Source organism: Petromyzon marinus, chromosome 5 (assembly GCF_048934315.1).
Source record: "Petromyzon marinus isolate PM22_M1 ecotype Great Lakes invasive population chromosome 5, UKy_Petmar_22M1.pri1.0, whole genome shotgun sequence".
Lineage (NCBI taxonomy): Eukaryota > Metazoa > Chordata > Hyperoartia > Petromyzontiformes > Petromyzontidae > Petromyzon > Petromyzon marinus.
This window is the reverse complement of record NC_133671.1, coordinates 14,729,895-14,790,842: the sequence shown is the minus strand read 5'-3', so window position 1 is coordinate 14,790,842 and position 60,948 is coordinate 14,729,895. Positions and strand designations below refer to the sequence as shown.

The 60,948-nt window shown below is 43.1% G+C and overlaps 1 protein-coding gene and 1 long non-coding RNA gene across 2 annotated transcripts; both read left to right on the top strand.

Annotated features, from left to right (window-relative positions):
• Positions 1-316: 316 nt before the first annotated feature.
• Positions 317-24,888, top strand: LOC142917199 (uncharacterized). The gene is made up of 3 exons (XR_012936908.1): positions 317-504; positions 23,505-23,694; positions 24,527-24,888. It is a non-coding gene; the product is annotated as an uncharacterized LOC142917199 (long non-coding RNA).
• Positions 24,889-33,982: 9,094 nt separating this feature from the next.
• LOC116939297 (carbonic anhydrase 2-like) lies at positions 33,983-48,792 on the top strand (the record flags this gene model as incomplete). Its single annotated transcript, XM_032947505.2, has 9 exons — positions 33,983-34,038; positions 35,823-35,851; positions 38,407-38,442; positions 39,305-39,478; positions 40,121-40,266; positions 41,712-41,804; positions 44,072-44,135; positions 44,585-44,751; positions 45,505-48,792. Coding segments are annotated over 9 exons (972 nt in total), but the record flags the coding sequence as incomplete, so codon positions are not given.
• Positions 48,793-60,948: the final 12,156 nt, after the last annotated feature.

Below are 60,948 nucleotides of genomic sequence, written 5' to 3'. Positions count from 1 at the left end.
AGCTTTACAGGCCGGCCGCGATGAAGCATACACAACACGGGGGGGGGGGTGGGGGTGGGACCTCAAGGCCAGCACCCAGCGGCAGTGTAAACAGTGGGGTGGGAGGTAAAAGCCCCTAGGCAGATAAGAGTTGATTTAAGTTGGAGGAAGCAAGGGGATTATCGGTGAGTCAACGGCGAGGAACGCAGGTACAGAGACAATGGGAAGGGGGCGGGATGACGCGACCCCCCCCCCCCCCCCCAACGGCCAGAGCGCTCAAAACGGCCGAAAAAAGAGGATTCGATTGGATGCGCAGGATGACGTCATATGACCCGGGGGTTAGGGGGCTTTGGGGACATAAGGGGGCCGGAGGAGTGGATTGAATCAGAGTTCTTCTGGAGTGGGAGAGAATACCAGCCGCCCTCAGCGTCCGTGGGACGCCTGCAGGGTGCAGCTGAAAACGATTGCCCAGGCAAAGTCTCCGAGGCGGGCATCTTCCCCAACCCCCATCGTGCAGCTGGAAAGGTGAGTAAGTACGGAGGGTGGGGCAATTCAGTGGAGGATAGACGCACTCTGCGACGGCCAGGTGATAGGAGGTTAGGCGCTGTCCGAAGGGTGCTGGATGGAGGGGGCCATAAACAGGGGTCCCCTATTCGCTCCGGTAAATAAATCTTAGCACAGACTGACGTTGTGACGCGTGGTGCATGTGTGTGCGTGTGAAGAGCGGTGGGACAGCGATCGGCGTACGACGGTGTGTGGGTGACTATAAATCAGTGTGGGTGTGATGCGCACGCATATTAAAATACCGACGGTTTCCCATCGCCCACGTGTGTCTATGCGCGCACCACAGTGTTAGCTGTGAGACACGCGCGAGTGTCACTAGTGTCTGTGTGTGCACCGCAGTGTTAACGGTGAGACACACGTGAGTGTCACTAGTGTCTGTGTCTGCACCGCAGTGTTAACGGTGAGACACATGTGAGTGTCACTAGTGTCTGTGCGTGCATCACAGTGTTAACGGTGAGACACACGTGAGTGTCACGTGTGTCTGTGCGTGCACCGCAGTGTTAACGGTGAGACACACGCGAGTGTCACGTGTGTCTGTGTCTGCACCGCGGTGTTAACGGTGAGACACACGTGAGTGTCACTAGTGTCTGTGTGTGCACCGCGGTGTTAACGGTGAGACACACGCTCTAGTGTCACTAGTGTCTGTGCGTGTACCGCAGTGTTAGCTGTGAGACACGCGCGAGTGTCACGTGTGTCTGTGCGTGCACCGCGGTGTTAACAGTGAGACACACGTGAGTGTCACGTGTGTCTGTGTGTGCACCGCAGTGTTAACGGTGAGACACACGTGGGTGGGTGGGTGGGGGCGCGCGCGAGCGCCGATTAATTTATTAATATCCGGACTGCGCGGGAGCGTTCGCCTTGTTGACACAACGACTTAGTGGAAATTATTAATTAAACCCCACACGAGCGGCGAGTCAAACAATATTACGTAATCCGCGCGGTTAGGACGCGCGAGTGCGGGTGGAGGGGGCAGACGTCGCACACCCACCCGCTCGCGGGGAGTGGGGAGGGGGAGATCGGCCCCCACCTAATGGGGAGTGGGGAGGGGGGCATTAGCCCCCACATATTCAGAGCATGTCGTGCAGAAACATACCATGGCTATATTGGTCTCAAACTAAATCATGTGAGCACTTATTTTCAGCACTATAGAAGACATACATTGATAATAATTGTTGTTTGTTTAAAATAGTACACTTGAGTACACCTATACACTAGTTAAGACACCTAAAGGACAGTTTCACCAAACAATGATTACGGTGGTCAATAGTTATGTTGAAGGTGATCTGTGACTTGCTCGCATTTCCGTATATTTTTTATTACGAGAAACCCAATTTCCCTGTATTTTAAAGCAAAAGTTGTGGGCGCTGATTTCTAATCTGGATGGGGTATTTGTGTACGACCAGATTTGTATAACTTTATGTATACTGAGCAGAAGTTTGTGGTGCGTCTTACTTTCCAGAAGGTCTCATAATCTGGAGAGTACGGTACCGTTTTACAGTGGGGGAGTGGCGGTGTCGAGGTTTTAACTACCTCACCTGCTGTGCAGGAAATCGTGGGTTCAATCGCGATCCCCGCCCTCGTGCTCGCACGCCGGGCGGGATTTACCCCGTTCGGCACGCGGACACCTATACCGTAGCGTTAGCCGCACACAACCGGGTAGGGGAAGGCAAAAATGCCACACGGCGTCCGGATGGCAATTCCAAACAGCCGCGGTCAATGCAGATTTCCAATAGCATCCTACCAAGGAAATCGGTTCCAACTAAACATGGACCAGTCAGGGACGTGGAGACAAAAATGTGTCCCGACAAGCTAACGTCAGTGATGCGTACCTCAGCTGTTATCTGACCGACGATACCCGATAAGCTGCCGTCAGCAGCGACACACGGTGCATCGACACGGTCGGGAACCCGACACTTAGGGGGCAGAATGTTAAAAAGTCAGGACCGAAATGATAATTGCCGACGCACCCGTGTCGACCAGTATCCTTAATTCCACACCCTCGATAGACCCAATCACCATAGATGAACCCGCGGTTGCAGCCACCACTCGATGGGCCAGCTCCGACCACTGATCTGGTCAGAGCTGACGCACCTCGTGATTACGCGCGGGACTTTTCCGTACCGACGCGCAATCGGGCCGCGAACCAAATTGCCTAGATAGGTGAGGTGAGGCCAGTGTGGCGTGCGCCGCGACTCGCCTCAGGGTGTAGAGAAGTGCAGGATGGCGGTGATGCTGGAAGGTGCCGACGTGGAATGCGGCAGCCCAAAGTCACGTGACCCGGCAGGCCGCACTGGTAGCAGGTAGCACGGCCGCCTCTGGAACGAGACGACGACCTCGACCGCCCCCGCTCGTCCGTCTGCCACGTGTCACCGTCAACCCGGTCGCCACCACTCCGAGTCGACGCGCCTTCCGTAAGGGGCCCCGCTCCATGCGGTGGCCCCGGCTCCGTGTGGGACACGGCACAAGTCACCAACGCCCTGTACCGATGTAAAAGTTGCTGGGCTCGGACGCACTTGGCGGCTTTGTGGTGCGCGTCCGCCGGAGGCTCATAAATAGACACCAGCTGGTCGAAGGCCTGCGTAAGAGTGGATTTCTCCGGCGGCGGGACGGCAAGAAATGTTGCAAGGACGTCGTCGTCAAGGGCGGCAGGTAGCGCCCGCAGCGCCTCCTCCGACCACCCCGCCAAGCCGGTGTTTGTGAGGAACCGCCGCTTGAAGGCCACCCAGTCTCCACTGGTAGCCATGAAGTCTTCCAGAAAGGAAATGCCGACATCGGAGAGCCGGGCTGTCCCTCGGCGCTGACGGAGCGTCTTCAATATTGGCGGCCTGTGCGCTCCGTGCCCGCCGTGAAATGGTGGCAGAGTCGCCATCCACGAGCGGTATCACCTTTCCCTCTGTCACCGGCGAACCCGCGAAGCTAAACTCCACAAGGAGCGAAGTCACTCCGTGGAGGAGCTCCGCGAGATGCTCATGCGCATTCAGGAGGGTCGGCACCGCCGACGGCGAAGCGTCGAGCGTCTGGATGGCACCCTGCTCCCCTGGCAGCGTCTCCCCCGCATCCTCCTAAACTGTAGGCTGCACGAGGTCCTTGTCCTCGCCACCCGACGCCCAAGAACTTGGTCTGCGGCGTGTAAACATAATCTACAGCTAGCTAAATAACTCGCGTGTTGGCCACTTCCGACACCAGTTGTAGTGAGTCCAACTGAGTCGCAGATGTTGTTACTTTTAGAGGCAATACATTTATTGTAACACTGTAACACAAAGGAGTAACGGCCCCTTTACCCGATACAACCTAGGGTGGTGACCACCCAGCTATCTATGCTATACAAAGAAGTTACTGCTACGAAGGGTCGGACCCTCACACGGGTCTCCGACCACGTGGTTGCCTCGTAAGATGAAGAGCTTCCAGCTTGAGACGTAGAGCTTCCCGCTTGTAGATGTAGAGCTTCCCGCTTGTAGAATGCGGCGACCCCGGTCCCTCTCAGGGACCCGCCTTATATCCCCCTACGGTCGGGGCTGCTCCGCCCTCGGCTCCGCCCACCTTCTCGAGCATTCTCGTTCCCTCTCGATCCTTCTCAAGAGCTCTCCCCGGACACGTGATCACCCACTAGCCCCCCCCACCTGGGGCCCCCTGTGTGGACACTCCGGATCACGTGACTACGGGGTCAACCACAGTGCCATGGCCCGGGGCAACCCTGCCGCTGGGCTAACACTCACCCACTCCCCCTCGTGGGAACCCCCACCACACGCTGTGCGTGGTGCCCGTACTATCCCAGTGCTCACCAAGCCCGGCTAGGGCTTGTGTTACACACAGCCACCCACACGGTGCTGTCCACGCTAGGGCTGGTGTTACACACAGCCACCCACACGGTGCTGTCCACGCTAGGGCTGGTGTTACACACAGCCACCCACACGGTGCTGTCCACGCTAGGGCTGGTGTTACACACAGCCACCCACACGGTGCTGTCCACGATGTAGGAATATCGAACGGCACGGCCCTTCTGGGCCGGCACCATACAGTGACATCCCCGATGTCACTACACTTGTATGTTTGGAGTTTGCATGTTCTCGCCATGGTCGTGTGGATTTTTTCTCCTCCAGTTTTTTTCCCTCCACATATAGAAACGCGCGTTTGGAGTATTTGGCCGCTGTACATTTCCACACGATAAGCCACTTCGTTGAGCTATCATTTGTTTCCGGGTCGCTACTGAAACAAAGCTATGTAGCTCAGTGGGCTTTACCTGGTAAAATAAAAAAACAGCTTCTAATTTTAGTAGGGGAGCATGTCGGGGTCGGGGTGGTGTGATATAAACCCAACATGCCAAATGTTACCCAAGGTCATTAATATTCATGAGTATGCACCTGCTCATGCCCCATGGCAGAGACAGTGACATCGCGCAGTAACAGCATGCTTGAGTGTCTGCCCACATTTCTAATTAACATATATGCTATACGTCTTACCATCAATATTAACGAGATTGCTATACTGGCATGTTATATGACTATAATTCTCTCAGTGTTTTTAGCTTTCAGTAGCAGTACCCAAAACCGTAAGGCCCAACATAATACCGTGGCATTCTATGGGTGTAAATGTAAATAGCCGTTCAAGAAATAAAAAAACACCGCTAAACGCATCTCGAATGGACAGTGCACTGTGGGCATTCGATGCAGGTTTCAGGTCACACTTGAATGAAGTGGGCGAACTGGAGAAATGTAGCGCGCCGGTTTGCGTGCCGGTCTTGTTTTCTTATTGTTAAACGGGCTGATTCAGTTTAATACGTAGGCTTTCGCGACCAATATCATCCACAATAGAGGTTGTTTTGGGATATATTGCGTAAATATGTAAATGTGTCGTTAAACCCGCCACCACCCGACACAGCCAACTAGTAAGGGTTGTCACGTAAACAGAACATGCCAATCCGTCACTAGTACGACTCAGATTGTATTCAGATTGTAAATGTTGTGACTAGGCTCTCCAGCACACCGGTGTGCTGTACCCCTGTTCTGCATGGGTTCCCTGTTTGGTTCTCCAGGTTCCTCCCATCGGTAAAAGAACCACGATGGCATTGGTGTTGGCCAAACATCACAATGTAGCAGGACCCTGAAAAAAAGTATTTGCACTCTATGGCTTTACGGGGTAAATAAGTCATTGTTCTTTACCATTCTTACATCTACACTACTGTATATGAAATAATAAATATTGCTATAATTGCAACAACACACCTATGTGCTGTACTAGTAACGAATTGGTATGTTTTGTTTACGTGACAAACCTTACTAATTGGCTGTGTCGGGTGGTGGTGGTTTTAACGACACATTTATAGTCACGTGATCTAACCAAAAAACCTCTATAATGGATAAATATTGTTATATTCGAAGTTGTATTCACTTGCAGTATTAAGCAGAGTGGCATTATAACGTAATGTAATTGTGCTTATGAGAACATATTACGATTGCAGCAAAGTAATTAATAGGATTGCCAATTCCTGAGGTGCAAAAACACCGGGATTTATCATGGGAAGAATTATCTCTCACAATATTGGAAGTGGGGAAACTGTACAATCTTATGGGCATGCGTTCGTGATTTATCAGGACAGCTACCTCAAAAAATAGTACAAACACACGATTCCTGAGAAACCCAGGACAGTTGGCTACCCGTCCATTGAAGCACAGATTGACACGGACAGCATTTGGCAGGCTCCCGATTCTGATTGAAAGTGGCGAAATTCATTCCAAATAAATGTGCATGCCATAACACGGGTGGTACATATGAGGATGCGTGTTTGTGTTCATTTCGGTCACGCTAAATATACCAGAAACATCCAAGGGAGCTATGAAATTTAATGAGTCATTGAGATTATCAGTTTCTTTGTGAGGCAAGCAAAGTGAGCAGCACTGAACTCTTAGAGAAATTGTTTATTCTGCATGTGAGTCAAACAACTGTCCATTAACACAACACCCATGATCTGTGTCCATGTTTGTTGATGTTTATAATAAAAAAGTGATTTACAACCCTTTGTTAATGCAATGATGAATGAAGGCCTCTCCACGCCATATTGGTCAAGAGGAATGTTTGACAATGCTTGACCATGCTGCTTAGTGTGGGTTGGTGAAGGTTGGGGAAACCCAAATTCTGGGCCAAATATCATTCACCATTGATGTTTTCCTTGGCCGGGAATTAAACTCAGGTTGCTAGACTCATCGCGCAAATATATTATCATCATCATCAAACTTGATTCGAAGCTTTCGTGACTGCAGGAATTAGTTTTTGGTTCTTTCGGTAAAGTCACGTATAAAGAAATTAAAGTATTCTATAATTTAATTTTATTTATTTATACGTGACTTTACCGAAAGAGCCAAAGAGTATCATCGTCACTGCTCCAACACTGCCTCCAAATGGTTGTTTTATATCTCTGACATTTAAATATAATCATTTGCAGATGTTTTCTGGCATCAGGAAGAGATGCACACTCGCACATGAACACTGCAGGGAAGACTGGTTTTGCATCTGGCAGTCACTCAGCTCTCTTCCGTAATCTCCTGCTGTTGAACCTCGGCCAGTCAACATATGTAAACCTAGTCTGGTACAGTGATACATCTGTCTCTTAAGAGTTTAATGGCAATTTAAAGCTTCCGTGACTGCAAGGATTCATCTTCTTTGGTTCTTTCGGTAAAGTCACATAGAATGAGAATAAAATAATAAAATAATCAAATAAAATGACAATTTAATTCTCACGACGTTTCGGCCACAACACAAGTGGCCTTCATCCAGACAATCTCGTCCCTTCACCTGATGAAGGCCACTTGTGTTGTGGCCGAAACGTCGTGAGAATTGTATTGTGTTATTTTATTTTATTAATTTATTATTTTATTCTCATTCTACGTGACTTTACCGAAAGAACCAAAGAAGTTGAATTGTGTGATTGTGGGTGGGGTAGTGGCATAGCGGACAGCGCACCGCTCTACAAACTTTCCAATGTGAATTGGAGTCTCGGCCATGGCTAACATCAGTGACGATTGTCCAAACCGTTCATGGGCCACTACTACGTAGACGCAACCTTTACTAAGTATCTGGTGTGATATGTAAACATCAGCGCTGGGTGAGACAAAGGCAGCCAGGTACAGTAATGGCCACACTACCCTCTCAAGCACTGTTCCAGCCTTCACAGGTACTCACTAATTGACGAACAGCCCCTGCCCTGACAGTCTATGCAGGCAACCACAGTCGAGAAGCAAACGTAATAGCAGAGTGCAGGCTGCCGTCCGTGGTGCTTACTTATTCAAGATTTGGTACGGTTCCAGTTGGAGCATTCCCATTCTGGCTCTTATACATTATTTACAGCCCTGATGAGCCAAAGCTCCAAATATTGCATTATTCATTGAGCTGGAAGGTGCTCACATTTTAAGCTCCAGTGATCCGCTTTAAACGCATGAATGAGGTAGGGAGTGGTGAGCAGGCAGTGACACTGGATTTCTATATTGGGGTTTTGTAGAACATATCTCAATGTGTCTGGCTGTGAACGAGCGTGTTGCAGTTGTTTACACAACCCGGCTCGCCTGTAGCCTGTATAACTCGATGAGAGATCTCACTGATCTTCACATGCACGTGTCTGGGATGCCACTTCGTAGACTGGTTGCTCTGTTGTGATAACTTTTGTTGTTTATGCTTTTTGCTTTAATGCCGTTTCTCGATTTGTTTATACATTTTTATTTTCTGATTGCTTTTGTAAACTGTTAATTGTTATGAATAGGATTGGGCACGATATATATAAATTATTGTACAGTGTTGTGAGATGCAATTGAATGTATGTATTTTGAACTTCTTTCGCACCATATGTAGTCAACCATGCTAATCGGAATGTGCGGGAAGGACCATGGCATGAATGACGCGATATAAAATTTAATGTATTATTATATTTTTCTTCGGCATGAGGCCTGGGTATTAAATTAGGCAATGCAGTATTAACGTTAAAACTTAAAACTAGGGTTTTCATAATGCGTCGATAAATACATATACCTCGATTCTGAAGGTTCAAGATACATGCATTAAAACTGCATGTGTAAGAATATATTGGGGGGTTTTTTCATATGCAAATTGTATTCAAATTATTCGCGAATGTTGTATTTAAGCTAAGGGAACAAATCCAGCTCTCTGAATGAAACAATTTGGAAACAATATGAACTAAATGGTACAAAATTGCAGAAAGAATTAGTTCTTAAACTGAATCGCAATAATTAATTTTATTTGCTATTGTCTTACTCTTGCCATAATCACAACCGTACAAAGCCAATCACATTTGCTGAATGACATTTCTAAAATCAACTATATTCTTACCGTTGCCTTGCAAAGCACCCCAACAGGCATCGTTAGATGGTATTCTGTTTGAGCATTTACAGCATCAAAGAGATCGAGACAACCATGTTATTGCATTATTATAATACTTGTTTTTAAGCAGCGTCATTCATGCAAACTGAAACTCACAACGCTGCACAATCCACAAAACACGGATGAGATGCTTTCAGCCAATAAATTAACTGCATTTAATGCCCTGCCCTTTTTGTCAATCTACTATTGAATGAACGTCTTATCAGACCACACTTCACCACAGTGGTCAGCGTGGGTTTTGGGGAAGAGCGGGCCAGGACCGGCTCAGATGTCACTCGCCACTGATGTTAGCCGTTCGCGCGGGGGCGGGGGGGAGTTAAACTCGGCTGGCCGGGTGCAAAGCAACGTTCGCTAACCATTGTTGCACAAATCCACTGACTTAAATTAATGCAAATAAGAGCAATCATTCTCATTATTTACCCAAAAAAGTATCGCTGGGACTCGTTGTCAGAGGGTTACCGAGTAGGGATGTTAGGCCAATCCGTCTGTGCGTGTTTTACTTATGGGAGTGATCTAACACCTGGTAATACTTCAAGAGTAGCTTAACGTTCGCATGAACAAAAAGCTTCAGTAATTATTTTAATCATGCATCCTTCCAAGCAAATGGGATTAGAGGTTTTGTTCGACGGAAATCGATATGTTTATATTTTATTGTAGTGTATGTTTGGATGGGTGCACGGTTAAATGTTATGCACTGCAATTAGCATATAAACACAAGCTCAACAATGTATTTCAGTAGATCTTTCTGTTGTGGTTATTATATTAACAATAATAATAATGATCGATCTTACACATTTCAAATCTTCATCAGAATCTGAATTGTATATGGAGTGGAGGAATTTGATGAGCTATGAAGTTCTTCTTTCACAGATGTCCGGCAGGATGTTATATTATACGGATCAGATTTTTATGTACGTCATATCGAGGGAAGATTTACAATGGCCAACGCTGCAGTATTTCCAACTCTTCGAAACTGAATAATATAAAGTGATGTTTTGTTTTCAAGTCAAGTTAGGCCTCAGTATGACAGATGATCTTTGTTTGACCTTTGACGGGGAAGGGGAGCAGGGCACAATCATATCCATAGGATGTGCTGCCATCGAGTTTAAACATTGGAATTTAAATTTGGCAAATATTTTAACGGGCAAGATTTTTAATAACCCCCTTATCCAAATCCCCTAGACATATTCGACGTAGAAAATATACGGCATTTAATTCAAGAGGCAAAGACTGGAATGGCCCAAATCCTCGGTAATAATGTAAAATACATCTCGCTGAGACACCGTTGACAGGATTAACATGGACTTTTTATCTTCATGCAGTAATTTGGTGTGATGGTGGGGTAGGTTCCTATTCTGTAATTTTGTGGTAGATTTAAAATAACATTCTTTTTGAGAATTAAGCTGAGATTGTTATTGTTTGTAAACATTTCATTATAAAGAATGTTCCATGTCCCAACATAGCATTCAAACAATCCACTCATTTACAAATAACAATAACATTACAGCCATGGAAATGTTTTTTTTGTATTTACTTACATACGCCAATCTCTATAAATGAATGAATACACTAACCGATGCAAAAATAGTCCAAATACATGTACAGAGTAAACAGAATGTAGCATTGTGATATTGCAGGGCTGGGAGATCCTGATAATTATGATTGACACATTCCTCCTTATCGGTAAACAACATTTAAAATCCATTTTCCCCGAGGATATTTTGTTCTTCACATGTAAGATAGCGGGCGCCCAGAAATTTCCTTTAATTTGCATAGATTTGGCTTTTTCAAATTGCAGCAGTTCTGCAACGTTTTATGTCATGCAGTTTCACACCAAAGTGACGATTTTTAAAGTCCATGCATACTTAATTGCTTTAACAATATCTCAATGCAAATGTTTTGGAGTATTTAAAAAAAACGCGTGAATAAAAACAGCATCGAGCACACTGCAAATTGTATGAAAATGCAGTGCATGTCAATGCAGCACATTCAATGCATTGTGTGTCTAAAATCCGTAACTTAGACACAGCATGCAGTAAATTTTAAGATAAAGGTGCAGCCCCGCAATTGCTTACTGATGCCGCTTCGAGCGAAAGGGCCCAGAGAAACCCCATTTCCAGAGGGTCACGCTTCCACACACTGGCCAGATGTCTTGGAAGTGGTGAGAGTGACCCACACTTGACCCTACCACGCACGACCTGCCGATCGACTAACTGTGGTGAACCTATTTGCACTCCCGGGTGGACATAAAGACAGGGATAAAAAAATATTATTTGTTGATTGTTTCAACCCCTGCGCCGGGAAATCGAACTGGTAACCTATGAATTCAGTATGCGATGTATAACATGTACGCCTATACTATGCGTTATGTACAGTATAATGTATTTATAAGTTAACTTCTACATAATGTAGTCATAGGTTATAGAACAATAATTACCCGCAGAGGTGGCCAGATGACTCAGAGGTCTGAGCACTGAGCCAGCATTGCTGATGATCATCGGTTTGATATCTGAGTTTTAGCAGCCCGGGGAATAAATTGGGATGTCAAGTGTAGCGAGTCATTGGTCTCAGCCCAGCATTAAAATAGGTTTGCGCTTATTTTGGCTAAAATTCCAACTCTGCGAATGAAAAAAAAAGTATCTGCTTGAATGTCATGCTATTAGCATTTCTATACAGCTGGGTGGCTGGTAAATTGCTTCCTCTACTGTGTGTAGGCCAGAAGTCAATCGAAGGAATTTTCAAAGTAGCTCTGGGATATCTACCTCCTCAGACCACTCTCTTCCATGGAGGGATGCACTGCTCTGCAAGCGATCCGAATAGATTCTTCGTTTCATGATGTGATACTGATAGTGCAATTGAGATAAATCTGGGTGATGGGAGGCGGGGAGAAGGAAAACACACACAATAAACACATGTTATATGTCATTTAGTGAGACGGAAGATCATACTTTCGAAGAATATTTAAAACACTCTCTGTAAACCACATTTCCTGAAAAAGGCAAATAAAATGCTACAAAAATGTGTTGTTGTTGTTATCGTTATTAATGAACCTGTTATTTCATGCGAATTTTATTAATTGTTTTTTTTTTAGTTTTGAGACAGACACCTCGAGAGCACAGACTTCGATATTTATTGACTCATCACGATAGCTTACAAACATTTATTTAAGAATGCACAATTGTTATTTTTAATATAATAAATATACAATTAAGAATATCAATTGTTGTGTCTGTTCATTGTGCTTGCATAACTGCTGTATACATAATCATCAGCATATACAGTGTATATAATTGACATTATTATTTTTAAAATGTCAAGAGCCTGAGACAACCATTGTCCTCATTAAAAAGGTTCACAGCAGTTACGCTCTCCGTTGCGCTACGGCATGAGAAAAAAAAACGAATGTTAAAATGTTCTGCAGGTTTTGTCATTATAAATGCATGGTAAGTGCAAAACCTTTAATCAAAGATTCAGCATTCACGCGGCGCGACTTTTATTGGCATCGTGTAATGATGTATGCGGCAATTAGGTACACATACTGCCGGTCAGGCTTGCGTATGCTGAAATATTAACTTTTGTTGTTGTTGTTGTTGTTTTCCGTAAGCCACAACGTCTGACCGAATGAAAATGCGGACTAAAAAAACAAAAATCATGGTTTGTGATATTTTTTGTTGTTGCAATTAAGCGTTGAGCCAATGTAACAAGACGAATGTTTAATCCTCGCGTTCGTCATGGACACTTTGGTGGACTGCTCTTAGTTATTTACTAGCTAACTTTGCTCGTCCTAGGACGGACGCTGAAATATTTACAAAAAACACGGAGCAGAGTAATAATGGTATCTTGTGTAAATTTTGATGGCAGTGAATCTTGCACGAAAGTACGTCACCAAACACTACACTGCATTTCACTGTAGCACTGTATTAATGGGCAGTGAATGTGGCACGAGACGATGTCATAAAACACCCCACTTCATGTCACTGTAGCACTGTATATAACTGACCTTCAATTTGTTCAAATTCACTGCTCTGATACTTTATTCTCTTCTACTTTTGGTCGCTGGGGTTGAAATAAATTATCGATACAATATCTGAAAAAAAAACGAGAAATGTCTATTTGACCGTCATGTAGAAGCATAAATTAGACAGCTTTTGTCTCAAGTGCTGAAGAAATAAAGACACCAAATCCATATGCTTAGCTCTTTCGGTAAAGTCACGTTGAAGGGAAACAACAAAATAATAAAATATATATAAAACAATAAAAATTCTCACGACGTTTCGACCATAACACAAACGGTCGTCATCAGGTGTGAAAAAACCAACGGCCGTTTGTGTTATGCTCGAAACGTCGTGAGAATTTTTATTGTTTTATATATATTTTATTATTTTATTGTTTCCCTTCAACGTGACTTTACCGAAAGAGCTAAGAATATGAATTACTGCAGTCACGAAAGCTTTAAATCAAAACACCAAATCCACTTTGTTGCTGCGTAGAATTATTTATTAGATTCACTTTCAATAAAGAAACGTCAAACTTAAAGCAACTTTGCGAAAAATTGTTATTTCCGCTCGACCTTCTGCATGAGTGTAAAAATCCACCCGCTCATGAATATTAATTACGGAGGGGGAGTGGCATGTGGAGTGACGTCACGAGCGGGACACACAGACAGAAATTCTTGGCTCATTATAGTAGTCACAAGCGTTTTTTGCCTATTCAATAGAAAACTTGTTCAGCTCATGATTATTAATGAGGGTGGGGGGGGGTTGTCCCATGTGGAGTGACGTCACCCGCTAATGGTTATTGGGGAGGGGTGTGGCATGTGGAGTGACGTCACCCGCTCATGATTATTAATGAGTAGGTGGGGGGGGGGTGTGAAGTCTTTAATAACATTACACAATGCTTCGGGCATAGTACGGTGAAATAACATCGTCGGCATTTGATGTGGTACACAAGCGCACGTTAATATAAAAAGTGAACAGACGTGTCATCCACAATAGAGGGGTTTTTTTGGGTTCAATCGCGTAAATATAAATGTGTCATTAAACTCGCTACCATCCGACACAGCCAATTAGTAAGGTTTGTCACGTAAACAGAACATGCAGATTCGTTACTGCTCCACAAATCTGTCTGTCGCCTGGTGATGCTAGTTGCAATTACTGGCGAAACGTCGTACTCGAATTGTAAATGTTGTGGGGTTACTCTCCAACACACCGGTGTGCTGTACTAGAAACGAATTGGCATTTTTGTGTACGTGACAAACCTTACTAATTGGCTGTGTCAGGTGGTCGCGGGTTTAATGACACGTTTATATATTTACGCGATCTAACCAAACCCCCACCCCCTCTATTATGGATAACAAGCGAATGTTCTGGGCCATGGCCCTTCTTGAGTGGGGAAAGGGTAGAGAGATGAGCAAGGTTATGTATATACTTGGGATGTCACACCTTACACTGCGGCAGTGCCTGGAATATTTGATCTTGACACATATATGATTTACGTTAATATTTATTGAATAGCAAAAAAGATTGAATGCATATACGTGATGTATAATAATTGAGCATGTATATATTTGAGAGTGTCGAAATACAATGCAAATTGGCAACTCATGGGAAGGAGGTTGGCTCCATGGGCTTGGAGTGAATAGTAATTCCACCTTCAAACTAAACTCATTGCAATGCAAACAAATCATCTATCCAGTGTAACTGCTTTACTCTCAGCACACTGTCATGCACACCATCTGTGTAAATATTATTAATTATTATATTTTATAGCCTGTTGTCAATCCACTGCTGGATGGATGCCTGACTACACTATATTGGACGTGGAGGGTGTTTGACTGTAATTCACCGTGCTGGTAAGGGCCATGGGTGTATTTCTCTTACACACACACACATATATTCACACAAGCTCTGAAAACATAAAAACAACAACAACAACATAAACCAAACAAAAAGTTGTAAACGTCGCCTTTACTTGCACGGAGACTACCATTTAAGTTCACTGGAGTGGCAACTCTTCAAAACCATGCCACGTAAACAAAAATATATAAGCAGTGTCTACAACCTATGAATACAAACAAAATAGAGCAAGCTCAATTTTGTTTGTATCCTCAGCAGCTTTCCCGCTATTTTTTTTCTCGAGATGACAATTGCTTGTCATAGTTTCTTTGTTATTTTTTGTTATTTTCTTTGAACCTATCTACGTGACTTTACCGAAAGGTCCAAGAATATAGCTATAGCCCAGTAAATATGCAACGTTAGTCCAACGTTGGTTCACGTTGCACCAACGTTAGTCTTAGGCCAACGTTCGTTGACCCAACAAACGAACGTTGGGTCAACGTTTCATATTGACTGGGTAGTCCCTTCACAGAATTGTGTGGTGGATCTAGGGCGGAGGGGTGGGGAGGTGGGGCGATTGGGGAAATTGCCCCCCGCCCTAAGACCCCGAACAATGGTATTCAGTTTGTAAATGTTGTGGCTTGGCTCTCCAACACACCGGTGTGCTGTACTAGTGACGAATTGGCCACGTTCTGTTTACGTGACAACCCTTACTAGTTGGCTGTGTCGAGTGGTGGCGGGTTTTATGGACACATTTATATATTTAAGCGATCTAACCCCAAGAAAAACCTCTATTATGAATGGTATTTTATTGATATTTGCCTAATAAAATACGTAGATTTGTCAGTTTGACACGTAGGCTTTCGCGACCAAAATTATCAATAAGAGGTGTTTTTGGGTTACATTGCGTACATACATTTACGATCTAACCAAGCAACAACCTCTATTATGGACGTAGATTTGTCTTAATAATAATTATTCATAGTAATGTAGAGCCCTATTTTAACGGCTTGAATATTCTGAAAACTCCGGCCCATTTATTGGGGAACTTTTTAGACCAGCCTTTGACAGAAGTTTTTGAGTAACAAATAAGTTATCACGGTGTCATCTTCTTGGTTCTTTCGGTAAAGTCACGTAGAATGGAAATAAAATAATAAAAAATAAAACATAATAAAATAAGATTCTCACGACGTTTCGGCCACAAAACAAGTAGCCTTCTTCAGGTGAATAAACAGGACTATCCAGAACACAGCGCTTGAGTGAACATTGCCAAGCCTGGACCGCGTCTTTTTAAGCTTTGTGGGCGGAATTAACATGTGAATTAGCATGTTACCCAGCACCACGGAGGAGGGTGGCGGCGAGTACAAAGAAAAAAGGAAAGAAAAAGGAATAGGATAGGTGCGCTGCTCTGTCCTGTATTGCGTTAATAGCTATGCTATAAACTGGACTACTATACAATATACTATTATACCTTCCAATTTAAACTACATGGTATAATATCATATCCATAGACAAAAAAATTCCACCTTTGAATTATACAATGCGTTACTATACACCGCCCTATACTTTGGACTATAAATTATTAGACTTGTAACTTTACACTGTATTATTTTTATCAACCCCACTATATGCTACACTGATGTATATTCACTATACAATTACGATACTATACATTGCCATATGAATTGTGTTAAACATGACGATGTTATACTATTTATTATTATACCACATGCTATAAACTATACCATTGACCGTCGTGTGAAAGGTATAAAGAGGCAGTGCCAGCGAATAGACTTCGGTCTGAAGGTCACCGTAAAATACAATCAATTAAGAACCGAAATGGTTCATAACATATTTCCAATAGTTACTAAGCCAGAATCCATATTCTCAGTTGAAATTGTCTCTGTGTTTGTATATGTGGATGGCCTCATGAACAAATCTCTCATGGTTGCTGGATGGCTTGCAGAGAACCTCCGTCTTGGAAGTCAATGTCATGTGAGCCCACTGAATTATAACAGTGATCTGCCACGGCTGAGGAGTTCGTCCTACCGTGTTTCAAGTCTGCTTTATGTTCACGGATGCGGTCCGAGATATGTCATTTGGTTTCTCCAATGTAGCTGCTACCACAGAGGCAACTTAGTTTGTAAACGCCCGAGTACTGTATGTCTGGGACCACATCTTTTACAGACGGAACCAGATCACGGATTTTATGTACTGTGTTGAATCGGACCTGGATCTTGTGTTTATTCAGGATTTTGGAGATCTTTTTTGTGACCTCCGCAATGTAGAGTAAGGTGATGGTTTTGAATGGCTCCTCAAGAGGATCCTTCTTCGTGGCTGGAGTGATGGCTTTGCGGACTGTGTAGTCGGAGTAACCATTAGCCTTGAGAGCTTGGTGTACGTGCTTGAGTTCACTGGCAATGTGTTCCTGGTCGGAAATGCATTGGGCTCTATGGTATAGAGTCTTGATGAGAGAGTTCTTCTGGAATGGATGGTGGTGGGAATCCGGTTTTAAGTAAGCATCCGTATGGGTAGCTTTCCTGTAGATAGCGTGGCTCATTGAACCATCAGGTCTCCTTTTAATTAAGACATCCAAAAAGGGTAACTTGCCATCTTTTTCGACCTCCATGGTAAATATGATGGCTGGGTGTGTGGAATTAATGTGGTCGAGGATTGGTCTATAGCAGGTCGGCCATGTAGCCAGATGACAAAAGTGTCATCCACGTACCTCTTCCATAAGGTGGGGCGTAGAGTGGCAGTCTGGATGGCGTCAGTTTCAAATTTTTCCGTGAACACGTTGGCTACAACCGGAGATAGGGGGGAGCCCATTGGGGTGCCCTCAATTTGTTTGTAGAAAGTTCCATTCCAGGCGAAGTATGTGTTGATCTTCTTGGTATGTGTTGGTTAAGCAGTGTCTCACCAGGGGGGGGGTACATCAGTATGCAGTCCTTGATGAACCAAGTCTTCAATGATTGCGATGGTGTCAGGTACCGGAACTTTGGTGAATAAGGAAACCACATCAAAACTGACAAACAGGTCATCTGGGGACAGGGAAAATTCCTTGATTGTCGATACCAGGTGAGTAGAGTTTAGTACCACAGAGGTGGTTTTTCCAGTGAAAGGTCGCAGGATATCAGACAGAAAACGAGCTAGTTTGTAGGTGGGGGAATTGATAGCGGAGACGATGGGACGAAGGGGTGTGTCTTCTTTATGTATTTTTGGAAGGCCATATAGACACGTCGCTGGAGTACACTGTGGATCGAATGGTGAGCATTAAATGTTTGCAGATGCATACATTCAATGGTAGCAGATTGCTCAGTCTCTTCCACTCTGCTCTTGCCCACACATTTGGAACTCCGTTGGAACTATGTAACATTTAATGGTAGCATGTTGCTCATTCTTCTCCATTTTATTGTTCCCCACACATTTGGAACTCCGTTACCCCATCCATCCATGCTATCGATTTTCTGTCACTGTTCACGTCTAAGACCTTCCTTTTGTACTCTGTCTATGACTGACTGCTTGTCCAAACTATGTAAACGTAGCCACTATTTCTGTGCAGCGTTTTTGCGATTCGGTTTGCATTTGGAAGCTATGTAAATCAATATCGTATTGTATAGATTTATATAAAGGAGGTGTTTTTACGTTGACCTAATCATTTAGTATATGTGCATTTGAAATACATAGGCAAACTGAGAGGCAATTGAATGAAAGAAGATTAAAATGTGATTGCATCTGTTTTGGAGATTAAGCTGAAGCAGTGTTCACCAACTGCTTTAAAAAAAAAGTGTCAATTACTCTATCAGTGGGATTCACTGCTTCCTGACAGATTGGGCCACACACTGGCATATCAGATACATGCTTGGCTACCCTTTCACTAAAGCCGTTATTACGAGAGAACAATGCCCCACTGACATTTCATACCAAACTCAAACTAAAGTATGCGTGAGCTGAAGACAGGCCGGTCTGACTGCACACTTTTCTTTTTGAACGACAATAACAAGGCTGGCAACAGGGCATCACTCCACTCAGGAATCGTTGCAGTATTGAATGGTATTTTAAATTACCCATTGTGTTTTTTTGATATGTTGTACTTGTAAGTACTGTCGCTGCTTCTGGCCTTGTCCCATAAACGTCATTTCTGGTTTTATAACATGACGTCATGTCATTCTACAAATCTTGCAGAGCGGTGCGACCCTGCGAATCTGAGAAGAGCTACACCAAGAGATTTTCACAAAACACCACGAACACCCTTCATTGGATTTTCTTTTTAGCATATCTGCACAAGAGCGGGGCACGCTTTCCAATAACGTTTGCATGGAGGTGTATTTGTCACATGACAGTCACGTCAATATTTCAATTCTCAGCAATGACAATGCAGCCAAATTGAGTGAAAACCTAAATTTTCATATTGATAAGACGGTTATTTGTGAAATCATTGGTGGTAGGACTGAGTCCAACAAACTAACGTCATTCGTGAACCCGGTTTATTCACGGGCGGCTTCCCAGATTCGAAGCCAAGATCTCCAGCAGTGTTGGCTCAATGCTCCAACGCCTGTGCCGACCAGTCACCTCTTTAGTATTGTTTCTTACGATAATTTCGAAGGCGTCACAAAGCACAGTATGTGAATGCAGCTGCGTAAGGCAAGTGGTGATTGAAACTAAGGTAAAATGAAACCGATGTTCGCAGACCAGTAACGACACAAATGGAGCAGAGAGCAGAGTGTATATTTTAGTCGTTTAATACTTTCGTCCGTCAAGGGAAACAAGTGGTCGTAGCTTACAATGATGAATAATAATAATCAGACGTCTGGTTCTTTCATTGCCAAAGAAGAAGATGAAGCTGACGTCTCAGTTCATCAGCCGAAAGGCCACTTATCCTATTTGCAACAATCTCTTGCACCGTGCAGGCGAGACGTTAACTCCCTTGCCAGGTATGCAGGAGGTCGTGGGTTCGATCCTATGTATTTTGGGGTTTGCGTGTCTCTCTCCCCGTGGTCGTGTGGATTTTTCTCCGTGTCCTCCGGTTTCTTTGCTCTACATTGGAAACATGCGTTTAGAGTGTTTGGCTGCTATCAATGTCCACATAAGCCACTTCGTTGAGCTATCGTTTGTGGCCAGGTCGCTTCGGGTAAAAGAGCTACTGTATATAGCTCAGTGTGCCTTACCTGGTAAAAGAAAAACGAGTTTAGAAAGTTAGATTAATAGTCTCTGCCTCCTACCTGAACGTCACAGGTTTTCTCAATCGCAGCAGTAAAGACCGTCTGTCAACATCTCCTTGACCTTTACGCGAATAGCAAAAATAGAGGGAAAAAAACCGCCAGATTAACAAACACTTTCATATACAGCCAACTCTGGGGGGGGGGGGGGGGGGTGGGATTAGCAACACCATAGGAAGACTCCTTTCAAGTCCGATCCCCCTCGAAGTCGGCCTCTCGATGCACGTTGAGAGCAGGAGGTGAGCAAGGGACAGGAATGGTCGGCAGCCTCTTCCCAGGTCCAGGATGTGTCCCCGTCACGGATTCTTTGCTTACAGTCGGTCGATCCCCTCCCGCTCATCTCAAAGGCTTCCAGCTGAAGGGAAAGTTTTTTTTTTGCATTGTGCTCTGGAATAAATATGGAGCACATTTCGAGAGCAACGTGTAGATTGGAGATGAGTTGCAAGAGACACAGACTGACAAGCAATGGACACGTCTAAACGCGTAGTGATTCACCATTCGCCATATGTGCTTTGTAGCAAATTAACATAATTGTTTTTTGTTTGCGATTCAGGGGGCGTGATTTTGCACAAAAAATGTTCATCCTATTTTTGTTTCCCTTCTAATATCTCATTTGTGTTCCTTCTCATTTTCCCCACAAGTATGTTTTCTCAGTGGACCTACATATTACACTAGACTCGACACATTCGTCAATAGCACTGTGGCCTTAATAGGAAAAATATATAATAGGCAACGTTTCGGGAGATGGCCCTTCTTAAGAGCACATGAACAGATAGGCCAGTGAGACAGAGTGGATATAAGAGTTGAGATTTCACTTCACACTGTGAATTAGATTTTACAAAAATGTGCCTTGATGAACAATTTTTTCATTAGCATATGACGTTACCTAATGGTAATTATTATTTTAGCATTTAATTTGCTTTACATTTGCACGAAATAGAAAAATACACATCAATCCTTACACACGTGGTTGGATACATGTGTAATGACAGGGTGACACCTGCCGGCCTGTAAGGGTAATTACAGTTATAGCTGCATTGCTCAATGCCTTATTGTGAAGGGGCGTGTCTGGGGTAAAGGTCAAGGGCGGTGTCAGTCGAGAAGCTCCGGGAACCATCCCGAAGGGTCTAGTAGGTTCTAGAAAGGGGGCGTGGCCAGAGGTGGAGCTTGGCCACGCCAGGCAGATATAAGGAGCACCGAACCAGAGCTTCGGGGCTGTTAGTGTGGGGTCTGGGTCCTGGTTGCGTCGCTGCCGTCGTCATGTCTTCGTCTTGGACCACGTGGCTGTTCTTCTGCCAAGACCAGCTCCGTCGCCGCCGCTACGCTCGTCGACCAGCCAGCCTGGCGCGGGACGGAGACGGGCTGCGTGTTTAGAACAGCCTGGGTGTCGCCGCGTTACGAAGCGTATTGCCCCATGTGCTCTTAATAAGTAAGAAGCCTTCTACTAGACGTGTGTCGGAAGTCGCTCACTACACATATGTTGATGAATTGTTATAATTGTTACACTCCATACCCCATTTTAATGTGCATGTTGTCTGTCCTGCTGTGGAGCACAGCTGGTAACCATGATAATGCCAAACTCTATCTCTATGGATACAGAAAACTTTACTCAAATTACAACTTCAAGGCTTCGCCAAAGCCTCGTCCAAAATACTATGATTGTCATTGTCTGCAATAGTATGGCTGTGCATTCTCTTCACAGTCTGCTCTTGCTGTGATTGTGAAGAACACGGTAAAAAAAAAAAACATTCCACTGCTGGATGAGGGCCTACCTATGTCATTGCAATTCCTCATGGTGGTTCAATGCCAATTGTTAAATTCACTCCTGTGCGAGGTGATCTCATCGCCCCATCTCTGTTCCATCCTTTGGCTGCCATTCCATTCCCAGTCTTGTCATCATCCGTTCCAGCGATGCATCCTGACCAAACCTACAATATGCCCTTGTTATTCGCGAGGAATATCTTCTCGATATGCTCTTAAATAGCACATTTAGCAGATAATGATATTGGCCTACGAAAACATCTTTTGAATGAATTACCTTAAATAAATACATAAATAGGCTATTAAATACGTGAAAATCATAATACCACGAATACATTGGTTATAATAAAGATAAAGGAAATACAATGCATATTAAAGTGTTTAATAATAGTTTATAAATGAATTTACCTTTATCTCATCACTTTTTCTCATTTATTTTTCTTTCTCTATGTCGACGAGGTCGGGTAGAGTTCCAGATGCGATCCGCGGATAGCCAAAATCGTGGATAGCAAGTTCGTAAATAACGAGGAAATACTGGTACTTATACTCCTCAACAAATCCACGTGGATTCACACACCTGAAGATGACCGTTTGAGTTATGGTCGAAACGTCGTGAGAATTTTTTTTATTGTTTTATATATATTTTATTATTTTGTTGTTTCTCTTCAACGTGACTTTACCGAAAAAACTAAGAATATAAATCCACGTGGTGTTTCTCGTTTGTTTTTGTTCCCGAATTCGATGTGTTTCACTCTCTATCTTTCGGTGTAATCCCAAGCGTACACCGCTGCATGCTTCTCTCCACACTCTTCAGATGTTTACATCTTCTCACATTCCGCGATTTGCCTTCTGTGAGCACCGCATGCTAATGGCACATGTCAGTGCATGTGTGCGTTCACAGTGGGGGAATTAAATGCGGTATAACATTTAAATACTAACGGCGTCAGGAGCCTTGAGAATATCATTTATAAAATATGGGAGGTTAAAATTTGGCAATTGGATAAGGGGTACAAGCGGAATGTCTGATTGAGTGTCAGAAAAATAAGTGAATACCTCAGTGGGCTTTGCCTGGTAGGATGGGGATGGTTTAGTTGTATAGTATTTCTATGTGTTTGGGTGCTTTGTTTATCTTTCTTGTACTTTGCACTACGATCATGTTTGTGTACTGTTTGTTGTTGCAACGTTCCTAACCGCCCCGATTGGACATCTGTGATAAAACAGCTTTATAGCTCATCGGATTCCTCCTCCAGTATATGTGGAAAGCAACAAATATATATGTCCCGATTCTCATTCTGTTTGCGTTCGTGAAAGCATTGTGTGGCTGTAACATTCAGTGGCAATAATTAGCATTCCCGCTTCGCGCAGACGTGGCGGGCGAGCGGTACTGTTAATCCCCATGTCTTCATCTCTCCCTTTGCCGGTGAATTAGGACTTAATTTGGTAAACATCTTAACCCGTTTGGGCATCTGATGTTTGATTGGAATTTTAAACGCCATTTGCGACTGTTTTTTTATGCTTGAAAGATAATTTTGTGGAAAGTAAAATATGACATTCTTGCGTATGGCAGCAATATGTTCAGGAGCTAAATGGCAATTTCGAGGCCTGCTAGCCACAATCAGAGTGCTTCAGGAGAGAGAGTTGGTGTGTTGCTATTTCTCCTGAAATGAAGTCACACAGACTACAGTGGTTTACTATGTGGTCCATAGTTTGGGTTGCATGGTCACAGTCGCTCTGTTGTGTCTTTGCTTTTCAATTCATGAAGGAGATGTGGCATCGGCCCGTTGATGTTCTGATGAGGCCGATGGTTACAGCTCTATCTTCGAGGAGGAGGAGGAGGAGGAAGGAATGTCAAAGCCAGGAGGTTGCGATGTTTGGGTCTCGAATGAGGTACAGCATTTATTCGAGAAGTCTGCATTGCTCCACTCTCTTCGCCAGCGTTCTCCTTGATCTGGGTGAGGACCAAACGATCTGTGCCAAAGAATGATTATAAAATCCATGCCACGTGTTAATACTAACTTCAAGCACTGTACATGACACAATGTTTATTCATTGGGTGAGTGAATCTTCAATTATTAGTTTCACCTCATTCTTGATTCGAAGCTTTCGTGACTGCAGGAATCCATACCCTTTGGTCATTTCGGTAAAGTCACGTGGGTAGAATAATAATAGATCACGACGTTTCGATCGCAACACAAGCAATCGCCATCAGGTGGGACAACCACGGCAAGAGAAAAAAACTGCTGAAGTAGGCGAGAGATCTGCCGTGGCACGAGGTTATATAGTAGGCCTCGGCAGTGGGGGGTGGGGGGGAGAGAAGGGGGGAGGAGGCGGGGCAGAAAGTGGACCACCGCTGCGGTGGTCCACTTGATTCCAGCGACCCGGGTGCTGCTGCGTAGTTTCACCTCGTGTTCAGTGGTGGAGCAGCAAACGCAGGAAGCGGTGACTTGAGTTTGACCATCGACTGTGGTTAACGCCAATGCCAAGTTGCTCTGTAAACCAGTCGTGGATGCCTTGCCTCGCCAGCTGCTCCCACCAGATCACCCACTCGGCGTGGCGCAACGAGACCTTCAACCAGCAGTTGCCTATCGACAAAGGGCCTGCACATGAATTATGATACCTCTCATCGTACGCAGAGTCACGCGAAAAATGCTTTGATCTCTTTCATTTGACGAAGTACTGCTGCGTCGTACACTATGCAAGTGAATCTGCCATCTGTTATGAATATTTTTTGCTATTAATCGTAATTAAAATATCCTGCCATTCTCCCCCCACCCCCCCCCACAGCCACCACTACCCCCCAACGCTACCCACCGCCCATTCCGCCAGACTCAGTCGGCGACGTTGAGACGCTTCTGATCTTAGATCATCTCGAGATGAAGGGTACTCGACGACCGCTGGAACATTTATCTGAAGATCTGAGAGGCTTGCACGGCTGCAGTGGCATGGCGTGTTTTTGTGTGTGATGCGTCAATCTCTCAGGCCAGAGGTAGTAACGTGGCTCAGGGAGTTAACACCGTGTGAGAGCACCGCAGAGTGACGTGAGTCAATGAGTTGAATGCATATACTAGCTTTTTTGTTCGATTTAAAGCTTTCGTGACTGCAGGGATTCATCTTCTGGGTTCCTTTCGGTAAAGTCACGTAGAATGGAGATAAAATAAAAAAAATTCAATTCAATAATAAAAAATATTATTATTATTATTATATCTCCATTCTACGTGACTTTACCGAAAGAACCCAGAAGATATACTAGCTTTTTTTGCCCGTCTAAGGACGGGTGTATATTGCAGTAAATCTGAAATATTCAATAGAAAAATGGTTCAGCTCATGATTATTAATGAGGTGCGGTTGCCCCATGTGGAGTGACGTCACCCGCTAATGGTTATTGGGGAGGGGTGCGGCATGTGGAGTGACGTCACCCGCTAATGGTTATTGGGGAGGGGTGCGGCATGTGGAGTGACGTCACCCGCTAATGGTTATTGGGGAGGGGTGCGGGTGGGGGAGTGACGTCACCCCTCATGGTTATTGGGGAGGGGTGCGGCATGCGGAGTGACGTCACCCGATCATGATTATTAATGAGGGGAGGGGTGCATCATGTGAAGTGCACAACCTTCTTGTGCGTTCGTGTAAATTTCCACGAAGGCATGAATATTAATGAAGGGGGGGGGGGGCTCTTTTGCAGTGACGTCACGCACGGATGTAGCACTGTGCTGCGTACATTTATTTTTTACTGCCACTCTCTGTAAAGAAACGTCATGTTCGAAGCGACTTTGCATCATAATTTTTTTTAATTCAGCTCGACCTTCCTCTGCGTGAGTGTAAAAATCCACTCACTCATGAATATTAATGAGGGGGGGGCCTCATGTGGAGTGACGTCACGCGGGGGATGGGCCTCATGTGAAGTGACGTCACACTCGGGACGGACAGACATTTCTGGGTGATTATAGTCGGCAATTGTGAATAATACATTGGAATTCATGTGAATATGAACGCATTTATGAATAAGAATTGTGAATGCATTTCGGTAATACTAAATGTTGACGCCTATTCATATTCTTAGTTCTTTCGGTAAAGTCACGTTGAAGGGAAACAATAAAATGATAAAAAAAATATATAAAACAATAAAAATTCTCACGACGATTTCGACCATAACACAAACGGTCGTCATCAGGTGTTGACGCCTGTCAATAAATATTGACGGTTCCCATCATGCGCATCGGAAAACAACACAAATCGATGGTGCTCGTGGTACAGGGGCTGAACTTGTTCCTCATCCCGTGGTGGATATTTTTCACGAGATGGTCAAGCTGTCAGACTCAGCCTACAACCTTTCTTTACAGAAACCGTTGAGAGCTGCTCAGGGGAAAACGTACAGCAACAACGCAAAGCAGGCAGCAATATAAATCCTAAAATCTATCAACAAAGCTCCATGAACGGACGATGTGGAGAGAAGCATGGCCTGCCGAATCTTACCATGATGTATGTCACCCGCCCTTGCATTCAAAGGGGAGACCGAGATCTCAAATACGTAAATCTCTCAATGAAATACCCAGCGGAAAGACACACTGCAGTGCGCGTTGCGACCTTGTGATGGATTGATTTATTGATTGTATTTGTTAATGCGGGTAGGAAACAGTCAACCTTTTTAAACCGATGCACAAAAATGACCGGCAGAGGAGACCTTGGTGAAAAAAAAGGAAATGACAGCGGCGAATGAACACAGAATGTGTAACGGAGGTATGCAAATGTTTAGCTCTGGTTCGCGACAATTGAGGCAAGTATTGTGGGCACCTGCTAAAACATGGAAGGGCTTTAGTTCATTGCGCGGTGGCTAGCAGCGCCATATAGCATGCCGAGGAGTTGCAAGAACACTGGTGGAGCATTTCAGTTGCAGGTCATTCATCGGAGCAAAGCAGCAGCAAATAGGAGAACCTGAACGTCTGCTTGTCCAAGGCGAGGTCAGATAACGGGGGCTCCTTCCTTATAACTGATAGGATACTGCAGCAGAGAGAGCCAATATCGGTTGTCCTCAAAGATCCCGGTGAGACTCTGTAAAGCCAAAGTCAGCTTGACCTTGCAGCCTGAGCAGTGGCATGCGCCAGAGGGATTAGAAAGTACACTGGAGCGTTTCCAATCTGTAGCCGTGCTTTTAAGTGGCACAGACACGTGACTACGTCCATGGTGTCCACGCTTATTTAGCAGACCAATCAGGTAAATGGAAAGTCTGAGAGCGAGTCAGCTGCTGTGAAAGAGTTGCAGACATAAGCCCCAAAGCAGATTCACCAGCAATATAAGAAATTGATTAATGCCATGCTCATAAATGCTGTGGTCATTGCAGCAGCGTGGGATCCCCAACATACAGAAATGTAAACCTTTGGAACAACGTGATGCCATATCCTTAGCTCTTTCGGTAAAGTCACGTTGAAGGGAAACAATAAAATAATAAAATATATATGAAACAATAAAAATTCTCACGACGTTTCAACCATAACACAAACGTGACTTTACCGAAAGAGCTAAGAATATGAATTACTGCAGTCACGAAAGCTTTAAATCAAAACGTGATGCCAGTCAGGTTCAAGCCACCATCATGGCAGTTCCAATGCACGTTACCACTGGCCATAAGCAAGAGCAGCCATGCCCTTTGCTATTGCTGGTATTACTAGGGCACAATCTTGCGGCAAGTAAGAAAACTGCCTTGATGTCTGCTGGCAGTCAGAAAAAAATATTCGAGACACTGTTAGCTGACAGTTCCTGTAGCACTGACGGTGAATGGAGCAGTGAAGCTGACTACCTCTGCAAAGATCTAACGGATGAACCAATGCAGTATTTTTTGTTTATAAAAAAAAGCCAGCATTAAGGGAAATTAATAACCCAGGTCTCCCTCTCCTTTCACAAATGGCAGCAGCTTACTTTGGCGTATATTGCCTCTTGTGAAGAGAGCGATATAGGAAGCCTTCGTCCAAGCCATGCCGACATGCTCAATGTGTCCTCGCATTGCAACTCGAGGTGCATTGATTGGATGCCAAAATAACTAATTGAAAATATTTGCAGATTGGCTTTTGAGCAGCAGAACGGCAACAGGGGTGATTGCTGAGCACAAGTACTTACCACACAACCGCCGGCGTGAGCCGCTTCGTGCGCAGCCGTGTAAGCGGAGCGCACCGACACGATGTGACCCCCCTCGGCAGTTCAGATTGAGCACGGGGACACTTGTTCAAGCCGCGCCCTCCACTGCTCGGCCCTCGCCGAGTCGACTTTGGTGTCCAAGGCGTTGCTCAACGCTCGTTGGACATGAATGCAGTCCCATGGTTAAAATAGTTATATCTGAAAGTGTCGTGTTATATTGCGTTTTGGGGTTGGGATGAGATGAAACCGAGTTATTCCCAGATGGTCTAAGCCTGCTTAAGCGTTTACCAGATAGTTCGAAGAGATTTGAAGCTTTCGTGACTGCAGGAACCAGAGAGTGTAGTTCTATGAGAGTAGGAAAAAAAAGCGGTGAATATTACCAACTTTTTGTTTCCAAGATTACTTGATGTTAAGCACCAACTTTTAACTCTGGCATCACGTTTGTTTTCCCACCAGTGAAAATTTACACATTTGTAACTGTTGTTTTGATTGGCGTACAATGAACACTTCTAAAGATGCATACAATGTGTGCCCCTAGTGTGTGGAGGGGTGAGGTGACCTCGATTTATTTTAGTTATGCAATGCAAGCATTTGTTTATTTGGGGTTTTTGTATTGTTTTGTCTGTGCACATTATATAAAGACAATGCATGAGAGTTGTGCGACTTTATGCTACAACCAAATCCAAAAAAAATAAACGCAATCATTCTTACAGTTTCATTGGGTAACATTTTCATTAACATTTTTTTTACTTTTACTAGGTATTGAAAGTATAACCATTTGCCCATGCACATTTTAAGCGATTTTCCTCGTCAGAATATCCATACCAATAATCGATGGAGTAATACACTTATTAAATAATCTGTTTCGACAATTGTTTCAGTTGCACCTTCACTCAGTGAGCTTACCAATGACTGCACACAAAAACACCCCCATCGTGCAACTCTATAACATAAATCACAGCTCAGGGAATACAACAAATCGTTTAGGCTGTTGACGAAAAAGCCACAGTTCGGATATGTAGCTAGCAAGCTAGAGGATACATCATAAGTACTCTACCGTACTCTACAATACAATCTGTTCTCCTTTAATGCATCTTTTCATAACGCGAATTGGATATAACACAATGAATGTATTAGGCAACGCATTTTTTATAACGCGTATGCGAATTGGATATAACGCGATTTAGTGAACAGAACTACGTCGCAGCGCGAGTAGGAATTAGCGGTTGTACATACGGCTGCCTCGGCGTAGCATCGCACGAGGCGGGATGCTGCTGGATGCTTCTAGATGCTAACCACGCGCCTCAGTCTTTGTCAGCCTGCGTGCGCATCTCACGTGTTAACGCGGACTGCGCTTTACCCTATGTTATATAATATTTGTCAAAACGCGATTTCTCCATAACGCGGTGCTCTTCAGGAACGCAACTAGCGCGTTATACGAGAACAGGCTGCACAATGGCTTACGGCCAAACCTTGCCATGAACGTTCTCTGCCTCTAGGTGGTGCACAACTCGCTTCGACGAGTTTCAAACGAAAGTAGCATACGCACGTCCGCAATGAGGATGGAAGTACGAAAAAAAAGGCAACAATAAAGTTAAAACATGTCATTTAAAACGGTCGAGAGCGCCCCTTTTCCTCTCGGCGCTTTTCCCAGACAGTGCGTCGCCCAAATCCCCCCGGCTGTGCAGACACGATACGTGGCGTTTACTCCAAGAGAAACAATTAACGAACCGATTGTTACGCTCATCAAGATACCAGCCTGAAAGACCGCTGAGTGTCGCCACCGCCCTTAACGAGTGCCACACCCCCCCCTCCGTCCCACGACTGCCCCCCCCCCTCCACCCCATATCACCTCGCCATCAAGGAAGCTATAACGCTCAGCGCCGGGTTAGCTTAGTAGCAAAGGTAGCAAATGCTATGGACGCTGCACTTTCAAGGGCCCCCGCGCTAAACGCTTTCAAGATACCAATCCCGGTTCAGTGATTCTGCACTTGCTCTATTACTATAGTACTATACTGCCTTCAACTTTTATGAACGACTGGGTGTTTAAGGTGAGCGATTTGTCGTATTATTTGGCTGTATAGCAAATGAAAAAATACAATTACTTTACTATGCAAGTTAAATATTTGTGTTTTAATATTTCTGTTTTTTTTTTAGGGCCCCTTTTTAACATATGCGACAGGCCAAGCACTAACTTAATCCGTCACTGATTACGCTACTAATTTATTTAGAACTGCTATTTTTTTCCCCCTCGGATATTAGCACGGTTGGCTACGTACGGCGCGAAAGAAGTTCGACGCACATTTGTGCGATGCGCAATTACGCTGTAACTATTCGTACAGTGAGGGAAAAAAAGGATTTGATCCCCTGCTGATTTTGTACGTTTGCCCACTGACAAAGAAATGATCAGTCTATATTTTTAATGGTAGGTTTATTTGAACAGTGAGAGACAGAATGGCAACAAAAAAATCCACAAAAACCCATGTCAAAAATGTTATAAATTGATTTGCATTTTAATGAGGGAAATAAGTATTTGACCCCCTCTCAATCAGAAAGATGTCTGGCTCCCAGGTGTCTTTTATACAGGTAACAAGCTGAGATTAGGAGCACTCTCTTTAAGAGTGTGCTCCTAATCTCAGCTCGTTACCTGTATAAAAGGCACCTGTCCACAGAAGCAATCAATCAATCAGATTCCAAACTCTCCACCATGGCCAAGACCAAAGAGCTCTCCAAGGATATCAGGGACAAGATTGTAGACCTACACAAGGCTGAAATGGGCTACAAGACCATTGCCAAGCAGCTTGGTGAGAAGGTGACAACAGTTGGTGCGATTATTCGTCAACGCCGTTATCCACCAGACAGCCAGGAGAGCACGTGAAACGGACACGCCGCACATATTCATCCACATTTTCGCTGCTTAACCGCTATTACGTCACACACACATACACACACACCACATGTCGTGTTATTTCAGCCGTGCAGGCTCTCAGATCTTCGGATAAATGTTCCAGCGATAGTCTGTTACATACATACAGACGTTCCCACTCCTATAAAAGTGCATCCCTGCAATTGCTCATTGACGCCACTGCTGGCGGAAGAGGGCGATGCCCGCTACATTCGAGGGAGCGCTCCGGAGCCACCTCTATAAGCGGAGATAAAAAAAAATTTGCCGACTGGCGGAGACGTCTTGGTAGAGGTGGAAGGTAACTCACACATTAAGGAACTTGCACCACCACCACGTGTCAAATGCTGCGACGGGAGGTCGCATTGGAGCCTGCCTTGGCCTGCAAAGTCCGGTTACCTTGTGCTAACCGTTTTATTTTCTCCCGAGTTTGCTACCGAACTTGGACAGGGCTGAATTGCAGGCGAAGCTGCAATGTACCTGCCAACTGACCTTTACGAGTTCATGTGCCCCGACATCCAATACCCTGTAACAAGGGTGCTTGTACTATTATTCTCCCTTCTCTTATGTGAAGTCGAGTCCCTTAATTACCAGCGTTCCCCATACGGAACCACGGGAATATAAATGATCCACCTTAACTTGAAAGCCAACGCCGCGAGTGACCTTCATAAATCTGCGTTAATAATTGAAACCTATTGTGCCATTGCTGTGGAGCTTTGCTATTCAGGCTTCTCCGCTGTGTTTACCCTGTATCGCGGTGATAAGGTCGATATAAATAATACGAAAAATGAGCCCACGTTTATCACTTTCTCTCGTTCGCCACAGCGCCGACTTTCATGAACGCCTTTGCCATTTTTTTAGTTTGTTGTAAAACCGCGCTTTGTACAAGTGGTAACATTCGGAGTGGCGTTTAATACGGACAGGAAATGCACGAGGTTTAAAAAAAACCCATTGCATGCTAGATGTCAGTTGCGCCTTGCCACAATTCAAGGATTACTCACAAAGTTAATGCCATTTAAGGGTACAATGCGCGGATTGTTATTATTCTTCCGCAGATGATCGCGTTTCCCTTTAATCGTCGTGTTGGAAAACCTAACACATTCGTCGTTACCGTCTTCTCAGGACGATCTGAAAAAGAAAGACGCACCGCTAAAACATTGTCGTCTCAATACACACGCACACCTACCGGATTGTAACATTTACATGGGGAAAATTGCTACTTGGAATTCAAAGAATACGTTCGCATATAACGAATGCTGTACATACAATAGGCTAATGTTCCGGGCAGTGGACCTACATTAGAACCATTTCCGAAACGTTAGTGGCTTTCGAATACTTTTTTTTAAATATAGCTTTCAGTCGTTTGCCAATCCTCTTTTGAATGTAGACCGCTTCACGTCGTGTTGGCATTGTGGGTTGATTTGACCATACTTCACCACCCTGGTCGGTGCGTGTTGATGTGGGAGGCGGGGGTGCTTGGACCAGTTTAAACATCCACACCCCACGTGTGTATCATCCTCTTCCTTCGTACGGCTTGATGCAGGTGCAGAGCACCAACTCCAATTTCACGTTCACGAGCAGCGGAGTGGTCTCGCCGTGACGTATCCTTTGTATCTGTAGATCCGGGGACATTGCGTCGTTTTGCGTTGCGCGGTCTGGTCAGGATGACCACAGTCGCACACTGGATAGTTTCACATTTTCCATTTGTGCATCACATTTGCCATTTGTGCATCTGGCACGGTTTGTGCATCACATTTGCCATTTGTGCATCTGACACGGTTTGTGCATCACATTTTCCATTTGTGCATCTGACACGGTTTGTGCATCACATTTTCCATTTGTGCATCTGACACGGTTTGTGCGTCACATTTTCCATTTGTGCATCTGACACGGTTTGTGCGTCACATTTTCCATTTGTGCATCTGACACGGTTTGTGCGTCACATTTCCCATTTGTGCATCTGACACGGTTTGTGCATCACATTTTCCATTTGTGCATCTGACACGGTTTGTGCGGATGCGGTTCTGGGTGAAGCTTGAGCTAAAGCCATGTTGGATCATTTCTAGATTTGAAGCTTTCGTGACTGCAAGGATCCATACTCTTTGGTTCTATTTGGTAAAGCCACGTATGTAAAAAAATAAAACAAAAATCACGACGTTTAGGCCACAACACAAGCGGCCTTCATCAGGTGAAGGGACCAGCCTGTCTCGAAGACTGCGCTGGAGTGAAACAGAGCCAAGCTCAGACTGCGTGAGTACGTGGCTTTACCGAATAGAACCAAAGAGTATGTACACAGCTGTGTACACAGCTTAAAGGTCGCAGTCTGAGCTTGGCTCTGTTTCACTCCAGCGCAGTCTTCGAGACAGGCTGGTCCCTTCACCTGATGAAGGCCGCTTGTGTTGTGGCCGAAACGTCGCGATTTTTGTTGTTTTATTTTTTTTACCTACGTGGCTTTACCGAATAGAACCAAAGAGTATGTTGGGTCATGTTCTGCGTTTGGTTATGTCAGTCACGGTCAGAAATGTACCGAAGATCGCCTATAGGTTCACACTCCAACCTCGTAATAATGTAGTGACATTGTTGATTGCTAGTTTAATCAAGAATCGTCGTCGTGTGCAGAGACCTCATAGCTAACTACGTCGCAGGGTCGTGAGAGATAGAAATGACTGATCAGCAGTGGACTGAGCACGGCTGCTGAGGACGATGATGAATGACTCGTGATGCCGGGGTCCAATGTTGTTGTTGTTGTTGGTGTTGTGAGTGTGTGTGTGTGAGAAACAGCTCGTCGTCAGATCTAGCAACAGCTGTTCCACGGCAAGTAACTGCTCGCAGTGGCTTCTGATATGTGGGCCCTACGTGTCGCTGTCTTCACGTCTTCGTCTTTAACAAAAAATCTATTCGTTGCGAGCTCCGCGTTCCCTGCTTGCGCGGCTGCTGAGTGTTGGGCGGCTCGGGACCGGCAGCTGCCAGACCGTACTTCACATCTGACTGGAAGCTATCAACGCCAGTCTCCCTCTTTAGTTGTATTTTATTTTCATTCCCTGCATACTATGATCGTGTACCGACCGCATCGATGTTGCTGAGCGGTGGCGCGCAATGGGTGAGCGCACTGCGCTCGATGTACCTGGCCTACGAATGCGATTCCCGGCCACACGGCTAACGTCAGTGCCGGCGAGGAGTTTGTTGTTGTTGGTGTTGTTGGTGTTACATGAACCGGCGCCGCCTCCACCCCGACTCCCACGCCGCCAACAGCGCACCGCCTAGCGTGGTGAGTACAGACTGCGTGGGGAGACCGTCATCCAGCAGTGGATTGGGAAAGGGCTGTAGAAAACATTTTGGAATTTGGACTCTTGCTATTAGGAGAGTGGTTTTCAACATCGTTCAGCATCCCTCTCTCATAATCATGACTAATTGACCGCCACTCCCCGCATCCCTCTCTCCCCGACAGCCCCGATAACACAACTGAGGTTACTCAGACCGACAGCTACACAGAGACATCGCATGGCTACGCTTCTCGTTAGCGGACAATTGAAAACATGTGTTGCGTGTTCGCGTGTTTTGTCATCGCAAAAGTGGGCGATGACATTCCCCGCAGACATTCGAATGTTTTTTTTTCTTCCCTGCACGGTGTCCATGCCGCAGCCTCACCCCCGAAATGCTTCCTTGCCCGCCCCATAGTTGCGCGCCCCACGTGCTGAGGAACGGCAGCGACAGCTTTTCGCGTAGCTCGCTTCGCGAAACGCAACCCTAAAATGTTATTCATTAAAAAAAAGACCCTGTCCCTGCCACCGTTCATTCTGATAACCCCGTCGCATATTGATTTTACCTGCTAATGTAAAGGCGTGCGTACCCATTTCTCTATGCCGCATTCTGCATTTGCGTTGTCGTGTAAACAGAGTACACGTGGCACCCTTCCTCATTCCACTGCTTTAAACCACCACGCTGATGTGCTCAATATTACTTCTTGGTATTCACCTGACTCGCCCTTTACTGTATACTGTATATAGAACTCGCTTTTGAACAAAAAATGCCCCCTGTATGTGACACTTCTTTTGCCAACGCAGTTGACACGTTCCAATCGTGTGTGAAGTACAGCATTAGTTCATCACGCCTGACTGCTGATGAATCCCAAAATATCTAAACCGATACAGAGATTGCTTTCCAATCCATGTCAGATCAGGTATATACATTAAAAAAATTCCGTTGCAAAACCTTGGTTTTAAAAAGTTACAGTATCCATCCAATACGCATGTTTTTTCTTCCTTGATAACTCGTTGTTGTTTGAACCCGAAAAGGCGTGTGCGTACCTATCAGGTGTGGGATACCACATTGATTCCAAATAGGGCACGGTATTTTTTGTTTCCCACAATTGCTCAGGAAATCGGTGCCGTCACAGGTCAAAAAATCATTAAGGAGATTATATAGAAGCAAACAAACCGGTAAGATTACCTTACTCCAAACAGCACGTGGACGAGACTGCATTGTGCGTTGCTGCGCGCACTTGAACCACACGCTGCGCCCTCAACAACGGGGCGTGCGCGACTTGAGCGATCTCTCTGTCCTTGCTACCGTCATCATCATCACCAGCAGCAGCAGCATCATCATCGTCAAAAGCATCGGAGCTCGTCACCCATTATCCAGGAGCGCTGAGCCTGGAGGATAAATACGGCTGCGTGCGCTGAGAGCCTGCGCATTCATTCCGTCTCAGCCATACCTCCCACATCCACCCACTCACCCACCCCGCTCTGTCCAGTTCTGTCTGCCACTACAACATTAGACGCACGGGCAGATACTTTGTACAGCACGGCGGCTTGCGCCAGTGTAGCCTCGCTCACCCTGCGAGCAGACGACGGCACCTGTTGTGCACTATTTATACTACTTTAGCCACTCTTGTTACCGGCTTTTATTCATTGTATTAGTCGGCTTGCCGCGCGGCTGTTTTGTTTGTCAATCTTACCAGCAGTGCGTCAACGGCAGAGAGCTCCAATAGCGGACTGAGATGTATTTCCCCGTGCTTACCGTTTGCGTGCTGGTCATCTTTGTGATTTCCAGGGTAAATCGTACCAGTGCGTCCGGAGATGGTAAGTCTGTGCGTGTGTGTGTTCATGTGGAAACGCGTTACATATTACTGCACTGCTGTAACACCGCAAGGGATGTTCGTTCGGGGTATTAATGTGACGTGAATGTCTTTCAAAGAGGGAACACCAATGGGAAATATTTGTACTTTAATAAATATGTGCTTGTATTTTACAGCACCGTAGTTCAAATGAATGTGAATGAGTGATGGCTATAAGTGTGTCATCACTGTTGGCAATGTTCGCTTTACGGTTACCGTCAGATCTATTTATTTAAGATCATTACTCACCATAGCATTTTCTTGGATGAAAAGGCAAACTCGTGGGTACTGTTTTTTCATGCAGTAGTTAAATTTACACTGAGAACTTACGGTAGGCGTGTGCTATTCCTCGTTATGATTTAAACATGTTCGTTGTGAAAGCCGCGTGTGAATTGCTTTGATTTGGAACATTAAAAGCGCCATGTAAGTAGACCGGGCAGTGAAAAGAACCGTGTAACATCGGATGTGTTTTAATGTTGAATGCAATTTAGTGTCGCATTGGCACGATGTCACGTGGTACCAGCTATTTAAACATAAGCTTAATTTAAGATATTGCTTTGCATCAACGTTAAATGCTCAACTCGCTTTCAAAGAGGTCAGAAAGCCTATTAACACCAGACACCTCTGAAAGTTAATTGCATGGTTTAAATACAATTCAGAGCACAATACTGCAGACATGGGGTTGTTCAATGTACATTCAGACAACTTGCATTGGACATGCTCCTTCATTTTTACGGAATTTTACTGTGGTGGAATTCATTCTGCCATCGTTTTATTACCACGTATCAAGACGTTACAATTAAAACATCCCCTCGTCATATGAATTGGCAATTTTTTTTTTAAACCATAAAAAAGTATGTTGTCTCCTTAAAGTCAAAGACACCGCAAATATCCATCCGAACTAATTTCCAATTTACTTGGCTCGATCTCGACGGTCTCGCACAACCGTGGGCGACGAGTCGAGCTTTCCAAATCAAGCGTGGCTTTGTTCGTAGCTTGCCAAAAACTTTAATTTTTTTTTATCTTTCCCGGATGTGCTGCAAAAAAAAACCTGGCATTTCTCCGCACGCATTCGATTTCTCGTTGGCGACCCTCGGAAATCATTGCTCCCTTTGCTCTTTGCTGGTTTCTCCGCAGCAAAACACAGGACGGACAATAATTTAACCTCACTTGACACATTAGTTAACGTTGAATTAATGTATCCAGGAACTATCTTCCCGGATAGGGTAGCTATCGGAGACTGCAGCGAACTCCTTTAATTGACTGAAATTAAGTGGGGGGGTCCGATGGCGCTTTCACGTGATTGGGCCCTCACGACCGTGTCACCACTGACAGAGCCAGTGGGGGGGGGGTGGGGGATGTGGGGTGGCACGTGCCCCCCCAATGATCCGATCGAAATCCCATCATTGGGGTTTATTAGTAATAAATCGGCATTTTGCGACCCCCGCCCAACTAACAACTCCTATCATTTTTTATTGCTGGAAGGGTTGCCACCCACTACCTGAAAATCCTGGCTCTGCCATTAGTGTCACGTGGCTTATACGTTCTTCACGTCGTATCCACCGGTCATGTCGGTTACTTTCGGTGAAGAATGATTGTGTATTTTGAGTGAGAGTAAATGCATATATAAGGTACACATGTAATCCATAATTAATGAGCTGTTTGCTACCCAGTAGGATTTAACACACACACACTTGCCTGGGTTCCTTGAGAACAGCATGCTGGAAAGTAATTTATACTGGCTTGTGGTTATGTAGCTCATTTATTAATTTTGGTGTATTTGTCTTGTGGTTATGCAGCTTTAATGCTTCACCTGCACTAATGATGTTGGCGGCATTTTCTGACAATTTTGCCAAATGAAAATATTGCTTTTTGGCACTAGATTGACAAGGCCCACGAGCTCGACATCATCGTTTTCTTTCATATGACACAGACGCATAGTAATGTTTGAGTGACTCGTGTACAATCTAAATACGTCCTCAAAGGGATAGAAAGCTGATCTTGGGCAAAAAAAAATATGATTGAGTCTATGTTTAAAACTGGAAGAAGAAAAAATGTCTGAAAATTTTAAATAATTTGGGCCCATAAAATGTATGCCTCGAAAGCTGAGTGGCTTCATGCATAGTGTGTGGTCAACCTCGGCTTCAAAATTCATCAAAGCCCTCGAGCCTAACACAGAAATATGTGATCACCATCATTAAACGAACAAAGTAATTTGCTTCTCGTGGATTGTGACACTTAAGCTGTGAGAATTTGGGCAAAGCCCCACTTATGCTTACGAGTGTTGTGTGTGTGTGTGCTGCATAGTGCACCGCTTTTGCTGACTTCAGCCTTGGAGAGATAAAATAACGAGAGCTTAAAGCGGCCAACTTAACTTCGCTGGTTATATATGTAAATGACTTTGACTGTAGATAAAATTACCAAACTCAAAAATAATGTCCATTGAGCAATATTCGCGTCCGATGCTGGTGAGCATTAATCATGTATTTTGCTTGTTTGTTTGTTTTTATTATTCCACAGCACATTGGTGTTATGACTCTCAGAATTCGGAATGTGGTAAGTCACACCATGCTTTCTGTCTAAATGAAATGTTTTGCCTAACCAATGTCACATCTTCTGTGCGTAAAAAAAAAGCTGTTTTGTGATTAACTCTTAAGCAATAAAACATGTTAATGTAAGCAAATGTATATTGCATCGAACATTGCCTTTTGGAGCTCTGAGCAGCAAGTGGTTTTCATTGAAAGACAATTTCACGTGAAGTAAATGAGATTTTCATTCGAGTGTTTCATACAGAAATTTGTCAGGAGTCTATGATGATTTAATTGCAAAGAAAAGCAGGTTACAAACCACGTTTGTTATGGTGTGCCTGTGTCCATCTGCATGTAATGCTCAATTTACTGGGTGTTTGCTGCATTTGTTTTTACACACTGGTAACACGGATATGCAAATTTGCATTTAGTTTAAAATCAGGAACAATAAACATTGTATTTATATCACAGTTAATGTATATTCTAATTTTATTATTTTAGCGAAGAACATTTACAACTTCGTAAACGTTTCATAATTTACTAATTTGACACTCGTCAAAGTATTTTTTTTTCATAGTACACAGACATTTGCCATTATTAAAATCTGTGACCGTTTAACACGGAAAGCACATGTTCAAACTTATTTTTTGTACGTAACTCCATTTTGTTGTAACGTTCAGCGCTGGGCTGGTGTCCATTCGAACACTGGTGGTAATCAACGTGAATGAATGAAACAACCCGTTTTTTTGTTATTCGTGCTCCACACATCCGACTATAGAGGCGGCATAGCTGAATTTTATTTGAACAACGGAAGCACATAGGCGGTATATCCAGTGGACAACGTTGTTATATATATATTTTTAATGCTTTGCCATCTGCCTTTTGTGAAGGTCCACGCACGTGGTATAAAAACAGCCCCGCGTGCAGTGGTACAAGCCAGTCTCCCATCGACATCCATACGGGTAGTGTGAAACGCAACGCGACGCTGCAGAAGCTCAAATTCATTGGCTACGACTCGACACCTGCTGGCGTCACATGGTCCATACAAAACAATGGACACACCGGTAAGGAGTTTTGTTTTTTGTCATTGAAAGTCTCAACCGTTTCGCGAATGTTTTGTTTTTCAAAACTTGTAGAAAAGAAAAGAATAATAATACATAAATCTTCTTTGGTTCTTTCGGTAAAGTCACGTAGAATGAGAATAAAATAATAAATTGATAAAATAAAATGACACAATAATATTCTCACGACGTTTCGGCCACAACACAAGCGACCTTCATCATCCTCATCAACAGCTATGATTTGTCCACTGCTGGATGAAGGCCCTCCCACAAGCCGTCGCCACCTCTCACGGTCTCGCGATGGAACAAATCCATCAAGCAAGCACCTGCTGAGACGTTTTCTTTGCTCCATCTCGGCAGTGGATGTCCTCTCGAAGACACTCCCCTTCTTTGGCTGCCCAACTTCATAATTAGCCTTCATCAGCGTCACGTCCTTCCCGAGCCTACTGACGTTCTAACCAGCGTGATGTCTCTTATCCACGTGTTCCTCGTTTTTTGCTCTTCGGTGCAATCCCAAGCATACGCGTCTCCACGCTCGCTATTCGAGAGAGTAAAAAAAACGCAAAAAATAAACGGTTTTGTGTTCGTGTGCAAATTAAAATAAATAAATAATGATGCCACCCTGTGACGCGTCTGTGCCCACAGTGCAGGTTGACTTGCAAGGGGAAATCGCCGTGAGTGGCGGTGGACTGCCAGGTACCTTCAACGCTGTCCAGATGCACTTTCACTGGGGGAACCCACACGGGCCTGGATCCGAGCACACCATCAATGGCAAGCAATTCCCCGTTGAAGTGAGCGGCTTCCGCACAGCATGCAATTACCAGTTTTACACCAATTACAATCGCAAGGGTTGTATGGGAATCTGTGGCTGGCTTTATAGATGTGCGTGCGTGCGTGCGTGCATCGCCAATGCATTCATATTGTGGGGTGAGAGATGCCGATTAAGGATGAGTGGTGCTGTATATTAGGGAGGTATAATGATGCATCGATTCATCAATTTTATGTCCATTCCTAAACGCGTGACCAGCGCATTCGATTCGCTCGTGTAAAACTAATGTTTTTTTTAATATATATTCCTACGTGTTTTACGTATTGGGATCATACTCTTTGGTTCTATTCGGTAAAGTGACTTTACCGAATAGAACCAAAGAGTATGGATCCTTGCAGTCACGAAAGCTTCAAATCTAGAATTGTATTGGGATCAGTGCACCCGTGCCGACAGCAGTGGCTGCTGCACCTGCTGAGCGACAAAAGTAACCATTTGATCTCGATACCGGCGTATGTTTTGCGTCGTAGGTTGTGTCAAATATATCTATAAAACACAGCCCCTACCCACCCCCCCCCCCCTCCGAACCCGATGGACCTTCAGCCAGGTTGGGGGCAGAGGACCCAGTAGGCAAGAGCGAGGCAAGGCGCAGGGTCGGATCCTTTGCCGTTTTTAAGTAAACGAAATGCCTCGTCGAGTTGTCTGACACCTGAAATGGGCAAAACATTTTTTTTAAATGTTAAGTACACCTCTAACCCATTCCATAACAAGGTGTCTGTGGATGTGTAGCATCAAGCCACTCAGCCCATCGGCATTTACGATGTCGCGATAACCTAAGCTAACCGTGAGATATATCGGTCCGGGCATCGGCTGAGTGGGTGGACGAAGTTGGGGTCATTTGAACGTCAAGGCGCCCTTGACACCGTTGAAAATTACCTCCGCCATCATCAGCCAGCTCCAGAGGTTACCACGGTCTCCACCACATTGCATATAAATTAAAAACAATCCGTAATGATGTCGCGATCCTGAGTCGCGACAAATCAATTAAATCTCAGCATGGGTGAAGCTTTACACCCCCCTACTGTTTGCGTACAAAAAGTTGGTGCAATCCTCACCTCATTGTTTCCATAAAATGTGTTTTAAATATAGGTCGTGCTTGCTTGTATTGATTCATTATTGTGAGGGGAAAACATGCAAACAACTTCCTTCCACAACTTGACGAGCCTCACCAAGTATTGCCCCATGAATTGTTTGATTGCCTGCATAGTGGTTTGCAAAACAATAGCATTGCTTCTATTGTTTTTCTGAGGGGAATACATTAAACCATGACGTCTGGCGTACACACTAACTTGTATTTTTTTAAGAAAAGGAATAGTTGGGCAGTTTCTTGACGTTGCTTTTCATGTCTGTATACCTTGGTTATTTTGAGGCTATAACAGTATTTCATTTCTCTTTTCTCCTTTTTTGTAGCTTCATATTGTGCACTATAACACCAAGTACTTGACCTTTGATGGAGCAAAGAATGAAAAGGATGGATTGGCCGTTCTTGGCTTCTTATATGCAGTGAGTTGATTATATTTGCACCCATCATTGTTGTGCTGTTTGCACGCACAGTTGGCATGCGTGTTCTTTTCCAAGTCCTCGAGTCCTCCTCGAGGACAGTTCTCGGCCTCGAGGTCGGCTCGAGGACATTTTCCCAGGGGTCGTCCTTGACCTTGACATTGCGGGGGGCGTGGCCTCGGGGTGTGGTGGCTTCGGGGGCGTGGCCTCGGGGGGTGTGACCGGGATCCGAGAACTCCAAGGGGAACATAATCCACGTAGTCACGTGGATTTTTTCTCCGGGTCCTCCGTTTTAGAAACGTTTAGTTTTGAGCGTATTTGGTTGCTGTAAATGTGCACGTGATAAGCCGCTTTATTGTTTGTGGCCAGGTCGCTTCTGAAAAAGAGCTATATAGCTCTGGGGTCTTACCTGGTAAATTTGTATTAGTAATAGGTTTTTACCCTTTTATCTGGCACAAAAACTGACACCTTTATACAAGGCATCATGTTTGCAAAAACCACAACACAAGTAGTCAAAATGCAAACAAAAAAGACAACTCTGATAATATGCACTGTCCTTGAATTTGATTGGTCCACACCCGAGACGGCTTTTCTTAGAACCTAGTCTCCACTGGTGTTGGATCTTTTGGCGTCTTCTGGTCCAACACCAGTGGAGACTGGGCTCTAAGAAAAGCCATCTCGGGTGTGGACCAATCAAATTCAAGGACAGTGCATATTATTATCAGAGTTGTCTTTTTTGTTTGCATTTTGACTACTTGTGTTTGTGGTTTTTGCAAACAAGATTCCTTGTATAAAGGTGTCAGTTTTTGTGCCAGATAAAAGGGTAAAAACCTATTACTATATCTTGTTACTGGCAAAGGAGGTCTCATAAAATTTGTATTAGTTTAGTAGTTTAAATGATCTTGGCTGGACTTAACACTGTTCTCCTTGCCTTGAATTCAAGACTGTTTTTTTTTACTCCACCTGTTCATTAAAAGTACTGAAATAGTTTCCGGTCGTTATATAATGCACGGAGATGCATTAGTATTCCATAAGTGAAGCCCATTGTATGTTTCTTTTACTTTGAATATCAATATCATATAACCAATAGCTATTTTGCCTGTCCAAGGACGGGTGTATATTGCAGTAAATCTGAAATATTCAATAGAAAAATTGTTCAGCTCATGATTATTAATGAGGGGGGGAGGAGGGGTTGCCCCATGTGGAGTGACGTCACCCGCTATTGGTTATTATGGAGGGGTGCGGCATGTGGAGTGACGTCACCCGCTCATGATTATTAATGACGGGAGGGATGCGGCATGTGGAGTGCGCGACCTTCTTGTGCGTTAGTGTAAATTGCCACGCGGGCATGAATATTAATGAAGGGGGGGGGGCTCTTTTGCAGTGACGTCACGCACGGATGTAGCACTGTGCTACGTAGATTAATTTTTTTACCGTCACTTTCTGCAAAGAAAAGTCATATCTGAAGCGACTTTGCGTAATAAATTATTAATCTAAATGGAACTAATTAAATTCAGATCGACCTTCCTCTGCGTTAGTGTAAAAATCCACCCACTCATGAATATTAATTAGGAGGGTGGGCCTCATGTGGAGTGACGTCACGTGGGGGTGGGCTTCATGGGGAGTGACGTCACGCGCGGGACGGACAGACATTTCTGGGTGATTATAATAGGTAATGCAAACGATTCTGGCCATGAATGGTGCATGTGGACACTTTTTGAAAAACTTGTGGCTCTAACCATTATTGCGTACATTATAAAACAGATTGTCCTCGCCATGCACATTTCTAGAGTTGGCAAAAGAGCGACATGCACAAAAGACGTAGCTTCTTCCACTCCAGCGCTGTCCTCCAGACAGTCTCGTCCCTTCACCTGATGAAGGCCGCTTGTGTTGTGGCCGAAACGTCGTGATTTTTTGTTATTTTATTTTCACCTACGTGACTTTACCCAATAGAACCAAAGAGTATAGACGTGTCTTCTTTGGTTCTTTCGGTAAAGTCACGTAGAATGAGAATAAAATAATAAATTGATAAAATAAAATAACACAATAATATTCTCACGACGTTTCGGCCACAACACAAGCGGCCTTCATCAGGTGAAGGGAGCGAGACTGTCTGGTAGGACAGCGCCTGAATCATTGCAGTCACGAAAGCTTTAAATCGAAGTATAGACGTGGTTGACATCGTTGAAAACAACTTCAAAGAGCAGCATATTTGTGATTGTTTCTTTTTTTCAGTGCTTTCATCTTAAAATTATCTTCCTTTTTTAAAGGTCGGACCAACAAACAACAATTATAACACCATCATCAATGCTCTACCCAGTGTGGCAAACCAAGGTATGTAGTTTACAGAGATGTCCGCTCCAGAATATATTATAGTACTCATAATACGTAATGATGATGGGTAGGGGGGCGTAGGTCAAATTAAGCAGCAGTGGGACACTGAATCGTGCACCTAAATTTAATTATCAGCAGGGCCAACATCAGTGGTGAGTGATAACTCGACCTCAGTGGTGAGTGATAACTCGACCAGTCGTGGGGCTCCCCCTTCACGACCTGGTGAAGCCTTCATCCGGCAGTGGATAGATAATGGCTGTTCACGACACGAACTGTATATATGAATGTACGTTGTATGTGGAAATAGTATAATTAGTACCGTGTATGTATTAATAATAATGTTACTGGTAAATCACAAATAATCCCCGAAGTATTTTAAAGTTTCACTGTCGGCAGGGTTGGCTGTTAATGTGTTCTCCTTTGCGTTTATGCCTATTTTATTTCTGCAGGCCAGAAGCTAAATTTTTCGTCCACGTTTAATTTGGACAATTTGCTTCCGTCGTACGTGAACATGAGTAAGTATTACCGGTATTCTGGATCGCTCACCACTCCTGGCTGCGGGGAAGTGGTTACTTGGACAGTATTCGAAGAGCCCATTATCATGGATGAAAATCAGGTTTGAAAATGCCTTTTTTTCCACATTATTATTTAGATTTTTATACGTACAATTACGTGGGTGGAGAGGGGTAGTAAGTGGACTGCGCCGTGAGGCCGCTGATCTGCATTTGATTCCTGGCTGTGGCTAAAGTTGGTGGCGAGTGATATTTGAACCAGTCCTGGATCTCGACCAACTTGCACTGACAAAAGTGGTGACGTATAGTGAAACAACCACCTTGGCAGCCCATGGTGCAGGGGGCACTTAATCCAACAGTGGACTGTCAGAGGGCTCTAAATTTTTGAATAAATTTACATAATCTATGTACATATACTGGTATATATATAATACCTCTCCCGTGAACTGCATTGCTGACAATGATGACATTCCTCTCTAAAATCATGATGTGCACACAGGCACGTGACAATTGTCCCCCCACCCAGAGTTGCAACGCTATTTTGGAGTTGCAACGTGATTTGAAGAATCTATTCGTTTATCATTTATATCATCCCGTTTTATATTGTTTAACATTTTATTACTCTAATTTCTGTGACTGTGTCCATGCTATTATCCATATCACATCAGCATATAATTTGCATAACTTCGAACATTTTCTGTAATGGATTCTCACATGCACAACTCAATGGGTGTCATTCGTGTAAAAATACATTTTTATTTATTAACCGCTGAATCGTTACATGCTAAGTATGTGTTCCAGACATTGATCATTCATGTATGTTTTGTTCATACGCGACTGTTTTGTGCTTCGTACAGATTAAGAAGTTCTCCTCTGTGTTTTTCTCCACGAAAGAAGACCCACAGCAGATACTCATGGTGAATAATTTTCGCCCGGTGCAAAAACTCAACTCGAGGATCGTGTACGCATCTGAGACGGCCACCGTTGGCTCTGCTGTGCCTCTCGTTGTCAACAAGTTCACCCACGCCGCTGGCCTTTTCCTTCTTGCTATTGTTTTGTATTGAGACCGACCAACGTTTAATGTTCGACGACCACTCTTTACACTACTGAGCAGTTTCTAAATATTTAATTGGCACACCCACACTTCATTAAGTTTTACGTCCGATTCATTTTACCTTGAAAATACTTGATCTTAGTGGAATTATTACTTTAATACGCCACACATCACTTCCATATGCAAATACGCTACAAATGCCACGTCACTAAACGGGGTGATTCGATTGTTTCGAGAATGGTGATGTCGAAAACAATTTCACCAGCCTAATATCGGGATGCTTGGAAAAGTCCACGGTATTATCATATTTTATACTGCATGCCTTATATTGATATTTGGGGTAAATATGTTAGCAAATAGACGGGTGTGTTTTTTTTCATTGGAACAAACTTTTGTTGAGAACCGTCTGAAATATCTTTCCTGTTATAACACAACAATTAAATATAATTATAGGTATACTTATTTTCACACGTGTGTAATTTATTTAATGTAATGTAGTACTTGTATCGTGAGGACTGTTTGATTTTTAGCAAATGGTGGGACAATCTAGAGAAGGTGATGATAGTTGTATTGATCGCTGGAGACTGACAATTGAAATGAGGGGGGGGGAACATTTTTGTAATCCTTTGCTGTGAACCAAATTTTACTATTTTTCGGTGCTGATTAAAATTAACACACCAGATTGTGTTTATTGGAAACAATCTGCTTTTATTTTTAACCAGTCTTTAAATTTATTATTAATAAACGTGCTGTTTAAATCATGAAAAATCGTATTTATGTTTTAAAGCGGTGACGAATAAAGTACAAATAAAATTATGGGAGAAAAAAACCACAATTTAAAACACAGCAGTTTAGTAAATTTTTATTTAAAGCTTTCGTGACTGCAGGAATTCATATTCTTGGTTATTTCGGTAAAGTCACGTAAAAAGGGGAACAATAAAATAATAATAATATAAAACATTAAAATAACAAAACAATAATATTGATTTATATTTGTATTATTTTATTGTTTCCCTTCTACGTGACTTTACCGAAAGAACCAAGAATATAGCAGTTTAGTAGTCTAACAACTTGTGATAATAAAGGGAATGCTTTCTCATTGATCTGTGGAATTGTTTGGGATTTGTTGAATATGAATGAACACAAATGCACGGTTGGAAAGGTGGATCAGGCTCCATCAGAAGAAGCGGCGTGATTTGTCTTTACTGAAGTTGGGCTTGCAGCTGTCATCTATCGGTCAGAGACAATCGAGGCGACTTGTCACTTTGGTTAAAATTCAATGCTTTTGAGCCCAAATAAAATTTCGGGATGAATAGAGGACACATATACAGCAAATGTGTGTCGTCCTTTTAATTTCCTGCACATTTTTGGTGCTGTATGTGCTTTAGAGTGAAAGTCAATCACATTGCTGATGAAATCATTTTAGACGAGTAACGTGTGTTTAGTTTATTTTTAAGGGTTTAAAACAAGTCTTACACAATTTTGAGTTTTGCGTCGCTTCAGTTTTGCCTTACAACATAATTACCACATCTACAGGGGCAATTAGTTGTATTTAAACATTTTTTTTTATATTTCTAAAACGTTTCACAAACCGCTGAGGCTTATTTGTAACCTATTAGGCGATGGTGGCTGTGTGCGCCTGTAATCCAGCACTGTGGAGGCAGCGACGGGGGGGTTGGCAAATTACACAAACATTGCGAAACTCCTTTACTCTGGGCATCAGCATCAAGGTGCCATAACCTGGCTCGCCATGAGAAGGCAATAGAGAAAACGAACTAATGTCCATCCGTTTCCATCTGTACAGAGATGGTGTTGACCCCTCGCATGCATGTTTTTTTTAAATTCCGGATGGTGCAGTCTCTTCCCACGTATACAACACTCATACATTGGCTCAAAACGTATTTAAATAGAAACCTAATGCAATAACCTCAGAAAAAAAAGACTCATAAGCCTCGGTGCGGCTTTCCTGGATAAATAAGTAATGATAATGTTTTATTTAAAAATGACATAAGTGCATTTGTATCATCTGCTATAGTAAGAAAGGGCTTCATGAGCTAAATGTTGCTGATAACTCGTCACTGAATTCAAACTGACCCAAGGACTGCTTTTTTGTAAATCAACTTTACTGGGAAAGTGTATTTAGATGGCCCTTAAACTGATGGATAATGCCCCATGAGTGAATTGGCAAGCCCCTTACGCAGTTATTTTTCTGCATTTTTTTATGGTGAAATTATACATTGGTTTGACTCAACCTTAGGGCAGGTATTGTTGATCTACATTAAAATAATTGAAAAACTAGAAAGTCTTGATTTGTATTCGTATCGAATGGCCTGAAACCTCAATGCGGTAATGGTGGTTTAGACAAAGACATTGTTTTAGCAATTTGAGATATGAGCGAATGTAATGAAAGTGGTAAAAAATATAGTGGCTTATATGCTTGCTTTACATTGGGGTTTAGTTTGACTTTAAATATCCAATTACATTGATAATATTTCCTAGCATTACACTTTATTTAAAAAAGTTCGTGCAATTGATGTTGGTCGTGACCAGTGTGCATTTCACTGTGTTCTGCATTCTCAAATAAGTACATTGTTTGAGGAGGATGTGGCTAGGTGACTCAGAGGGCAGAGGCCCGAGCCAGCACCACTGAGATCCTGGCTTCCAACCCAGGCACTCACCTGTGAATAAAGTAGGCACTCAAGTGGAGTGAGTTGATTGTCTCGGCCCAGTCATCAACGACTGCAATATATATAGACTGTATCCGTCACATTAATATCACACACAAAAAAAATACTTGGCTAAATTCCAGCTGTGAGATTAAAATATTGGATGAATGTTACGCAACACATTTCAGTAGCTAATGAAACGCCCTTCCTTTTCATACACTTTTCACGAATAAGAACAGCGAATTCCCACCCTATTACCCGTGAGTAATTCATGGGTATTGACCAGATATTGTTCCCAGTATGCGCTCCGTGACAATTGATAATGGCCGATGATGACTCCTATTTCCAAAGTGATCAAACTCCGTGTAAGGTTTTAAACTTAATATGTATGAAACAAAATAAACAAATGCATTTTACTTGAGAAATGACGTGCAATGTGTTCATATTTTATGCTACGCTTTGTAGCACAGATTGTCATATGTGGCTGTTGAATGATTTGGAGGTTTGATAGATGTGGTGCATTTGGTTCACAATCTGCATGGCAATGGGTCTGCCGAGAGCCAGTTTTACATTAGATATAATTCATTTATTACACTATTTCATGTGTAATAATGCAATCAAATGCATTGTAATTTAAAATGGCAAAAAGGTCTAATAACCCTCCTTTGTGTAACCGTTAAACATTTAAATGGCTCCCGATGCTGAACATTTTTCAGACGAGGACAGGGCAACTTAAACAGATTTTTGTTGACTTTGTTCAACGTTTTTAACACGTTTGGGCCCGCTGTGCAGCTGCAATTTAACTGCTGTCTAAATATATGCCATCTCAATGCATTTCTCACTTTTATATTTTATGAAAACGGTGTTTCTCATGCATTTAGTCATTTTCAACAACGTTCATGTTCACGTTTCGGTCCAGCCTTGCAAGAGCTTGCTCACGCTACTGCTGGTGGAAAGGCCTCCTCCATCAGAGCGAGTTCGAGAGAGCCCATTGAGAGTGTATTTTGCCTAATCTTCCGCACTATTGTATATATTTTTTTAATAGTTACTTGTGGGTGAGTATTCGTTTTTATTGGGTTATTTCGAAGAATTTAGTGTGAACGAGGTTCAAATTAAAGCAAATCATCTGCAACTCTTGGGTTCTCAACACATGATGAGAAATTAATAGATATATTACATATGTTTGTTAACAATAACCTTTCATTAATAACTGTTTTTATGAATATATGTATCCATTTATAAAATCACAAACATCATGAACCTATGAGCACAATGACTATGGTGGATCAGTGGCGAAGTTGTGGGGCGGAAGGTGCAGGTTCGACTCCTGGTCCTGGTTCTCCACAATGCAATTCACCATTCCTCAATGACCATCGTGGTGAGTCAAACAACGCTAATAACCAATGGCATGAGGAAGTCTTCACAGAGCTCATGATTGACAATTGGCTGTATATTATTATAATAGCAAAACCCTAAAAAAAATCCACGGAAATGTGGGGCAGCGTGTCTTTGAGTCTGTAATCTGTGGTACACGGTGATATTACTCCAGAAATCTGTGCCGAAACTGTGCTAATTTTCGTGGATTTTTGGAGTTTTTACCCTCCGTGGCACCAATCACTCCCGAACATTTCGCCCATTATAGGAGTAGTGCGTCATGTGACAAATCACTCCAATAATCCGCAAAAAATGTGGATTTTAGAATATTCGCCACCCACGGATTATGAGTGTTGCCATGCACGAATGGCAGGGATGGCGAAGATTCAGGATTGGTGGATGATTGGAGGACAGATTTTTTAAGTTCTGTTGTATTATAATAATCATAATTTTAAATAATTTAAACATGTAATGTGCACAATATTCGCTCATTCTCGTACAGACGAAAGGACTCAAGAGGCGTGAGGAACAACAGAGGGGTGGGAAGGGCTTCACCTTTATCTTGTTTCCCTGCAGTTAAAATGTGATAATAATTCAGTACAATCTCCACCGAAAAAATCTGACAATCATGTGGATCTCTTTCCAAGGAGTCCACCCTGTCCACCAAATATGCAGCTTTCCAGAGAAACATCCACAATTCGCACGGTTGGCTATGCACGATGCGAAAGAAGTTCAATGCATCTTCTTTGGTTCTTTCGGTAAAGTCACGTAGAATGAGAATAAAATAATAAATTGATAAAATAAAATAACACAATAATATTCTCACGACGTTTCGGCCACAACAAAAGCGGCCTTCATCAGGTGAAGGGACGAGACTGTCTGGTAGGACAGCGCTGTCCTACCAGACAGTCTCGTTCACCTGATGAAGGCCGCTTGTGTTGTGGCCGAAACGTCGTGAGAATATTATTGTGTTATTTTATTTGATCAATTTATTATTTTATTCTCATTCTACGTGACTTTACCGAAAGAACCAAAGAAGATGAATCATTGCAGTCACGAAAGCTTTAAATCGAAGTTCAATGCAGCCTACACATTTTTGCACAAATACTCAACAGCTATGCTATGCCAACAGGCAAGAAAGCGTGAATACATAAACAGTTTGGTGTTTTTTGGCTCTTTATTGTTCTTCATACTGCAGCTGCAATTAATGGAGTTTTCGTGCATTATATAACAATGAGTGTCAAGTCATGAATGCAGCAATAATATTGTTTAACAAAACTACGCAGTCTCCGTTTTCTAATTAGCGTGCTTACTGTGATTGCAATAACATCGTAAAAGCCGATGTTAATTGTTGTTAAATTGTACCTTGGGTACTGTACTAAATCCGTTGCCATTGTATCAAAAAGCCAACATGTGGCCACGTTTGGTAAAAAAAAACAAATAAGTACAATCACAAATTAACACCAGTGCTTGCTGAACTTAAAAATTCAAAGGCTAATCTGCAAGGGATGATGATAATGATGCGTCTTCCTGCTGTTGGTGATGCCGATGATGATGATAACTATTAATTACGTATCAAAGTAATATTTGGAGAGAAAAATACGTTTATGTACTCATTACAAAAGTGTGTACATTTAGAACTGCTCATCCATGTCTCTATCTGAACACTCACTTTGCTACAAATGTGATTCTTGAACTCAACACATCAATCGCACATCAATCGCACTGCCTCTAAAATGAATATATACATGTAATAGGCGATTTTTATGCACCACTCTCAAATTGGGTTTGTAAGCAGAAGCGAATGAGCAGATGATCTGGAAATGTCATTGCATTGAAACTTTGTTTCATGCATTGTTTATCCCTGCGTGTACTTTTTGTTACACTAAGGGGGCGGTGATGCAGTGGTTAGCGCGCTGCGCTACGAAACCAGGGATTCCTGCTCATGGCCAACACCAGTGCCGATTATTAATTATCTGAGCTGGTCACGGGCCTCCCCCAGGTCGACTCAGCCACAAATGAGTACATGGTGCGATGTATAAACATCGCTACTAGAGGTCAAATGCGGCCGGGGGTGGTGCCGGCAACCCATCCCTCGTGTACCGTGCTCGCCCTCACAAGTGCTCGCTAACAGCACTTGCCCCAAAAATGTTGAGGCGAGATGGGAGATCTTTGTCTTTATGTTTTTTGTTCATCAAGGATGTACAGCGTGAGGATGTTCCTTCCACTTGTCATATTTCCGCATCCTGTCGATGGGTGTGCTTGTATTTTGAACAAAAATAGTGTATTGTTAGCGACCCTTTCATACGTAGACAACGAGTATTCTCAAGTGGTTAACATTGTTTTCACGAACAAATCCTGGGGGTTTTTGCATGAAAATGGGAAATGGGATTCAAAATAGGAATCAGTGTGTGGAATATAACATTGTAAGAGGTGGTGGGGGCTTGGGGTTTGATCATGGCTGATGATGATGATAATGACTCAAACAGGTAATGTAATTTAATGTTTGGATCATTGTGCTTCACATATGTACATTGCGTGTTGGCAGTTCACAGCTTGGCTTGAGGTTGCTGTATTGCTATGTAGAATAATTTTCTCAAATATGTATGTGAAATTGGGTAACGTAATATGCAAAATGGAATGGATTTCTATATGTTGATGTGAAAACATCTATAGTTCCGGGAAATTATGTTTTTGGCAGAATGTAGTAATAGAGGTTTTTTTGGGTTAGATCGCGCAAATATATAAATGTGTCGTTAAAACCCGCCACCACCCGACACAGCCAACTAGTAAGGGTTGTCACGTAAACAGAACGTGCCCATTCGTCACTAGTACAGCACACCGGTGTGTTTTTTTGATGATTCGCTTACATGCAGCACTCAGGCGGTAGCTATCCGAACGGTTACAGTTATTTTTTTTCAATTTCGATAGATTCTATAATTAGTCTTGGCCAGGAGTAGCTAGTTTTGCACAGAACTTCAACATTATCAAGATCAATGGAGTGTCCTTGTTGGCACGCGTGTTCTGCTACTGCTGACAGTTTTATCTGGGAGAATTTAATATTTCTCTGATGTCTCGTGCTGATAATTCGTCCTGTTTGCCCAAAATAACATTTACCACATGTGCAGTTAAATTCTGTTTATAGCTTCGGTAATACATCTTTTGTACCAGGTATTAATTTCTGTATTTTATGTACCGTGCCAAATCTGACTCGGATGTTTTGTTTTTCCAAACATCTGGCTAGTTTATCAGTTACTCTCGCAATGTACGGTATTTTGAAATTACTTGCAGTTTCAATGCTCTTGTTATTTGATTTGGTTTTGCCATTCAATGCCCTGTTGATTTGTGCATCATTGTAACCATTTATTCGCAGCTCTTCTTTAACATGTTGAATTTCACTTCTCAGACTGTCACCATTTTACACTTTCTTAGCTCGATGAATGAGCGTCTTGATAAGAGCAGATTTCTGTGCAGGGTGATGGTGTGACTCTGCATTCAGATAGGCGTCAGTATGCGTTTTCTTTCGGTAAACACTGTGTTATTTTACCATTTCGACCCCGTCCGAGCTGAAAATCCAGAAATGGTAGATTAGGATGAATCGATCAATCCAATATGTGTAGAGCACCATATTCATCAAAAAGCTGAGACGTAAGTACCGTTGGCACAAAGACAATAACCTAAATTAAACGACACAGAAGATCAAATTTATGTTTTTAGTCCGGCCTTCAAAGCACCGATTGCCGTGGTTGAGCGGACTTTAGCTGGTAGGAACTGTTCCAGACTGACTAGGGGCTGCAGATGAAGGTCTTCCTTCTACTGTCCTACGCTGAGTGGCTTTTATACCCCGCAGGTCCATACCAGATTAGTATAGGCTTCGAGATGGTACATATGGATGGATGGCATTGCTTAGGTAGGTCGGTTGACCAGTTGTCTTTGTTATAAAAGCGAGTAGTGGTGCGACCTTGAACTTGCCTCTCGTGTACACTGCTAACTACTGCAGCTCCTTCAAAAGCTTTACAATTATGATAGTAAAAAAAAATAAGTCTATGCTCGGCTGGGTTTTCAGTGTTCTAAATTGCATGACTTAAATGACAATGCATTTCATTAATGATAATTCCAATGATGCAAAATGCCATTCAATCAACAGTACAAATTAATTCCCAATGTGGGAAATTTACCACGGCGGCAGAATGCTTTATGCTATAAATGAGAAATATGCGCATGAATGCTGCAAGTGCAATACATTAATGCTGTACTGCAACAGTAACGATGGCGTGAAAAACAAGTAACGGTTCGGTCAATAGACCGCATTTACATTATATTTAGTGCAATGTTATGCGTGGTTTTTGTAGATAAAGTTGAAAAACTATTCAACCGTTCTTTCCTTTTAAAAGTATACAAAATTGACAAACACGATCTACCGTATTCATGAATGCATTATATTAGACAGATACATTGTACTTCTGGTGTATACTAACGTGTGAAAACAGACAGCAATTGGAAAGGAGCAGTCCAGACATCTTTTTATGGGAATTCCTCGTAGGCCAATGTTCTTCGCACTCAAAACAAGATCTATTGGTTTGTTTTCTGGAGTGACCGATACTCCTCTGCAGCACGCTGGAAAAAAGCAGATTCCTTGTTAGCGCTCACAAAATAAATGTCCTTCACAACCCGAGCTGACAGCAGTGAAATCTCTGTAAGGTATGACTTCTCACTTAGCAGAACGCAGTGGAGTGAAAACAAATCCATTGAACTGAAATTTGGAAACATTTATTTCCTAGTGTAGAGCAGTGTAGAAAATGCGAGTCGAAAGATTAATTTAATATGAACTTGAATTAAATCAGTGTAGAATAGAAGGTTATGTATTTTTTTATTGTAATGAGCAATGGCGGTCCACGTGTGAGCGATAACACAGTGTTATATATACAGTATATACACACAGAGAGAGACTCACTGTCTTTCAACAAAAGTGCTTACTAAGCCAATAATTCAGAGAAAGACACATTTCCCAGGGTGTGGATTATGACCTTGCTCAGCAGAGTTGTCTTGCTTTGGTGGTATTGGACCGTGAAATCAATTCAGCTCACTTTCCAAATGCCTTCTCTTTGCAATAGAAAATAACAATAAAAACCCATGAAAACTCATACAACCAAACCATATATATAAAACTATAATTCTTTAATAAGATACATGAATACTTTATGGAATGTAAACTATTTTGTAAACAACAATTTCTGCCAGCATGTATATTTCATTGGAATGTTATGCTTGTGTAATGATGATCCATGGTTGATATATACTGCATAGCCTGGAAGAATTAACACGGAGAAAAACGTACACTAAAAATGTTCCATATTGACAATGTGCGTCTGTCTCATTTATGAATTAAAACAGTTGTTTTGAGAAAGTGACATTCACACGATACAATTACAAAAAATGCTCAAAGCCCGTAGAAGTGCGATGTTACATTGAATAAGTAGAGGAGGAGTAGGAGGAGAAGGCGAAAACGCTTTTTAGGGGTGAGCAAAGAGTGAGCAAGTAGGATAAGGAGGCAACAGCTAAATGCCATGCAAATAATCGATACACTCCTCCATTGATCTTAAACACATTGTGCTGCCAATTACTTTCTGTCCTGGTGGTGTAAATACCACAAATGTTGCACCGAGGAGTCATTTGCCTCTGTAGGAGGCGGCCGTGTTTGCAGTCAATTTGGCTGCCAAATCCCAGCGCTAATTATTTTTTTGCTTTGTGACTCACGTGTCCATCTTCAGGACAATTGACATAAAGGAGCCATCTGCTCCAAAGTTTATGTTCATAATCCTTACCACAATTCAAAATGCCATGGGTTATTGCAACCTTAAATATGCGTGTTTGCATCATTACCCCGTTGTTTAATGTTGTGTCAATCAATGATGCAATTAATAACATGACCAATTTGCAATGTTTCGTCTATTCTGTATTCGATACGGATTCCACGCAGTACATCACAAATAATAACTATTGCTGTTGACGACAATAATAATCTACACCCCTTTCCCAATCCACTGCTGGATGAAGTCCTCCCAATGCTGTTTCAGCCACAGTGTGGCAGGACAGATGTCACTCACCACTGATGTTAGCCATGGCTGGGAATCCAACTCGGGTTGCCCGTTTCAAAGCATGGTACAGGGAACATAACGTGCCACCAACTCCACTAATTGCTCCATTGGCGCTTTAAATAAAATGCACGTGGACATCACAATAAGATGGGACTTCTATATTAAAATATAAAGTCCTCAGTGATGTGAATTTTCCCTGAGTAAGCTAAAGGTTTAGTGTAAGCAAAGTGGGATCATCAAAGCATCATTCCCGTCTATCTATTCATATTGACGAACAACAAAAATGGTTTATTTCAATAAACACAACCATGTATTGTAAAATAGACATGCAATTTCATTAAGTTGAATGCCAGAATTGACCTCATAATGTGTATGATATTCTCGCTTGAGTGTGTACGCCGCTACACTTCTGTACACAAATTTTAAACACCAAAGCATGCATTGTGTATATTATGGTAGTTGCTGTGTTTAACAATATTCAACAATTCATCGGTATTCATGAACTAGCATTTCATCACATTCATACTTCTCTATCAAGTATCTCTGTCCTGGCACAACAATTAGGCAGCACAATCTCTTTGATGCCAAGGAAAGACGCATTCATGCAACATAATTGCCCCTCTACCAAATTCCGAGTATATATTTAGTGGTGCAAAAAACCTAAAAAGCAGCAGAATTATAAAGCATTCTCCCGAAGCAGATGCCAAATCTACTCAAAAGGACATAAGCTGGACAAGCCAAACTGATATTCTTAGCTCTTTCGGTAAAGTCACGTTGAAGTGAAACAATAAAATAATAAAATATATTTAAAACAATACAAATTCTCACGACGTTTCGACCATAACGCAAACGGTCGAAACGTCGTGAGAATTTTTATTGTTATATATATTATTATTTTATTGTTTCCCTTCAACGTGACTTTACCGAAAGAGCTAAGAATATGAATTACTGCAGTGACGAAAGCTTTAAATAAAAATTTAAGCCAAACTGAGTTTTGGCAATAACGATTGAGCCAACTCAATGCGCGACACCTAACATAAGCTGTTCTTGGCAGTGAGGTTTGGTGAATCAGAAAGTGATCTTGATTCAGGTATACCAACTGCTGAAATGCTTACATTACCTTCAGTCGCTGCAAGTTCAGAACTTTGTAAAAATCGGATGCGCTGACTTCATAGGTGAGTTCCACACTTTCAACTGACGTTACGGAGATATACACCACGTGGTAATATGGCAACTTAATTTGAAATGCCTTGACTTGAAAACATTACAGATTTTTACATGGGCAATGACAGGAGAGTCAGCCTGCAGTGCGAATGGACTAGTGGCTACGGGAGGTAATGACAGCGAAGTCGGCCTGCAGTACGAATGGAGTGGTGGCTTCGGGATTGATCGAGAAGGGAGCGTGGCCAGGTGACGGAAGAGGACGGTAGCGTCTGCTGTTGATTTGTGCGCGGGAGACTCGGGGCTGTTGCAGTGGGGTCTCCGCCTGTTCGAGTGTGAGCGCCTGGCTCCTTAATAAAGAAACCATCTCAAGACAAGTGCGTGCAAGTCGTCATTAAACATGTTTTACAGGGCACATTTATTATTTGACTATTCATCTTTATTCTTTGTTTTTTTCGGTAAAGTCACGTATAAATAAGAAATAATAAAATAACATAACAGCGTACGACGTTTCGGTTGCAACACAAGCAGCCATCATCAGGTACAGAAGAGCTAAATTTACGAGAGAGGGGAAACACATAACCTCAGATGTATATACAGACACCCAAGTAGGGGGAACTAACACAGATACAACAGGGGACACAGAGAGAGAATCACACCAGACAAACAGGGTTTAGCAAAATTTTGGAAACCATATAAAGCAACACAGACGGTCGGTCAAAACATAATTAACACATAGTCTGGTTGATCACGCTATTTCAAAGATTGCTAAATTGCAAGTTAAGTATGAAACTCAAAATACAGACCGCACACACACACACACAGACATCCAAGTAGAGCAAACCAGCATGAGGTATGCATATGCATACCTCATGCTAATTTTGTCCCATTGTCTCTCAGCCTTACCTTCTCTGCCTATTTAAGGCGACTTCACTGTGTGCTTGTCTCTGTGCTGGGTCGCTCTACTTGGATGTCTGTGTATTTGTGTGCGGTCTGTATTTTGAGCTTCATACTTAACTTGCAATTTAGCAATCTTTGAAATAGCGTGATCAACCGGACTATGCGTTAATTGTGTTTTGACCGACCGTCTGTGTTGCTTTATATGGTTTCCAAAATTTTGCTAAACCCTGTTTGTCTGGTGTGCTTCTCTCTCTGTTTCCCCTGTTTTATCTGTGATAGTTCCCCCTACTTGGGTGTCTGTATATACATCTGAGGTTATGTGTTTCCCCTCTCTCGTAAATTTAGCTCTTCTGTACCTGATGATGGCTGCTTGTGTTGCAACCGGAACGTCGTACGCTATTATGTTATTTTATTATTTCTTATTTATACGTGACTTTACCGAAAAAAACAAAGAGTAATTCCTGCAGTCACGAAAGCTTCAAATCAAGTCTATTCATCTTTATCTTTAAAATAAAAACTTTCGTTTTTACAAATAAATAATATATTTCTGCTTGAAGCTTTGTAACTACATTGTTCTTAAGTACCGCAACACCCCGGTTTACATCGAGGTTGTGTTCCTGAAAGGTGCGATGACGAATATCGAAACGATGTGAATCGAAGCGATTTACAGGGTAGTAGGTCGAGGCGAAGGCTGAGAAGCGACAGATGTGAGAAAAGACAGACGATGCTGTCAGCGACGTAAGTGCGGGTTGAGGCGATGCAAATCAGGCAGTGGTGTTAATTAAGTGACGACGTATTTGTGAAACGATGCAAAAAGGGGACACGCAAATCGGTGGAATGACTGTGCATATGTCTGTTGTATGTTGAACTTGTACGTTGGACTTCTTTCGCACCATACGTAGCCAACCGTGCTAATCGGCGGTGCACGTAGACGATTAGACATAAAATGAACCTTCAAACTCACAACACCAAATTGATTTGCGTGCTCAAGACACATGAATCGAGAAGTAAGCACATGCATCACTGACGTGAGATCTGTACGTATTAGGTAATTGGTACCCTGTAGCCACTGGACGCGTTTCACCACAGTGACAAAAATATAATCTTAGCTCTTTCGGTAAAGTCACGTTGAAGGGAAACAATAAAATAATGAAATATATATATAAAACAATAAACATTCTCACGACGTTTCGACCATAACACAAACGGTCGTCATCAGGTGTGTCGGTTTGCATAAATTTATTTATTTTTAAACGGTGTATTTATTTATAAAAAACGTCAGCGCCACGCGCAGCGATTTGGCAGTTTATTTAGAAGGACGAGTCCATCTATGTTCTGAAAAGAGGAGGGGGGAGACGAAAAATTAATGTATGCTGTCTGAAAGCCACTGTAAGTGTGAACAATCAATTAAGACCTGACTGGCTTTCAGACAGCATACTTTAATTTTTCGTCTCCCCCCTCCTCTTTTCAGAACATAGCTGGACTCGTCCTTCTAAATAAACTGCCAAATCGCTGCGCGTGGCGCTGACGTTTTTTTTATAAATAAATAAATACGCCGCTTAAAAATAAATAAATTTATGCAAACCGACACACCTGATGACGACCGTTTGTGTTATGGTCGAAACGTCGTGAGAATTTTTTATTGTTTTATATATATTTTATTATTTTATTGTTTCCCTTCAACGTGACTTTACCGAAAGAGCTAAGAATATGAATTACTGCAGTCACGAAAGCTTTAATTCAAAAAAATATATACACGTGTAGTGGGTTCTAAATAGGCGCACACCGAGTCTTGGAGGCAACACGTTCATTTACTCACACAACTCGAACCGGCTAACATAACAGACAACTGCGCAACGCTCCAAAGTTAACTATGCACATTACGGGTTAACTACATAGGGTGGTGGCCACCGCTCCTAACCACCTAACCACTTGAACGGAATCCCTATATGGTTGGACCAGGACAGCAAACACGCTGCCTGGCCCTCGTGCGCGAAGACCGAAGAGCGTGGATCGAAGAAGGCGGCTTCATTCTCGGGTCGAACCGCCCAGCTCCCTCTCGGGACTGGGCTTATACCTGCTGCGGCGTGACCGGACTCCGCCCCTGGCCACGCCCCCTTCTCGATCCTTCATGGAGCCTCTCGGTCCATACCACGTGGCCCCATTACCCCCTTCTAGGGGTCCCCGTGCCCCCTCGTCCGGTCACGTGCTCTCGCGGGTTCTCACGCAGGCTGTCATGTCCTGACCCGACCTCCGTGACACCCGGACCCTGCCCTCTAGTGAGCCCCTTAATGCGGTGCACACACTGGTGCCATAGAATGTCACCCCGCGTATAGTACAACTCTTCCCTCGGTACTGTCGCTACACTGTAGTGATACCATTTATGTCGCTACACACGTATAACGTTTCACCACAGTGGAAAAAAATAATATACACGTTTAACGTTTCACCACAGTAGAAAAAAATAATATATAACGTTTCACCACAGTGGTAAAAAAGAATATATAAGGGAATTCTTGAATTAAATCATGGCCCTGAATCGTAACAGTTCATGAAATTTGGGAGTTGACCGAATCATTACGGCAATGTTGGCGATATATATGCCTATGATTGTAGAACTGTAGTTTGATACGTTTACTCAATTAAACGCTGTAATAAGCTGTGTCAATGCGGAATGGTTAAGGCTGCAATTATGCTCATTAAAAGCCCTCAAAATCGACAAGTGTAAAGTTTAAATTTGCTTCGCGATGGATACACTGCAAAATACGCAGACAAACATAACATTTAAGCAGACTATGTATCATTGTCACAAACTATACGTGGTACATTCACAGCTTCAACAATTTGACGTGACATACTCTTATCCAATAAACTATCTTTTAAAACATTCCAAATATCCCTCACATCTAAATGTATTTTTTTCTTCTTCCTAGTATGTTCCACAATCGTGTAGGGTTTGCATTCATGTCCTCTGTCTCTACTCATGCAATATAGTATTGAAATTATATATTTTTTGTAACTATTTTATATTTTAATGGGTTGACTGTT